Source organism: Lynx canadensis, chromosome X, assembly GCF_007474595.2.
Source record: "Lynx canadensis isolate LIC74 chromosome X, mLynCan4.pri.v2, whole genome shotgun sequence".
Classification (NCBI taxonomy): Eukaryota; Metazoa; Chordata; class Mammalia; order Carnivora; family Felidae; genus Lynx; species Lynx canadensis.
This window is the reverse complement of record NC_044321.2, coordinates 39,119,053-39,184,328: the sequence shown is the minus strand read 5'-3', so window position 1 is coordinate 39,184,328 and position 65,276 is coordinate 39,119,053. Positions and strand designations below refer to the sequence as shown.

General features: G+C 48.3%; 1 protein-coding gene across 1 annotated transcript; it reads left to right on the top strand.

The window, feature by feature from the left end:
• The first annotated feature begins 9,252 nt into the window (after positions 1-9,252).
• DIPK2B (divergent protein kinase domain 2B) lies at positions 9,253-55,733 on the top strand. The gene is made up of 5 exons (XM_030306040.2): positions 9,253-9,567; positions 17,129-17,393; positions 49,045-49,218; positions 52,337-52,625; positions 54,045-55,733. The coding sequence occupies exons 1-5, from the start codon at positions 9,335-9,337 to the stop codon at positions 54,383-54,385; spliced, it is 1,302 nt and encodes a 433-aa protein (XP_030161900.1). The 5' UTR covers positions 9,253-9,334; the 3' UTR covers positions 54,386-55,733.
• The last annotated feature ends 9,543 nt before the right edge of the window (positions 55,734-65,276 follow it).

Below are 65,276 nucleotides of genomic sequence, written 5' to 3'. Positions count from 1 at the left end.
CATCCCCAAAGCACGGAGATCTGCAATTTACCCGCTAGAGAATTCAAAATAGCTATGTTAAGGAAACTCACTAAGGTACAAGAAGACACAGAAGAGCAGCTCAAAGAAATAGGAGAAACAATACATGAACAAAATGAGAAGCTTAACAAAGTGATAGAAATCATTTCAGAAAACAAATTCTAGGGGCGCCTGGGTGGCTCCGTTGGTTGAGCGTCTGACTTCGGCTCAGGTCATGATCTCGCAGATCGTGAGTTCGAGCCCCGCGTCAGGCTCTGTGATGATGCCTTGGAGCCTGCTTCGGATTCTTTGCCTCCCTCTCTCTCTGCCCCTCCCCTGCTCATGGTCTGTCTCTCTTTGTCTCTAAAAAATAAATACATGTTAAAAAAAATTTTTTTAAAGGAAACAAATTCTAGAGCTGAAAAATATAATGAATGGAATGGAGGAGGGGATGCCCTAGAGTGCATCAGCAACAGAATGAATCAAGCAGAAAAAAAAAAAAATCTTTGAGTTAGAAGACAGGAACCTTGAAATTATCCAGTCAGAGAAGGACAAAAGAAAAAAGGATGAAAAACAGGATCTATGGGATACCATCAAAGGAACCAGTTGCAAATGATTGCAGTTCTGGAGAAGAAGAGAGGGAGAGGGGGAAGAAAGATTATTTAAAGGAATAATGGCCAAGAACTTCTCAAATCAGGGGAAGTTAATCAAGCTCATGGGTCACCAAACAAACTCAAAGAGATCCTCTCCAAGACATTAAAATAGTATTTTCAAAAATCAAAAAAAAAAAAATGTTTTAAACCAGAAAGAGAAAATAAGCTTGTAACCTAAAAGGAGACTCCCAAAAGGCTGTTGGTAGGTTTTGCAGGAAGAAAGAATACAAACACTGGTAAAGGTAAGTATACAAATTCAGAATACTCTAGGGGCACCTGGGTGGCTCAGTCGGTTGAGCGTCCGGCTTCGGCTCAGGTCATGATCTCACAGTTTGTGAGTTCGGGCCCTGCGTTGGGCTCTGTGCTGACAGCTCGGAGCCCGGAGCCTGGTTCGGATTCTGTGTCTCCTTCTCTCTCTGCCCCTCCCCAACTTGTGCTCTGTCTCTCTATGTCTCTCAAAAAGTAAATGTAAAAAATTTTAAAAAAACAACAACAAATTCAGAATACTCTAGTGTTATAATATGGTGGTGTATTAACCACTTGACTTTAGTATAAATGTTGAAGGATAGAATACTCAAAATAACTGTAGCTAAGGCAAGGTGGGACCTCAGGGCTGTGTGGGGTCTCATGGTGACAATAATTCAGGCCTCCTGGCCAGTGGCAGTATGCAGAAGGTTGCTGGCCTCAGGATGATGGCCTGCTGGGAAAGGATGGGCCCTGTTCAGTAGGCTGGGAGGGCTTGATGCCTGAGGGCAGGGGTGAGTTATGCACCTGAGTGTTACATGACTTGACCTCCAGGCTCCTTTGGATCAGTCCTGAGTCTGGGCCATGTAGGGATAGACCAGTCCAAAATCTAAAATAGATAAATAAATAACTATAGCCACCATAATTGTTAATGGATATGTCATGTAAAAAGAGATAAATTGCAACATTAAAAACATAAAAGGAGGGAGTAAAAAGGTAGAGCTTTTGAATGTGATCAAAGTTAAATTGTTATTGGCATAAAACAGACTGTTACCTCAGTAAGATGTTTTATGCAAACCTCATGATAACCACAAGGCAAAACCTGCAGTAGGTTCACAACAGACAAAGAGAGAGAATCGAAACATAGCACCGTGGAAAATCATAAAGTCACAAGGGATGGCACCAAGAAGGGAAGAAAGGAACAAGAAAACTGCAAACAATCCCCCAAAATATGAATAAAACAGCATTCGTAACTCCTAACCTGTGAATAATTACTCCAAATATAAAGGGATTCAATTCTCCAATCAAAAGAAATAGACTAGCTGGACGGGGGTGGGGGACAAGAATCAACTATATGATGGCCAACCGAAGACTCTTAAGCTTTAAGGACACACATAGTTTCAAAGCAAAGGGCTGGACAAATAAATTCCACGCACGAGGAAAACAGACAGCCGGGTAGCTCTATACCTACATCAGACAGAAAAAGACACTAAGTTAAAAATGATACCAAGAATAAGGGTCATGATATAATGATTCATCCGTCAAGAAGAGGGATCCATCCATCAAGAAGATATAGCAATCTTCTCTAACCACGTGGTGTAAAACTAGAAAACAACAACAAAGGAAAGCTGGAAATTTTACAAGCACGTAGAACCTAAACAACACACGCCTGAAAAACCAGTGGGCCAAAGAAGAAACCAAAAGGGAAATCAAAAAATATTTCAAAATAAGCAATAATGGAAACACAACACAGCAAAACCTATGGGATACAGCAAAAGCAGTTATAAGGGGGAATTTTACAGCCATAACTTGGCACCTCAAGGTACTGGAAAAAAGAAGAACAAACTATGCCCAAATTTAGCAGAGGAAAGGAAACCACAAAGATCAGAGCAGAAATAAATGAAATAGACACTAGAAAAAACAATAGACAAGATCAGTGAAACTAAGAGCTGCGTTTTCAAAGAGATGAAATTTACAAGCCTTTAGCTAGATTCAGTTAAAAAAAGAGAGAAGACTCAGATACTCAAATACTCTCTCACAACAACAAAAAACAACAACAAAAGAAAACACATGGGGGGTGGGGGGCGCCTGGAGGGCTCAGTCAGTGGAGCGTTCAACTCTGGATTTCAGCTCAGGTCATGATCTCACACTTGTGGGTTCAGGCCCCGCATCAGGCTCTGCACTGACAGTGTGGAGTCTGCTGGGGATTTTCTCTCTCCCTCTCTCTCTCTGCCCCTCCCAACTCATGCTCTCACACTCTCTCAAAAATAAATAAATTTTTTTTTTAATTTTTTTTTTCAATGTTTATTTATTTTTGGGACAGAGAGAGACAGAGCATGAATGGGGGAGGGGCAGAGAGAGAGGGAGACACAGAATCGGAAACAGGCTCCAGGCTCTGAGCCATCAGCCCAGAGCCTGACGCGGGGCTCGAACTCACAGACCGCGAGATCGTGACCTGGCTGAAGTCGGACGCTTAACCGACTGCGCCACCCAGGCGCCCCAAAAATAAATAAATTTTTAAAAAAAGAATAACACAAGGATACTGACTCTCACCACTCCTATTCAACATAGTACAAGAAAGTCAGGGCAATCCGGCAAGAAAAAGAAATAAAAGGTATCCTAAGTGGGGAAAAAAAGCAAAATTACCTTTGTTTGCAGATGATACAATCTCATATATAGAACATTCTAACGACTTCAATAACAACAGCAGCAACAACAAAAAACATTGGAACTAATCAAAAAATTCAGTAGAGTTACCGGATTCAAAATCAACACACAGGGGTGTCCGACTGGCTCAGTCAGAAGACCATGCAAATCTTGATCTCCGAGTGGTGAGTTCAAGCCCCACACTGGATGTTGAGATTACTTAAATACCATTTAAAAATTTTTTTAAAAAGCCAAAATCAATATACAAAAATCAGTTGCATTTCCGCACACTAACAATGAAATGTCTGAAAAAGAAGTAAAGAAAACAGCACCATTCACAACAGTACCAAAAATAAAATACTTAGGAATCAATTTACCTGAGGAAGTGATAGATCTGTGTGCTGAAAACTATGACTTTCTCTGAAAAATACTGAAGAACACACAAATAAGTGCAGGATATCCCCTGTTTATGGACTGTTAATAGTGTTAAAACGTCAAGGCTACCCAAAGCCATCTACGGATTCAGTGCAATCCCTATCAAAATTCTAATGACATTTTTCATCAAAAATTAAAAGAAAATCCTACTATTGGCATGGAACCAAAAAACTAATAATAACAAAACAAAACAAAACAAACGAAAAACAAATAGTCCAAAGCAATCCCGAGAAAGAACGAAGTTGGAGGCATCGCACTTCCTGATTTCCAACTACACTGCAAAGCTCTAGTAATCAAAACAGTATGGTTCTGGCATAAAGATAGACACATGGACCGATAGAACAGAATCGAGAGCTCAGAAATAAACCCGTGCATATAAGGTCAATTAATTTACAACAAAGAGCCAAGGATATACACGAGGAAAGGACAGTCTATTCAATATATAGTGCTGAGAAAACCGGACAGCTTCTGCCAAAGTGTGAAGGTACGCCATTCTCCTAGACCATACACACCACTCACTTCAAAATGGATTAAAGTCATGAACATAAGACTGAAACCGTAAGACTCCTAGAAAAAACCATGGGTGGTAAGCTCCTTTACATCAGTTGGCAATGATTTGTTGGACTGACACCAGAAGCAAAGACAAAGGGGAAAAAAAGGCAAAGATCAACCAGTGGGACTACATCAAACTAAAAAGCTTCAGCACAGCAAAGGAAACCACTAACAAAATAAAAAGCCAACCTACGGAATGGGAGAAAATATTTGTAAATCATTTATCTGATAAAGGGTCGATACCTAAAATATATTAAGAACTTACACCGTTCGGTAGGGGTGCCTGGGTGGCTCAGTCAGTTAAGCGGCCGACTGTGGCTCTGGTCATGATCTCACAGTTCATGAGCTCGAGCCCCGCATCTGGCTCCATGCTGACCGCACGAAGGCTGCTTGAGATTCTTCCTCTCCCCCTCTCTCTGCCCCTCCCTTTCCTGCATGCTCTCTCTCTCAAAATAAATAAATAAACTTAAAAAAGAAAAACAACAGGAAGACTGAGTAAACAAAGAGAAAGTCCCAGAAAAGAAATAAGATACAAAGAACAAAATAGAAATTTTAGAACTGAAAAATCCGCTAACTGAAATTAAGACTTACTGGAAAGACTTAATGGAATGGAGAGAACAAAGAAACTAATTGGTAAACTTGAAGATACATCAATAAAAATTACCCAATCTGACAACAGAGAAAATATACTGGAAAAAATTAAACATGGCTTTTGTGACCTATGGAAAGACAATAAAAGATCTAACATACATGCCATCGGAGTGTGGATAAGAAAAGAGAAAGAGGGAGGGGTTGAAAAAGTATTTGAATAAATAATGGCTGAAAAGTTTTCAAATTTCACAAAAGACATAAACCTACTTATTCAAGAAGTTGAGTGAATTGCAAACAGAATAAACCCAAAGAAACCCACTCTACCAGACAAAAGTTCTAAAAACTAAACACAAGGAAAAAATACTGAAAGCAGCCAGAGACTGCCCTGTAGGCAAAGAACAATTTGAGTGAAAGTGCATTTCTCGTTAGGAACCATATGAGCCAAAAGAAAACAGAACATTTTTAAAATTTTTTTAACGTTTATTTTTTTTTGAGACAGAGAGAGATAGAGCATGAACGGGGGAGGGGCAGAGAGAGAGGGAGACACAGAAGCCGAAGCAGGCTCCAGGCTCTGAGCTGTCAGCACAGAGCCCCACGCGGGGCTCGAACCCACGGACCGCGAGATCGTGACCTGAGCTGAAGTCGGACGCTCAGCCGACTGAGCCACCCAGGCGCCCCAACAGAACATTTTTAAAGTGCTAAAAGAAAAGAATTGTCAGCACAGAATTCTATATCCACAGAAAATATCCTTCAAGAACAAAGGGCAAATAAAACATTTTCATATGAAGGAAAACTAAGAGAATTTGTCACTAACAGACTTGCCCTAAAAGAATAACTGAAGGAAATTCTCTAAGCAGAAAGGAAATGACAAAAGAAGAAATCTTGTATCATCAAGAAGGAAGAAAGAACAATGGATCGGGGCACCCGGGTGGCTCTGTCGGTTAAGCGTCTGACTTCAGGTCCAGTCATGGTCTCAGTTTGTGAGTTCGAGCCCCTCATCGGGCTCTGTGCTGACAGCTCAGAGCCTGGAACTTGCTTCAGATTCTGTGTTTCCCTCTCTCTCTGCCCCTTGGCCGCTTGCACTCTGCCTCTCTCTGCCCCTCCAAAAATAAATGAACATTTAAAAAAAAGAACAATGAAAGAGTAGCAACCTGGGTGAATACAATATAGTTTCCTTTTCCTCTTGAGTTGTCTCAAATGCGCTTGATTTTTTGATCGAGCCCCATGTCAGGCTCTGCAATGACAGCATGAAAACTGCTTGGGACTCTCTCTCCCTCTCTCTCTGCCCCTTCACTCCTCGTGCGCTCTCTCTCTCTCTCTCTCTCTCTCTCTCAAAATAAAGAAAAACATTAAAAAAATAAAGAATTTTTAAAAAATAAAAAATCAATAAAACACAACACTAATTACAAATGTTCTCCCCAAAATAAAATACATAAGTGTAGATCAAAAAAAAAAAAAAAACGTACAGGGGGCACCTGGGTGACTTAGTCAGTTGAGCATCTGACTCTTGATTTTGACTCAGGTCATATCCCAGGGTCGTGAGATCAAGCCCTGAATCTGGCTCCAAGATGAGCATAGAGACTGCTTAAGATTCTCTCTCTCTCCCTCTGCTCCTCCCTCCTGCTTGCTCACTCTCTCTCTCTCTCTCTCTCTCTCTCTTTCTGAAAAAAAAAAAAAAAAAAAAAAGAAAAGAATATAGAGGACTTAGGGGTGCCTGGGTGGCTCAGTCGGTTAAGTGTCTGACTTCAGCTCAGGTCGTGATCTCACGGTTCATGAGTTGGAGCCCCGAGTGAGGCTCTGTGCTGACAGCTCAGAGCCTGGAGCCTGCTTTGGATTCTGTGTCTCCCTCTCTCTCTGCTCCTGCCCTGCTCATGCTCTGTCTCTTTCTGTCTCAAAAATAAACATTAAAAAAAAAAAAAGAATGTACAGGACTTCGATGCTGAAAACCACAAAATCCTGATGAAAGAAATAAAAATCTAAATAAATAGACATAACATGTTTATGCAGTTGAAGACTCAACATAATAAAGAAGTCAATCCTCGGGGCGCCTGGGTGGCTCAGTCGGTTGAGCGTCCGAGTTCAGCTCAGGTCATGATCTCGCGGTCTGTGAGTTTGAGCCCCTCGTCGGGCTCTGTGCTGACAGCTCGGAGCCTGGAGCCTGCTTCAGATTCTGTGTCTCCCTCTCTCTCTGCCCCTCCCCTGCTCATGCTCTCTCTCTCTCTCTCTCTCTCTCTGTCAAAAATAAATAAACATTAAAAATTAAAAAAAAAAGAAGTCAATTCTCCGCAAGTTGATATACAGATATAACTCAATCCCTATCAAACTCCCAGCAAGATTTTTTGTAGATATAGACAAGATTATTCTAAAATGTATATGGAAAAGCAAGTGAACTAGAATGGCTAAAATAACTTTGAAAAAGAAGCAAGTTGGAGGAATCAGCCTACCCGATTTCAAAACACAGTCTATAGCTACAATAATCAAGACTGTGTGATATTGACAGAGGAACAGACGCATAGGTCAATGGAACAGAATTGAGAATCTGGACACAGCCACCTACGATTACAGACAACTGATTTTTGACAAAGGTGCAAAAGCAATTCAACCGCAAAAAATATGAGCCTTGTCTGACCTAACCACATCCTACACAAAAACGAATTCAAAACGGATCATAGACTTAAGTGTAAAATACAAAACCTTAAAACTTTTGGGGCCCCTGCGGGGCTCAGTCGGTTAAGTGTCCGACTTCGACTCAGGTCATGATCTCGCAGTTTGTGAGTTCGAGCCCTGCGTCCGGTTCTGTGCCCACAGCTTGGAGCCTGCTTTGGATTCTGTGTCTCCCTCTCTCTCTCTCTCTGCCCCTCCGCCTCTCGTGCTCTATGTCTGTCTCTGTTTCTATCTCTCTCTTTCTCTCTCAAAAATAAGTAAGCATTAAAAAATACATAAGTAAATAAAAATTTTAAAAACTGTTGATTCTGCGAAAGGCCCTCTTAAGAAGACGAAAGACAAGTTGCCACCTGGGAGTAAATATTTGTAAGCCACATATCCAGCACAGAACTAGTATCTAGAATACATAAAGAATTCTCACGACTCCAGAATTAGAAACAAACACAAGGGGCGCCTGGGTGGCTCCGCCGGTGAAGCGCCTGACTCTTTCTTGGTCTCTGCTCAGGTCATGATCTCGAGGCTCGTGATTTCGAGCCCCTCGTCAGGCTCCCAGAGCCTGCTTGGGATTCTTTCTCCCCCTCTCTCTGCCCCCTCCTCTGCTCATGCTCTCTAAACAAACAAACAAACAAACAAACAAACAAACAAACTTGAAGTTTGTACTACTTGAAAAAAACAGACACACAACCAGGCATTTCATTGAGAATAGACAGTTCGCTAATAAGCCCATGTTTAACCATCAGAGAAGTGCCATTAACCTGCTCTTCCTGCCAATTTTTGGCACAACTCCTCAATTCTCCTGAAACCATCCTCGGCCCAGTCTTACCTGCCTTTTCTCCCCTCTCCTAACCCAAGCCTGCCTTCCCTGATTTGGTCCATGCTGTGGACCTTATCTTGCTGTCAATCGCGGGGCAGGAAATGCCACCAAGTCAGGCCGGCCGCGGAGAAGCGAGGCAGGATGGTGAAGGGAAGTGGGACCCGCCGGCAGCGGGGGAGAGGGACAGACACAGCTGGGGGCAGGCGGAAGAATCTCTCTGATGCTCCCTCATCACATCAGAGGCCACCAGATTCTTTCCCCTCCCTTCTTAGACCTGGGGGAGGAGCTGAAACACGGGCTTACTTGAGTGTTTCTATTCCCTAAGCAGCCAAAAGTTTTTGCCGTTTGAATCAGTGTTAAATGTGCCATGTAAGGGCCAGCAAACTGACCTCTGGTTAGTTCACGGCCAAATAGAGTCAAAGTGGGGCTGGTCTGGCTAGTCAAGGGGTAGGCCAAAGTATCCACTGCAGACAGGGGAAGTTGTATTCGTGTGTGTGTGTGAGACCCATTGGGACAGATGTAATTGGGGTGTGTGTGTGTGTGTGTGTGCGCATGTATGATCCATAGGGACAGATGTACTCAGAACTGAAACAGTGGAGGGCGGAGGCCTTCAGGATCCTTTGAAACTCCCAGGTGGAACCCAGGTGGGACACACATCCTGCATGGACCTTTCCTGCCCAGCCAGGATATCCTGTGTTTGTCAAAAGGACCGCACAGGGAAAGCCCTGACCATTGTCCTTCCCGAAATCTGCCAGTCAGCCCTTCCCCAGCCTGCGGCAGCCGCCCCAGACAAAGGAAGAGTAACTCTGGAAACTGTGTTATCAGCATCCTCCATGGACTTCCTCACCTCCTCCCCAGCCCCGTTCGCCCCAAGCTTCTTAGCATCCTCCGACAGGAACCGGGGAGCCTGGGATGGGCTCAGCGCCCTGAAGCCAGCCCCCTGTCTTTTGCCAAGACCTAACCCCTGCGCAGCCTTGAGTGGGCAGCTGAAGGCTGTGGCCGGAATCCTGAGCCTGAGATGGAACCCCAGCTGGGGCCTACGGCTGCCAGCCTCTGCCCGGGCCGGCCGCACCTGCTGCTGTGGGTCTCAGCCCTGAGCTGTTGCGTTTCCTCGCTGGCCTCTCCCTCTCCTTCTCTGGTGCCCCGAATCAGAACCAGCTACAATTTTGGAAGGACTTTCCTCGGTCTTGATAAATGCAATGCCTGCATCGGGACATCCATTTGCAAGAAGTTCTTTAAAGAAGAAATAAGGTCAGAATCCCCATTAGCTAACGCGGAGGGGCAAAATTCTGTTCCCTTCATGTGATGATATCCAGGGGTTCACTGAAAAGGAGTCAGGATGTAATTGATGGGTGGGAGCCGAGGCACAGCCATCGAGTCATAGTGGTGATCGGTTGAAGTTGGGGTGCAGAGGGGGGGAAGGTATGAAGCTGAATTCTAACCCTAGATGCTGACTTCCAAGTTTTCTTTTGAGGTGGGAGCTTAAAGTGTTCCTTCCCTCGGATGGAGTAGCCTGGGATTATGGAGTTTACCAAGTTCGTTTCTCATAAAAAGAGGGAAATAAAATTGCTAGAAGGCCTACTACGTGACAGACATTTTAAAGCTATTTTTTATGTTTATTTATTTATTTTGAGAGACAGAGACAGAGAGAGAGAGCCGGCGCGCGTGTGAGCAGGGGAGGGGCAGAGAGAATGGGAGAGAGAATCCCAAGCACTGTCAGCGCAGAGCCCGACTCGGGGCTCAATCCCAGGAACCGTGAGATCACGACCTGAGCTGAAATCAAGAGTCGGACGCTTAACCGACTGAGCCACCCAGGCGCCACCAAGTTAGTTGTATTTACCCCTCGTCACCATCCTGGAAGTTACTGTGTTGCAACTCATTGTTCAGATAATGAACTGAGACACAGCAAGATTCAGTGACTCGCCCAAGGTCACCACCTAGTAAGTGGCAGATCTGGGATTCAGATCAGGGCAGTTTGCTCTCAAGTTCCTGAACCAATTTTCTGATCCAGAGGAAAAGCCAAGCTTAGTAAATGGCGGTGCACGGGGATCTCACCCAAGGATCGTATCACACTCTGGAATTCAAGCCTGTCAGCGCGCGGTCAGTGAGTCTTTCCCGCAACCAAGAGCCAGCAGGTACTCTAGGGACATCCCTAGAACTCTGGCCATGGCCCTCCAGGGGTGCAGGAGGAGGGAGCCATGTTACAAATTACAGTAATATGACCTGGTCTGATGCAGGCCAGAAGGGAACTGTAAAATGGGGACGGGGGGAAGGGCTTCTCCAGGGGAAGGTATTCTGAGCAAGGCCTTTAAAGGAGGAGCTGAGATTCAGGAGAAGGGTTTGAGGTAGAAGGACCAGCGAAACAATGGCCCAGAGTGTGGGGAGAGGTGAGAAGCACTTAGAGGCTGGAACATGGGGCATATGTGGCAGAAGGAGGAGATTTGAAGAGTCAGATGGGGCAGGGACATTGAATGCCGTGCCAAGGAATTGGGACCTTCACCTGTGGGCCAGTGTTTCCCTGCCCCTTCGATACTAAAGACCCTTCGTAATAGGCCTTTGCTCCTCAGCCCTCCCCCAAGGACCTATCTTAGGGTTAGCAGAAGGCATTCATTTACAACAATTTGATTTCCAATCTGTATTAACCAAAGACATATTGGATGATTCCACTAAGGTACCGAACAGATATAACAAATAGAAAACATCGATCAAAAATGGGGAACTTCTTTTGTGAGATGACAGATACTGTATTGATGTGGACTTTTCCCATCAGGCCCCTTTTAAAGGCATTTCAAATGGTGAAACGTTCAAAGACCTTCCCAACTGCGGGAGCTCTTGCAGACGATGATGAAGGAGTTTAGGGGGTAGGCACAAGACGTGCCTTGCGTTAGGGAAGAATCTGATGGAAAGCAGCGCGCAGGGGGAACTGGTGACTTCAGCTCAAGTCACGATCTCATGGTTTGTGGGTTCGTGCCCCGCTTCGGGCTCGCTGCTGTCAGCGCAGAACCTACTTGGGATCCTCTGTCCCCCTCTCTTTCTACCCTTCCCCCACTCGTGCGCTCTCTCTCTCAAAAGTAAATAAAACATTAAAAAAAAAAAGAGATAGATTTCCCCCCTAAGAGACAGGATGGAGAGGACCGAGAACAAAGGCGACCTGGGGCTGATTCCCTAGAGAAAGGAGGCAGGGAGAATATGGACATATTTTCAGAGAGGAGGGAGGGAAATTATGGGATTCGACTAAAGGGGGCTCCCAGGTAAGTAAACAAGAGTATATGAATCTTACAGTTGACTCTTCACCAAGTGGCAGTAAATGAAGTTTTTCTCAGCGGGCAGGTATTAGCCAAATTCGGGAAGCATTTCCCCAAATAGGTTTGTGTTCATCCATTCAAGTTCAGGATATCACTTCAGCTCCCTCGGAATTTATTTTCTACGTGCGCCTGAAAGGGATATGTGCAGATACACGCAGGAAAGCATGGGGGGTGGGGGGTGGGGCGGGCAGGTTGGGGTGGAGGGCTCTCGCCTTGAGAAGGCACATTCCTCAAGTGCAAAGAAGCAGAGAGAGGCAGCGAGTGGGTCTCGTTTATATTCTTCACAATTTAAGCAGCTGGTTCCTTATTTTACAAGTCGTGCCTGTTGATTTTAGAATCTTCTGGCAATATTGATAGTAGAAAGCACAAAATGAAAATCACGTACAATGCCTCCGCCAAGAGATCGTCCCTTAGTTAACATCTTGTGAGTGTCCCTGCCACCTTTTTTCCAAGTATGGATTTAACGTTCTTTCCACACAACTGCGATCGTCCTGTGTACACCCTTCTGCAAACTTTTCTTTAGCAATGTGTCCGGCATGCCCTTTTCACATTATTAACTCTTGTCTTTGACATCAGCCACAGAGACATTTTTCTAGCTATGTCTCCTTTGGCGAGGAAAACAAAAGTGAAATTAAACTATTGGGACTGCACCAAAATAGAAAGCCTTTGCACAGCGAAGGAGACCATCAACAAAACAAAACAAAACAAAACAATCCACTAAATGGGAGAAGATATTTGCAAATGATGTATCCACAATTAGATTTTTAATGGCTTTGTGGTATTCAATGGCATCAATCAAGCATAATTTATTGAACCAACCCATACTATGAGACGACTATGTTTTTTTTTTGTTTTGTTTTTCAGTCTTCTAAAACATTATGTTGAACATTGCTGTTGCTGGCTTTTTGTGCATATCAGTGATAAATTCCCATGACACATTCCCAAGGGTGGAATTTCTGGGTCAAAAAATACAGCACATTTTAAAGAGATTTTATATATGTATATTTCTCCAAACGGAGACTTCTGCCTCTGGAGCTCATTGATTGCACACTCACAAATATTTAATATTTGTACTTTTAGTATGTATTTCTTCTGAGTCGAGCCTTTTTTTTTTTTTCGGGCTTACTGGCTGTTTCTATTTCTCGTTCGCTAAATCGTCTACAAGTTCACATCGTTTGCCTCTCTCTCTAAATGGTGTGTTCATTCGCCTCGTTCATCTCCAAATATTTTCCCGCTTTTAACAATTATTATGATGATGGGGGGCCTGGGTGGCTCATTCAGTTAAGCATCCGACTTCGGCTCAGGTCACGATCTCGCAGTTTGTGGGTTCGAGCCCTGCATCGGGCTCTGTGCTGACAGCTCGGAGCCCGGAGCCTGCTTCCGATTCTGTGCCTCCCTCTCTCTCTGCCCCTCCCCACTCACGCTCTGTATCTCTCTCTCTCTCTCTCTCAAAAATAAATAACCATTAAAAAATTTTTTAATCATAAAAATAATAAAAATTATGACGATGATACCTTAGGAAAAAGCCCCTCCCAAACTCGCAGATGTTTGACTGAAATGCCCTCACCAGGCAAGCATTAACATTCCAGGCCAGGTCCTCTGTACGAATTGGATAATGTTTGTTCAGCAGCCGAGAGCGAGCCTGGGAAGCTGAAGATGCGTAGTTCGTAGATGAAGGTCATGTTTCCTTCTCTCCCTTATCTTCTCTTTGACAAGAATGCTAACGATAAATCAATCAGATGCTTCCCATACTCACCCATTAACCTTTGAACGTCTCCATGTTTTCGGTACCAGTTTTCCCATGCATTCCATGTGGACTTTCAAATCCTAAACAAAAAAGTTAAGGGAAGCCAGAAAAAAAAAAAAAAAAAGAAAGAAAGAGTAAACCTGATTGACGCACTCTTCCTCCTGCAAACATACCTATCTGTGAAATCCCAAGTGATATCACAGCCAGAGGCAAGATGTACCAGGAACTGACTGATCGGTATTGGTGTATGTGCAGGTAATAGGTGGGGGTTGGGGGGGGGGAAGAAGGGGGGGTACTTAGTAGCGCTATTTCTGATCAGAATCGCTCCTACGGATTCCTGGGCTCCTACCAAGACAGATGCTTTACTTTGCCCTTCCTTAATGTACTCGCTTGGCCTTACGTCCCTGCCCCCCCACTCCCCACGTCTTAAGGGATGTTTTAAATACTTCTGAGTAGCGGAGGGCTCACGGTAAAATCAGTAAATAATTAGGCGCGACCTTGCCTTCTCTTCTCCCCTGCCCTCACCTGTCTCTTTCACCTCGGAAGTCTTTTTTTTTTTTTTTTTTTTTACAATTTAATGTTTTTACTTTTTACATATGGCAGAATCACCATAATGTTTTCAGTACATAGGAACTGAAGATTTTATTTGGGCCCTGTATACACTATGGAATTACCAGTGTAGTTACTCAAACAAACAAACAAACAAAATGATCTGGTAATATCTGCTATTCGTTTCAAGTTCTTCCACAGCTTTCCATAGCCCAAGGCATAAAATGATGAATTCTTTAACATGCTACACAGGGCTAAGCTTTGTCTGAACCTGTCTTCACTTCAAGTAAGCCTAATTCCTCACGATCTACCCTATTTGGCATTTCTGTCAAATGACCTGACCATTCCCAGACTGTGCCTTGTAATCACACCTTGCTGCTTTTGATGATATTGCTCCTTACTAGAAAGTTCTTTTTCTTCCCTTTAAGCTGAAGAAAATTATCCTTCCCATTAATATTAAGTATTGCCATGATGAAGAGGTAATTCAAAATGGAACTATATATTCCTTTTAAAAGGTTCAGTGAGATAGGGTCCATTTCTATCCCTCAGAGATACAAACAATTATCACCTCGGAAGTCTTGAGAGCTGCAGGGCCCCAGAGCTTATGACCAAAGCTTCCGTCTACACATTTAATAGTCCGAACATGCACCCATCCTTCCATTTGCCCATTCATTCGGGCATCCATCCATGCATTCTTCCACCCAGCCACCACTCTGCAGCCAGCCAGCCCTCCGCGTATCCCTCCACTCATCTATCCATCCATACACCTAAGGCGTGCAAGCTGCGTCCTTTGAGCTTTGGGAAGCTGCCGGATGCTTTGAGGGTTCTGTGCAGAACTGGCAAATGGAGATGAGGAAAGACAGGGAAGAAATATTTAGGAAGGCATGTCTACCCACGTGGCGTTCGACGGAAGCCTGAGGGTCATGCCCTAGAAGGGAGTGTTTTATTCTCATTGCAACACTGTTGCTCTCCTCCGCACCTCCACCCTGCTCTCCAGGTTGAGGGGCTCGTGGGGATTGGACCGCACGACCTTTCTGCTTGCTTCCAGCTGTGGAAGCTGTGATACTGCTTGTGTATCTTTCATGATCTCAGTTCAGAAGAAAGATTAAAAGGCTGCCTTTGGCGGGGGGGGGGGGGGGGGGGCGCCTGAGTGGCTCAGTCGGTTGAACATCCGGCTCTTGATTTGGGCTCCGGTCATGATCCCGGGGTGGTGGGATCGAGCCCTGTGTTGGGCTCCGTGCTGAGCATGGAGCCTGCTTCGGATTCTCTCTCCCCCTTTCTGTCTCTCTCTGTGCCTCTGTCTCCCTCTGCCCCCTCCCCCACTCACACATGCGCGCGCGCGCTCTCTCTCTTAAAGAAAAAAAAAAAAGGATGCTGCGTCTGTTTTGCAGGTTTCCAAATTATGGGACTTTTTAACATGTTAGTGAAGGGGAAGACCGTATTTTCTCACCGACACTCTTCTGCTCAGTAAAGTAGGGGTTCAAAGTTGTAAGAATATACATGTTTTCCTTTCCATGCCGTAAATTTAGTACCACTTCGGAAGGGGGGAAAGCGGCCTGTAAACCTGTTTATTTGCTCTCAGTTGGTTCTTAACGGGATGCCTTGAGGGCCACCCCTGAATGTGTACCATGCGTCCATTACAGGTCACCTGTCATGAAGGACCCTGCTAGCTACACCCCCTAATAATGTTCCCGATCTGGTCCCCAAAGCTAACTCATAAAAAGGATGACAGAGGACTAAGCAACGGCAAAGCGGTTGAGGTTGCGAGCTCTGGAGCCTTGAATGCCGCTTCCTTCAATTTCTGGTTGTAGGACTTCGGACAAATTACTTGACTTCTCCGTGCCTCAGTTTCCTCATCCGTACGGCTAATAACAGTACCGACTTCATAGGCTTGCTGCAAGGTTTAACTGAATTAATACACACCAAGCGTTCAGCAGCGACTGGCATGCTTGTTTACATGTGTGTTGCTATCATGGCTATCTTAGGCCTTCCAGGGGGTTGAACCCCATGAGCAAAAGCAGCTACAGGAAACACGCAGACGGCCCTGCCTGGGTGCCCTCTGCCCTTCCTTATCCTGTCACAGGGGAGGATCATTTCCAGTGGCTGTCCTGACAATGCCAGTGAAATGGACTCATTGCTAGTTTACAAGGTTTCATCTTTTTTCTTAATATACTTTTATTTTTTTAAGTTGATTTAGTGATTCGAGAGAGCCAGAGACAGCACAAACTGGGAAGGGGCAGAGAGAGAGGGATGGCGAAAGAGGTTGTCCCATAATGTCTGACAGCAAGAAGTTAAAGATTCTTCCTTCAATTAAATATAGAGCAGATCTTACAAGCCAAATGTTATTAATCATGAAAGTAGATGGCGCCTTGGTAATTTTTCATACATAAATAGGAAGAAGATTTAATATTCTTCCCTAATGGAAATGTTGGCACACAGCTAGAAGAATGACTGGAGAAAAGGGTCAAGGTCGTAGGCCAGTGCCTCTCCCCTGGAATTACACCCTTCCTGGATCCCAGATGGCTTTTGGGTCTGGTGACCGTTTAGCAGCCGCCGCTCCCTGTGACTTGGTTGGTACGGATGACTTAAATCTTTCAACTGAAAGCAAATTTGATGGGGCCTCTTGGGGAGGGATATGGAGAGCCGCGCTCGTCCGAGTGAAGGCTGAGAAGCCTCTTCACGAACTATGCTTCCAAGACCCAGCCATTGGTCAGAGGGTAGGTTGTTTCTAGAACTGGTGTAGGGAAGGGGAAAGACCCTGGGGTTTTCTGACAGAGGGCCCTGGGTTTGCCCCTCTGCCCGGCAACGTATCGCCTGATCTTGGGCAAGGTACGTGAGCTCGAGAAGCCTCAGTTTTCCCATCTGTGAAGTGGGGAGGGGGTATTAGGAGAATCCTAAGGGACCGGCATGTGTAAAGCTGCTGTCTTTACCTGCCAGCTGCATGAAGAGGAGAAAGTTTGCGTCTGGCATGCATCTATGTCACCTCTTCTGGCCTCACATATTTACCTCCTGAGTTTGAGGAAAGGAAAGTAGTGTTCTCGCAGAGTTTGGAGCGCCCCCGTGTAGGGAGGAGAAATGGAGCAGACTGGGTGTTGTCTCCTGTCTCCCTGTCCCCAGGCTCTGCTGGCTCTGGCAGGAACAGCTAGTCCCTCCTCGGCCCCCCCTCCGTCCCTCTGGCTCCAGGCAGAGCCTAAAAGGGCCGTTCTTCCAGGTTTGACAGCCGGCTGGCCTCCCGCCTCGGACTGCCTCCCGACCCCCTACCTTCTTACCCTGCAAATTACTCAGATGATTCCAAAACCTGGCGCCCTGTGGAGATCTCGAGGCTGGTCAGCAAGCAGGAAAGTGACATCTCGGACAGGAGAATCTGTGCCTCTGCGGCAGCCCCAAAGACCTGCAGCATCGAGCGCATCCTGCGGAAAACAGGAAGGTTCCAGAAATGGCTGCAGGCCAAGCGCCTCACGCCGGACCTGGTGCAGGTGAGTGTGCTGGTCACAGGGGTGAGATGGGGGGGAGGTGTCTATTCCCACCTCACATCTCAGGGTGGGGGAAGAGGGGTCGCGATCTACCGGAAATGGGACCAAACAAGGCCACAAAACAGTGGCTCGTGGGAAGACAGTGACCAAACAGGTTCAGTGGTAGGGACCCTTCCCATTGTCATCCTCCATTCTCGCTGATGCGACCCCCAGCAGCCATTTGGCAAACGGTTTCTGGCTGCTACCTCTGGTCTGAAGATCCGACGGGATGACCCTCACCAACCCTCCCTACAACCTTCTCAGGGGACCTAGGCCAACCCCCAGACTGTGCCCTCTCTCGGAAGCTCTCATTACACAACCTGTTTCACCAGCCAGAGAGCCCGCTTTGGAAATCAGCTTCCTCGGTTCCTCAAAAAATTAAAAATAGAACTACCCTACGACCCGGCCATAACTCTACTAGGTATTTAGCCAAAGGATAGAAAAACACCGATTCGAAGGAGCACATGCACCCCCACATGTATAACAGCACTAGCAACAATGGCCAAAGTATGGAAAGAGCCCAAATGGCCATCGACAGATGAATGGATAAAGGAGATGTGGTATAGGGGCGCCTGGGTGGCTCAGTCAGTTAAGCGTCCGACTTTGGCTCGGGTCATGATCTCGTAGTCTGTGAGTTTGAGCCCCACGTCAGGCTCTGTGCTGACACCTCGGAGCCTGGAACCTGCTTTGGATCCTGTGTCTCCCTCTCTCTGTGCCCCTCCCCTACTCACACTCTGTCTCTCTCTCTCTCAAAACACACACACACACACACACACACACACACACACACACACAATGGAGTATTACTCAGCCATCAAAAAGAATGAAATCTTGCCATTTGCAACTGCATGGCTGGAACCAGAGTGTATTACGCTAAGCGAAATAAGTCAGTCAGAGAAAGACAAATATCAGATGATTTCGCTCGTATGTGGGATTTAAGATACAAAACAGAAGAACATAGGGGGAAGGAAGGAAAAGTAAGATAAAAACGGAGAGGGAGTCAAACCACAAGACTTTTTTTAAGTTTATTTATTTGGGGTGCGTGGGTGGCTCAGTCGGTTAAACGTCCAACTTCGGCTCAGGTATCTTGCAGTTCGTGAGTTCCGGTCCTGCGTCGGGCTCTGTGCTGACAGCTCAGAGCCTGGAGCCTGCTTCGGATTCTGTGTCCCCCTCTCCCTCTGCCCCTCCTCTGATCGCACTCTGTCTCTCTCTGTCTCTCTCTCTAAAAAATAAATAAATACTTTAAAAAATTTCTTAAGCTTACGTATTTATTTTAAGAGAGACAGAGACCACGTGAGTTGGGGAGGGGCAGAGAGAGAGGGAGAGAGAGAGAATCCCAAGGCAACTCCGCTGTATGTGCAGAGCCTGATGCGGGGTTTGAACCCACAATGCCATGTGGTCATGAGACCATGACCTGAGCCAAAACCAAGAGTCAGACGCTTAACCGACTGAGCCCCCCGGGGCCCCAACCATAAGAGACTCTTAAGTACAGAGAACAGAGGGTTGCCGCGTGGGGGGATGGGCTAGATGGGGGATGGGCGCGAAGGAGGGCACTTGTTGGGATGAGCACTGGCTGTCATGTGGAAGCGATGGGTCACTAAATTCTACTCCTGAAATCGTGATGACGCTGTGTGTTAACTAACTTGATTTAAATCAAATGCAAAAATTTTAAAAAAAAGAAAGAAAAAGAAAATCAGATTCTCATCAATTTCCCACCATAAAGAAGAACCCAATCTGAGTCACAACAGAAGGAGGCTCTGGTAATCCAGCTCCCTCTTCCCATTTGAGAGCTCCCACTCACTCGCACGAGTAGGCTGCCTCGGAAATTGCCAATGCTGTCGTATCGCGCGTTGTTCCCCTCCTGCACTATCGTCCCCCCATCATGCCCATGTGCTTCCACACACCCCCCACTGGGCCTCTTGGGGGCAAAGATGCCACCCCAGAGGATTGAGGAGGGACTCCCCTTCAGCAAAGATGGGAAGGAAGAGGCGTGAGAAGGCCATCTGGCTTTGCTCTTAGGTTGTGCAGAAACCGCTTCGACATCAGGAGGAATCGAGTGGCTGACAATATGGCCGTCATCTGACGCTGAGCTTACCAATCTACACTCTAGACTCTGTGAATGTCACTGGCACCGGAGTGAGGAGAGATGAGCCAGAGGAAGTCAAGCTGTTCCCAGGCCAGGGAGCGGAACGCTGAGCGGAACCTGGCGACAGAAGACAGATAACAAAGCCCACGCCAGGGTCCACACCCTAGGCACGATCTCCCCGCACCTCTTTTTCTGCACTCGCCGACAGACCCTCCACACGCTGGCCTGGGTACCTGCCATCTGCCATTGGCAGGCTGCCCTCAAGTACTGAGGCACAGGAGAACCGATATGAGGCCTTTCCTGCTTTGCCTCGAGTATGTGCTCAGGAGCAAGCAGAAGTCCCCAGGAAGAACAAAACAAGATACACAAGGAATTGTCTCAGAGCCCCTCGAAAACCCCATCACCTCTTCCTGTCCCCATCATTGTCAGGTCCCGTGCTGAAGGACAAAGTTCCCCCAAGACCCTGGTTCCAGACGACCTCCACTTGGGACCTGGACAACATACCAGAAGGCATCCCGGTGTTCAGGATACACTTGAGACCCCAACGGAAAGAAGCCAGACTGACCTTAGGCTCTGAACTGAAGAAAGCTTCCTCTTTCCCTCAGCTTCCAGAGATTTCCATAATAACACTACGGTGGGGATTATCGTAGAGGGCCTGGTAATAGATCTCTGGGGCCTGGACACTGGCCTTGAGGCCCGACTCTGCCGCTAAAAGCTGCTGCAAAATGAGAAGGAGCAGAGAACCAGGAAGAGCACAGGGCTTCCGCTTCCGGTGCCTCTGGTCAACAAGTCTCAACACTGCGCTGTATCCTGGGGACACAGAGATGACTGCGACACAAGCCCCACCCCCAGGCGCACGCGGCCCACTAGCGAGGACAGATTCGAACACCAACAACCACCGCAAAGCAACGCGTGTTATGTTCTGATGACACCCTGGAAGAGAGCGAAGGACAAACTGTTGACGTGGGTCCTTCGCTCACTAACCAATTGATCTCGCATTTAAGCCCAGGACTTCCCCCTACGACACTGCCGAAGCCATAACCGTTTTTGCTTTTCTGCTAACCCACCTTATCATCCCCACCAGAGATCTTTCCTTTCGTTGTAAAACAAAACAAAACCAAACAAAAAAACAGAAAAATATCAGCAGCCATTTTATAAATTCAGAACAAACCCCCTTTTTCTTCCACCCACCAAAGCTCAAAGTTATTGGCATCCCGTCTGGCACCGTCTCCTCCCTCTCCTGTTCTCCTTTCCAGAGATGCTTTGTCCTTTCCCTCCCAGACCTCCCTCATCTGGGCAGCACCGAAATTCCTGCCCTTTTCTTCTTAACAAAACTCACCTACCAGACAGTTTCTGATGGATCCGTCATCACCAAAGATGGGGGGAGAAACTCACCTCTCTGCCCGAGAGTTGAAAATGTGTGTTCACACAAAAACTTGTACATGAACCTTCAGAGCAGCGCTCTCCGCAGTAGCCAAAAAGTGGAAGCAATCCACACCTCCATCAACTGAGGGGGGAATAACACGAAATAGGTTATATCCATACAATGGAATATTATTTGACCGTAAAAAAGAGTGAAGAACGGACACCTGCTATGACACGGATGACCCTTAAAAACATTACACTGAGTGAAAGAAGCCAGATGCAAAAGGACAAATATTGGAGGGTCCCATTTATAGGAAATGTCCGGGATGGGCAAATCCATGGAGACAGGCAGCAGATTAGCGGCCTCCAGGAGCAGAGGGCACGAATTCGAGAATTAGGCGAGAATGCTGAATGGGTACAGGTTTTCTTTTGGGGGTGATGGAAAAATTCCGGAGTTAGAGAGTGGTGATAGGTGTACAACCTTGTGAAGATACTAAAAGCCGCTGAATTTTATACCTTAAAATGGTTAGAATGAAAGTTGTACATTGCATGTTATGTGAATTGCATCTCACCTAAAAACAAAGCAAAAAAAAAAAAAAAAAAAAAGGGAGACTCAGCCCCAAAGAAACTTCACCAATTCTGTGAGTGTATTCCTTTGGAGCCCTGATGGGCAGCTAATCCAATAATTTGATTCGAGCCAGGATGTTAACAGCTAACAGCATCTCACTGTTAGCCTCCCAAGAAACCGTTTTTGTGTTAAGCCCATAGGGTAATACTCCTTCTCGTCCACCCGTCACACCTTCCTGATACATCCCTGAGTTCTTCCCCCCACAAGACCGAGATGTGCCCCCAGAATCCTTCTCAATGATGTTCCGAGCAAGCAGCCTGTTCCTCTCTCTTTTATTTAATTATTTTTTATTTTTTTAATGTTTATTTATTTTGGAGAGAGAAACAGAGTGCAAGTGGGGGAGGGGCCAAGAGAGAAGGAGACACAGAATCCGAAGCAGGCTCCGGGCTCTGAGCTGTCAACCCAGCGCCCGATGCGGGGCTCAAACCCACGAACCGCGAGATTGTGACCTGAGCCGAAGTCAGACACTTAACTGCCTGAACCACCCAGGCGCCCCCAAGCAGCCTCTTTCTCAGTGATCATTCGTCCCAGATTTGGCTGAACAGCTCTGCTGGCCCCAGGGATTCTCTTGACCGTGACCTAAGTGGGTTTTCTCTGATTTTCTCAAAAGCCACTTTCCAACAAAGATCTAGGCCAGGGCCCTCCAGACTGTGCTTCTGTGTGTGTGTGTGTGTGTGTGCGCGCGCGCACGAGTGCTGGTGTGTGTTTGGGGAAAGAAAAAGGGGCCCCGAGGAACTCACTGGTTTGCTCAGAGGACCGGCAAGGGAGAGAAGGGAAACAAAGAAATAAAAGAAAATTGAAGGCAAGGGGGATGTGACCGGGACAGGGCCCACAGAACCTTGAGTGTGCGTTCTGCTTATGAATAAATAAAGTCAACTGGGATGAAAAGCCCCAGTAGTCATCATCAGAGGCTGAGCCAGGGACCCCGCGGCTCCCTCCTGTAGGGCCAAGTGCTGCTTTGGATTAAGGAGATAGCGCAGGACCAGAAATCAGCCAGAGGCTGAAACAATGCATTGTGTCTACGTGCTTGTGCGTGTGCGTGTGTGTGTCACTTATGCTAATAAAACCATGACTTTTCTCCTCTAAAAACGGCATTGTTCTGATGGGAATGTCCCACAGCCTAAATTACTAGCCCACAGATAGAATCACAGCCAAGGACACCACCCAGTTTATCGTGATGTGCTTGTTCGAGAAACCACAGAGAAGGCTTCCTCCTCTATTATGCCAAGTGCAAAGAGGCAGCCACCCTCGGCGGCGGTGCGTGGCTAATCGGAGGAAAACACATATCCCCCATCGTGTGTCCCTCCCATCCCCTCCACTCTGGCGTCGCTGACCTTGTTCTAAACACAGACCCTGTTTTGCCCTCTCGCGGGACCGGATTCCATGGCCTTGAATCCTTTTCTCCCACTAGATGGCAGCATAGAGTGTCCAGGCAGCTTTGTTTAAACAGGGATGGCCGGCAATGTTACTTCCTCCGTCTCAATTATTTTTTTTAATAGCTAGAATAAGGGAAATAAGGACATTAAGCAAAAACGCATGTTGGCCATCTACTCAGAACATGGTCTGAGAGATAAACACTAAAATAAAATTCATTTTTGCTTAAACTTAATCCAAAAACACTTCAGGGGTCGTTGCGAGACCTACCCTAGGGCCGGGGAGAGGGCATAAAGGTGTGGAGACAAGGTCCCTGCACTCTGGGAGAGGGACACTGGGGAGGGACAGGCCCCATCTGACCCACTGTGATACAAGACAGGTTATGATAAAGTGTTTGAAGGAAGATGAAAATTTTATACTGGGCTCACAGCTAGTTTCCAGAGTGTAAATAATTTCATGTGTCACAGGCTACCAGGTCAAAGACCTTTCCAAAAAGTTACCGTCGTGTTTTTATTTTTATTTTTTTAAGTTTATTTATTTATTTTCAGAAAGGGAGAGAGAGAGAGAGAGCAGGGGAGGGGCAGAGAGAGAAGGAAGAGAGCAGGTTCCCCAATGATAGCGTGGAGCCCGATGGCGGGGCTTGAACTCGCCGACCGTGAGATCAGGACGTGAGTCAAAAGCAAGAGTCAGACGCTTAACCGAGCGAGCCACCCAGGTGCCCCAACCTTCGCTGTTTTTTAAACATGACATGACTTGATTGATGCTGGTCATCAAAGATGAAATGAGTATTCGTAGAAAAGGAAATTTAAGCTACTAAAAGTGCCTCGCCAGTCCCACGTAGGTCGATATTCCCAGAACATCAGCACATACCTGCTCGCCATGACCCTGAGGAAGTCTTCCTGGTGCTTTGCCTGTTGCCCGTGGGGGTGTCGGGAGTCAACTGGAGAGAGATGATGGCCTGGGCTTGAGCCCCGCCCCACCCACTTTCTCCTTCCAGTCACGGAATTGTGGGCAGCTGAAACAACTAAGACACTGAATCATGGGGTTTGTTGAGGGTTACAGCCACCGAGACCTCATCACCTTGGCATTTGGGGCAAACGGGTTATCTGGCATGGGGTAGAGACTAACCTATTAATTTCCAGGCCTCCGTTGTATGGAAGGCTCATAGAAAAAGGACTGACGGACCACTCTGCCCGTCATGCTCAAATGACTCCTAAATGACTCCTGATGGAGCTCATGAGTGAAAGGAAGACGGTGAAAGGTGTACCCCACCTTGACACAAACAAGTTGGGAAATTTAAAAGAGGCAAGAGAAGACTCAGGGAAGGGAGGTGTGAGATGAGTCACCAGGGGTTCCCTCCCGAAGGGCTCAGATGCAGAATAGACGCAGCCCCCAGCCAAGGCCTAACTGAAGCCTGGACAATCATCAAGATGGACCAACAAAAGCAGGCTGTGCTTTCAAAGCAGGCTTTCAGCTTTCTCTGAGAAAGAGAGAGAAAGAGCATGATCGGGAGGGGAAGAGAGAGAGAGAGAGAGAGAGAGAAAGAATCCCAAGCAGGCTCCACACTCAGCACGGAGCCCGATTCGGGGCTTGAACTCACAACCCTGAGGTCATAACCTGAGCTGAAACCAAGAGTCAGACGCTCAACCGACTGAGCCACCCAGGCACCCCTCAATATCCCTATTTTTCCATATGCTGGAATGAATGCTTTTGCTTGGCTCAGCGGCCTGATAATTGGCTGTGCCTCTACACATGTCCACATAATATTAAGTAAACAGAGGTTAAACTATATAGTATATAATAGATATCTACAAAGGTTCTCACTCGAAAAAACCGATGCTGAAACTGATTGATATATTGGTGGTGTTCTGAAAACTGTTTATTATTTGGCCACAAAACCTCTCAATAAATTTGAAAACGTCGAAATATCACAGACCATTTTCTCTGATTAAAAGCCAATGACAGCAGACATTGACAATAACAAAAAGGGGGAGAAAAAAGAACCCTGCCAACCCCGGAATTTCAAAACATTATCTTTGGAGCCGCAAATAACTGAAATTGTAATTATATAGAGAAAATAGCAATGATAAAAACTCTATATACCCCCAATCTATGATTTAACCTTTGCCAAATCACTGCTCAGAGGAAAACTGGAAACCGCTCCATTGTTGTGTTAGGCAGCTGTCGATACAAGTTTGGCCATTAATGCAGAGGAGTAATGATACAAAAAGACATAAAAATGAGGAATTACATGTCAATTTGGTCCTGACTTAGGGCCACTTATAACAATAAAAAATTTTCCAGTTTTGTTAGCCCTTCTCTTTAAGGATTACCGAGAATTCTATGGAAGGCTTGAGTTGTAAGCCGTTTCGGTAGATTAAGTATGAAATAAGTGGATTATTTACCCCTGGCTTACATATAAGAGAGCAAACCACAGAACAATGTATCAACCTGTTAAAGATCGAGATAGATCTCTACCCACTGAACCACACCTTTGGGGTTGAAAGAAACTTGAAATCTTACCAATTGAAACTCTCAACATCTTTGCATCTTTTATGTTGCCAAACAAATTGGGAAACTCACTATCTTCAGAAACATCCTATTCTTTGGGGCGCCCAGTGGTTTAATCAGTTAGGCATCTGACTCTTGATCTCGGCTCAGGTCATGATCTCACGGTTCATGGGGTTGAGCCCCGAGTCGGGCTTTGCCCTGACAGCTTGGAGCCTGCTTGGGATTCTCTCTCTCCTCTCTCTCTGCCCCTCCCCTGCTCGTGCTTGCTCTCTCTCACGCACTCTCTCTCTCCCTCAAAATAAATAAATTAAAAGAAAGAGACAGCCGATTCCTTCTTTGAACCGACCAAATAATTAGAAAGTTCATCTCAAATCTGTCCTCTTGTGGCTTTCGCTCATTTAAATTATTAAATTATTTTTACTCCTTGGAGTTACATATGACACTTCCCCCTCCCATATATTTGCCCCCTAAATCCTGGCTTCCCAGTCTAGATAATCCCCAATTCCCTTTCCTATCTAGGTCATTCCCCTCAAATTGATGCATATTAAACATTGTGTCAGCTAAAGCCCCTTCCACAGCTAGATTTTAGTTTTGAAAAACACAGCCTTTTAGTTATCCTGTTATATATGACCTTCTTAGATTAAATCCATTACTCTAAGAGCCTGTCAACTTGATTCTGTTACTTATCATTGTCACTATCACCCCAACTATGTATCATCATCTTATGTTGATGAAAGCAATTTTTATCTAGGTCCTAGTCATAAATAAAAATGTTAAACAGATCAGGGAGAAAGAGAAAGTCTTTCTCGATGAGGATTAATCCGTTAATTCTCATTACTGTTGAATGCCTCACTGAAGTCAATATTTTCTAAGTCTATTGCATTTCTCGGATTAAAAACCAAATAATGAGGTCAAAGAAAAAAACTGAAGTTGGTCTAGGATGATTTCATTCAATGAATCCTATATTATAAAATATAGCTATTTTCAAAGTTTTAAAATCAAAGGAGAAAGTATATACTTGAATGCAAAAATCTTCAGTGAACACCTAAAGTTTTGCATGTATCCACTCATGTAACCACTATCCACATCAAGACTGTGAACATTTCCAGCCCTTCAGAAGGCTCTTTTATGTCCCCTCCCTAAAAAGACATCCCCCCCCCCAGGGTGACCAATGGCACGGTTTTCTCGAGGCTATCCTGGGCTTAGCACTGAAAGACCCACATCCCAGGAAACCTCTCAGTCCTAAGCAAACCAGAACCATTGATCACCCCACCCCCTCCAATGGCAACTACTATTCTGACCTAACTCACCATGAATTGGTTTTGCCTGGTTTTGAACTTCGTTGAAATGAAATCACACAGTACATATCCCGCACGGTGTTGTACTATTTATCCATGTTGTTGCATGAATCCGTAGTCTGGGGGTTTTTTTATTCCGCAGTGTGATGATGTCGCTATTTATCCATTCTGCTGTTGATGAACACTAGGGTTGTATTTAGTTTGGGCGATTGTGAATTACAGCTGCTGCAAACATTCTTGTGTATGTCAACTGGCGACCATCAGTATACTTACGGAGCTAAAAGTGCTGGATGATAGCATGTACGTGTGGACTCATTCAATAGATACTACCAGTTTTCCAAAGCGGTTGTACCGAAGCGAGTTCCATTGTCCCGCGTCGCCCTCAACACTCATATTGTTACTTTTCCATTTTCGTCATCTCGGTGGGTGCCTGGCAGTATCTCGTTGCGTGGTTTGAATTTGTATTTCTCTCCTAACTAATAATATAGAGACCCTTTTTGTAGATGTATTGGCCGCTTTGACTTCGTCCCTTGCAAAATGCTGGGTTTAGTTGCCCATTTTTTATCGGGTCACCTGCCTTTCTTGCTGATGCGTAAAAGTTGCATTTACATTCTAAGACACGAGCCCTTTGTTGGGTATGTGTATTACAAATATCTTCTCCTAGTTCACTTTCTCCTCGTTTTCTCCTCGTTTTCTCCTCGTTTCACTTTCTCAGTGGTATCTTTTGATGAACTGAAATTCTAAATTTCAGTGTAGTCCAATGTATTCACTGTGTATTTTAAAGTTAATGCTGTTAGCATCCTGATTACCTCGCGATCATAAACGTATTTTTTTTCTTTTTATAAATCCCAATTCTCTGTTGAAATTCTCTCCTCTTCATTAATTTTATCGGTCTTTTCCCCCATTTTCTTAAAATCTTAATCATAGTTACTTTGAATTCCATACGTGCCAACTCTGGATGATCTCTGGTTCTACTCCCACTTCTGTGGGCTGTTTTCCTTTTTCTTGATTGTCAGTTAGTTTTTCTTGCTTCTTCACATTTTTTTTTTTTGGTAATTTTTTATTAGATGCCGGATTTTCGGGAGCTTTGTAGAGGTTCTGAATTACATCGCCCTCCACAAAAGATTGTTGAGTTTTGTTCCAGGAGCCAACGACGTTGCTTGCAGATGACCCAAATCCGGGGTTTCCCAATCTTGGAACTGTTGACATCTGGGGACGGTTATTCTTTGTTGGGAGGATGTGCCTTGTAAGGTGTTTAGCAGCGTGCTTGGCCCCTGCCCACTAGACGCCAGTAGCCTCACAACCCCCAACCGTGACAACTCAGAACGTTTCTCGATGTTGCAAAACATCTCGTAGGGTCCAAAATTGTCCGCCGGTTGAGAGCCACTGCCTTCGTCCTGTTGAGGCTGGACGTTAGACTTGGTTCATGCAGATCTTTTTCAGTTTTGCTTTTGCTCCTAGCACATGTTCCTTGGACCACGGACACGATAGGACTTGCTGAGGTCCGATTCAAAGCCCAGGGTGCTGAGATGCCCAAGGTCCAGCCTCCATCCTGCCAGCAGTGTGTGGCCAAAGACCTGACCGGCACTTTTACATATATGGCGGGAGGGGAGAGGGGGTCCTTCTTTGTGGCTTTCTCTTTTACAGGACCCTGCCCCCCCCCCCCCGCCCAATCCCAGCTACTCTGCAGCCCCAAACTGTTTCCTTTACCCAGGAAGACCCTGTACTGTTGCTTGGAAAATGTCCTCAGGGAAAGAAGATAGTGTGAATATGGGGCTTGGCTCATGGGCACTCTTTTTCTCAAGAACCATTGCCCTATGTTGGTCGTGATCCAATGCCCACAAGCTGTTGTTCTATATATTTCGTCCAGGTTTTAGAGCTATTTACTGATACCAGTGTTTCTGCCACGATCAGAGCTAGGAATCTCAGAATGATCTACTTTCCAGGAGAGGGGGAAAAAAAAAAACTGGTGCTATTGCATTCATATTATCCAAATCCTAAATATAGCTATTAAAGCCGTCTTTCTTGCTTTTGAAAATCTCACCTTCTCCTCAAAGGCTTTGGCGTTTGGGATACTATTTCAAGGCTGAAGGAAGTGCAGGGAATACCTGTGGCTTTCCGCCCAGCAAAAATGAAAGGAAGGAAGCCTGGCCTGGGAACCAGAGGAGAATCTGACTTGCTAACACACAGCAGACCAGGAAGGCACTTTCTATAGAGTACATGGCATTGGTTTTCTGTCTCTCGGGTTTTGCCTCTCCAGCCAGACAGGGTGCTGCTTGCCGGCAGGGACGGCATCTTTTTGTTGTTGTTGTTTAGCTTCTTTTTAATGTTTATTTATTTTTGAGAGAGAGAGAGAGAGGGACAGAGCACAAGGCGGGGGAGGGGGCGAGAGAGAGGGAGGCACAGAACAGGAAGCAGACTCCGGGCTCCGAGCTGTCAGCACAGAGCCCGATGCGGGGCTCGAACTCACGATCCTTGAGATCATGAACCGAGCTGCCGTTGGACGTTTGACTGAGGCACCCAGGCACCCCAGGGATGCGTCTTATTCATCAATGTCTTCCCTCATGCATGTCTGACATGGAGTAGACACTTCAGAAAAGTCTGGGAGATGAAGGAGTGATAGAATGAGGGGATGAATGGGACATCATTCACCACTCGCTATTCGTGGCTTCAGGGTGACTCTCAGTCCAAGCCAGCGCCTATTCCCTGGTCAGCTCTAGAAGCCGACGGATTTCAGAGCCTGAAAATCCTGACTTTCCCCCAAAGAACCTCTATACCGGCTTGCCCCAGGTGTTAACACGTCCGAAAGTATCATGGTCCCTACTCCTTGGAATGTGACTCTCACTGCCAGAAACGTCTACCAGATTTAGGTGAGGAAGGATGGTGACCTGGTTATCCGTTAACCTTCTCCAGGGCTTGATCTCTCCACTGTGGCCTTGGAAAAGAGACCACGAAGGCGTTTTGACCCAGGGCAGGGGAGGAGGAAGTAGATGCCTTTTACTCGGGACAACAAGGGGTGGTTCTTCCAGGGGGTTGCCCGATAAGCTGGACTGAGCACTTCCGAGGACTGTACTTCAAAGGGAAGGTGAGACACCAGAAGGAGAGGTGAAGTGCAAAGACTAATCCCCCTTCCATCACTCTTCCTCCTAGGGTCAGCACTGCCTCCCTACGAAGCACTTCTGGGAAGGTCAGGGGGCCGGGGTGACCGTGCATCTAGGGCCCCCAAAATGGCACCACTGGATGTGGTGGAGACCTTCTGCACACCATCATTTATTCAGATTCAGCAGGTGGCATTTCGGACTGGCATTTTCCAATCCTGGGGACAAGACAGTGGACGGCCTGTGTGCTTCTCGTGGGGCAGGCAGTTTCGACGACATAGATGACTTTTGGGTATTAGCCAACAAACAGAACGGCCTTCTAGCATTTCGAAGTTGGCATCTTCTTGTCATCCTAAAGTTATGGTCCTCCCCCAGGGCTCTGGTCTAAAGAAGTCTATCTGTTCCTGGGTCCATGTGATCCCCCGGTCCTCCCAGATATCCTGCCCATGGCCCAGTAGCGAACGCTCTATGTAAGGCCTCCCCTTTCGGTTGTCGGTTTCAGCTGAATTCCTCAAGGGCTCGCGGGTCTGGAGGCCATCGGATTGCCTGAGCACACTTTCCCCCTGGAGGTCTCCGGGGCAGATCGCCTCCCCTCTGTTCCGACTCCCTGGCTGTGCACAGAGAGCTCTTCCAACCCAGCCCTTCCCCTTCACAACGTGCCAGCCCTTCCCCGCCCGCCGTAGGATTGGAGAACACCACTTCCGGCCCGCTGCAGGGAGCCCTGTGACCTGTCCCTTTCTTCCCCACCGCTCCGTTCCCGGACACATTCTCACCCCGGCCACCTGTCACCCGTCACCCCCAAAACCAGATCTTTCCTTTCATGTTCAATGTTTAAATGTTATTGCTAATCATCAAAGGAACATATATTCATTATAAAAATGGCTAAAGTATATAGATTGAAAAACCCATAAGGAAGTAGGGGGGAAGAATCACAACTCACCCCCTGCCCCCCAGAGGCAACCACCATTAACCCATTGGAGTTCTTTCTTCTAGTCTTTCCTCTAGTCCTATTAACTTCATTAAAAATGAGTCCAGGGGCGCCTGGGTGGCTCAGTCAGTTAAGCGTCTGACTTTGGCTCGGGTCATGATCTCGCGGCTTGTGGGTTCGAGCCCCGCGTCGGGCTCTGTGCTGACAGCCCGGAGCCTGGAGCCGCTTCAGATTCTGTGTCTCCCTTTCTCTGCCCCTCCCCTGCTCTCTCTCTCTCTCTCTCTCTCTCTCTCGGCCCCTTCCCAACTTGTGCTCTCCTTCTCAAAAATAAGTAAAACACATTTTAAAAACTAAATAAATGAAAATAAGTCAAATACTTATTAAGTGGAATAAGTTGAAAACTTACAAGAATAATCTTTAAATATTCAATGCGTGGATCGTGGCACGTTCCCCTGTAACTTAATATTGCATCTCGTACTATTCTCCTATATCGTTAATGAAGAGAAAAGTCACCGGGCGAGACCCACAGAAAGGTCAAGGCGCGGCGGTGGCTTTGTCAGGTGTCGCCTGGGCGGGGCCGAGCTGCATTTCCCAGAATTCCCTTCCCCGTCGATGTCTGTTTCAAGCGACCTATGGAAAGATTCGATTGGGAGTTTTGGACGGCAGAAGGGAGAGAGTGACCGTTTCGTCGCTTACACACAGGGTGGCCTCAGCTTCTCTGACTCCCCAGCTGGGTTTAGCTCCATCCCACGGGACCCCGGCTTCCACAGGTCACCGCAGCATCAAGCTAAGATCTGACATAGGTTTCAGTCCAGCCTCGTGAGCTCCAGTCTGTGCTGGTGGGTTCAGCCTTGTCCTTGATCTTGCCTGCCTGTGGACTTCAGCTGCAGCATCAGATAGGGGGACAGCAGCCCCACAGAGACTGCTTAACCTGCTCCTGTCATTGTGGGAGGCCAAATCTCTGCTTTTAAAAACAAAGAACCTAGTGATTCTGCCTCTCTGATTGAACCGTGGCCGATACGGGTGGTACAACCTCAACAGAGAGGGGCCGGAGAGAAGAAGAAGCCTGGCATCCCCGCCCCCAGGCGAGCACAAGGCTAGTTTGAAGCTTTCCCTGACAATCAGGATTCTGTCTGAGCTTCCTGAACCACAGGACCTTTGCACGGCAGAAGGCACTGAGCTCCTATGGAAGTTTCTGCAAGCTTGCACGCTCAAATGAGTTGTCAGAAGCACTTGGTGTCCTGTCTTCTGATTCAAAAAGAAAGGTGGGGGGCGGGGTGTGGCAGGGAACCCAGCAGCCCATAAAATGGAACGGCCCCGTGGAGAATTATGACCAACCTTGGCATACCTGAATCAGAATGACAGACCATGAAATAATGTGGTTTACTCTGCATCAGCTGCCCTGTCTGTCCCAACTATCAGCTGAATTGCCTGCCGCCGCCGCGATGACGTCATCTGCCACAGTGAGAAGCTTTGAGCAGCTCACAAATCCCTCAGGGGCAAAGCCTGGGGCCCCAGAATGGGGGAAGACGGAGCATGAGGTGGGAAGAAAGAGAGAGACTCCAATAGGACGAAGCTAGTCACCAACCCCACAGGCAGGGTCATCGAAGATGTTAGCTCCCCCCACGGAAGAGGGGACCACGATTGCCACCAAGTGAGCCTCTGGCGGCCGGAAGTTTGACAGCAAGGAGCCCAGGTAGGCAAGGAAAGGAGGAGCCCTGATCACAGCTTCCGCTACACAGATGCCGGGAGTCACACGGTGGGGAGTGCAGCTAAGACAGTCACCTACGGAACCACAATGATACATGTCTTCCAAAAGGGAAACATTTGCTTGTAACCTAAGCAGCGATCAGAAACCTCCTGAGAGGGGCGCCTGGGCGGCTCAGTCGCTTGAACTTCTGACTTCAGCTCAGGTCCTGATCTCATGGTTCGTGAGTTCGAGCCCTGCGCCGGGCTCACTGTCCGCCTCTCTGCCCCTCCCCCACTTGCTCTCTCTTGCTCTCTCTCTCTCTCTCAAAACTAAACACACATGAAAGAAAGAAAGAAAGAAAGAAAGAAAGAAAGAAAGAAAGAAAAACCTTAGAACAATTAAAGTAAAAAAAGGGGGACTTATTGTGCTGGAAGTACATCCCTCTGGACCTCATGGAAACTAGAAAGTTCTAAGGCACCTGGAGGCAGACACCGGCCACCTGACTCAGCCTCTCAGGAACTGTGGGTTGGAGCAGACACCCCAAGTAAGCACGCCCTGGCACATCAATCAGTCCGTGACCCAGGATTTGCTTGTTAAGGACGTAGAAAGTGTCAAGCCCCGTGATCACAGTCTGTGTCAACAGCAGTGGGTAACATCGTAAGGGCAGGACTGAGAGGCAGGGAGGTGTTGAAGTTCATTCTGTAAGACAGGGGTACATGGGTTCTCAAACTTGAGCCTGCGGCAGAATCTTCCAGACGGCTTGTTAACACAGGCATCGCTGGGACCCAGCTCCGGGGGTTCTGATTCAGCAGGTCTGGGGCAGGGGCTGAGAACTTGCATTTCTTCCCCACCCCCCCCCCCCCGCCTTCTTTTTCTTCTTCTTCTTTTTTTTTTTTTTTTTTTGTAAGAGAAAGAGAGCACAAGTGAGCGTGGGTGGAGAGAGAGGGAGAGAGAGAGAGAGAGAGAGAAGCGGGGCTCGTGGGTTTTTTTGTTTTGTTTTTTTACTGAAGTGGGGCTCGAGCTCACCCAATGCGGGGCTCGAACTCACGAACCGTGAGATCATGACCGCAGCTGAAGTCAAATGCTGAACCCGCTGAGCCATCCAGGCACCCCAGCATTTGCGTTTCTAGAGGAACGTGGCTTAAGGACGGTGGATCTTTCCAGAAATGGGCCTAAAAAAGGAGTAGGCAGGGTGGACGGACAAGAGTCTAGAGTGGGGTCGGGGCGGCTGGACAGCAAAAGTAAGACAGGGCCATACACATACAACAGCTGCTGGTGAAGAAAGTTGGGGGAGGGGAGGGGAGGGCACATCCACGATGCATGGCATCTGCTACCGGCCGGCTGATGCCCAGGGTTCCTGGAGGAACAAGGACACCTGGGATCCAGGTCATGACCACCTGGCAATACCTGGGAGAGAAGGCCTAATACGGAGGCTGCAGGGGCCCACGCAAGAGGCCAGCATGGTCTGGTCTGGGACTCAGACGGGCCTGAGTTCGAATCCTAACTCCAGCACTTAGTAGGAAACCCTGAGTATCCCTAAACATCCTGGCATACAGAATCCTCACCGTGGGCTGTCACCAAAGCAACCCATGTGAGGCACAGAGCGCCACGCCCGAAACAGAGCAAGCCCCCCGATGACGTTAGCTGCGGCTGCTATCGTCATCAAAGGATGTAAAACACAGCCACGCGCGGGTGTGTCGCCGGAAAGGCCATCCTTTCTGCCAGCTCCTAAAGAACCTCACAGGCTGGCGTTTACGCTGGTCACCAAGTGAAATGGCCACTAAAACAGCGTTACCGTCACCCAGAGTGGAATGTACTTCTCTGTGCATGAAGACAAGCGCCGTAGAAGACAACTTGCGGTCAGAAAGGTGGTGGGTGGGTGCCCATTCGAGAAGGGCTCTGCCAACGGATCGTCAGTGGCCCAGCCACCTGCCCGTGGGACACAGTGCTGGAGGCTGACCCCAAGGCTGACTTCTGATCCTCGGATTTTCCTGTCCGCGTGCCCAACCTGACCAACCCTTTATGTCCGCTTGGCCTTTGCAAATGGGGAACAAGACAATAACACTCATTTCCCATCTGTTCTCCCTGAAATTACTTCCAGACCTCTCTGCCTCGGGCTTCCCGGGGCTCCCAGCTGGTTTTCCCATGTTTAAAGACAGTCCGGGGTCAATCATAGTCACAGCGTGGAGGTCATTTGTTGCAGCCTCCAAAAGCAACCTTGTTTCCTACCCAGAGATCTGATGATAGCTTGTGAAATTGATGAAGGGGGTGTATGACCACTGAGCCCATCGACTCCCCGACCTGACCACAGTCTCTTGTGTTCGCAAGGCCCTTCACAGTCTCTGTTCATCACGCATTCGGGAAAGCCGTATCAGGTGCCTACAATGTCCAGAGTCCCATGAGAGCCAAGCAATGGCGTGATGTCCTTGGTATAAGCTGAGCAGCCATCACTGTGCCCACATAAAGAGACGAGGAAACAGGCCCAGACCTTGGAGGACAAGGAGAATCACGGGCTCACTTACAGGAGTGGGAAAAATCAGGAAAGGTGCTGTCTTTGGGGTAAACAACAACAAACACTTACAGAGCCTTTGCCCCACACCAGACACTTTTCACACAGATCTAAAACCCCCCAGCACCCGGATAAGGTGGGTGCCCTAATTATTAGGGTAACCATACCTTCAGGGTTGCCTGAGACAGTCCCAGCGCATGCCTGTTGTGCCGATGTAATTACTCATATCATCCCTTTCCCTCTCAAAACTATCCTGGTTTAGAAGATGGGTCATAAGGTCTCCTTAACTATTTTCCCTCAGTTACTCATGAGGAAACTGAGGCACAGATCAATTCAAGAGCTCCCCCCAGGTCGTTAAGTGACACAGCGGAGATGTGAACCCCGGCAGCCTGTCTCTAAAGGACATGCTCCGAACCACTTTGTCGTGGTGTCACTTTTTCACCTTCATAGTTTGGGGTGAAGGCTGTCCGCCCGTTCGGGCAGAGTAGCAGCGGTAGAGGCATGAGAAAGGAAAAGGCCACCCACTGCGCCCTCTGGAGGGTGGGGGGGGGGACTCTTCATCGTTCTTCTCCTTTGAACCTGGTCCATCGATTCAAACAGAACTTCTCGAACATTCCACCAGGGCTCAACCCAGAAACCGCACAGTACCACGAATCCAAGCAAACAGAAGCCCTCTGCAAGGAAAGGATGTCACCCAGAGTTAGAGGCCCTGTTTTCCGTGGAAACCAGAGCTCGGCCAGAGACGGACCTTCCTGTGCAAGGGAAACATTTTCTACCCATCAGCCTCCCTGTTTAGTTTTTATTTTTTATTTATTTATCTTTTTTAACGTTTATTTTTGAGACAGAGAGAGACAGAGCATGAACGGGGGAGGGTCAGAGAGAGAGGGAGACACGGAATCTGAAACGGGCTCCAGGCTCTGAGCGGTCAGCACAGAGCCCGACGCGGGGCTCAAACTCACGGACCGCAAGATCGTGACCTGAGCCGAAGTCGGACGCCCAACCGACCGAGCCACCCAGGCGCCCCAATTTTTAAATTAATGTTGTTTTTATATCTACACAACCTTCCTGGGTGTGTTGTCCACTCTGAGTTGATCCACAGCAAACTCTAACTTCGGGACCTGCTCCTGGCTCGTTTCCTATCTCTGTTTATACTCGTCGAGCCCGACTTTCCATCAGTGATTGACCTGTATGGACCCTGAACTGAGAAGCCCAGGCAATCTGTAGCGGAGAGAAACTTCCTCATGGGGAAGTGATAAATCTGTGATAAATCTACCCTATCATGGGTTCCAAAGCCAAATCGAAAGAAGGGACCACCTACCGTACAAAGTCCCCTCCCTTCTCTGGTGCCAGGAACTGCATGACATGGGGCTCGAACTCATGAACTGTGATCTGAGCCGAAATCAAGAGTCGGACGCTTAACCAACTGAGCCCCAGGTGCCCCTGAGGACATTTTTAGACATCTAAACTTTTTAAATCATCCAAATGGTTTCTCCCAAATAATCGCTGTGCTGGATGGTTTAAAAAGTTTAGATGAAAAAGCAAAAAACACAAGACGATAAGAAAGCACGTCAGTAAAAGGGGGTCAGAGATCCGTCTACTGGAGTAGGAGAGAACTGGGAGCTGTTTCTCGTGATAACAAAAGCCAAGTGGGTTTTCCTGGTTTTGAATAAATACAATGCAGCTCAAAGAAACGTTCAGTAACTTGCGACTTAATTATCCAGAACAACGGGTACAGCCAGTGAATCATCGCTGTTTTAATTATGACACATTGATTAACTCTGATACATAATTAACCTAAACCCCGCTTCGCGAGCATATTTAACAACTAAATCATGTACAAGGTGTTCGGGTGTGTATCCAGAAAACCCACTCAGGGCTTTATTAGCACCCGAATGCTCTCTTCTTCTCCCTGGGTGCTAGGAGAGCTTGATAACAGTGAATTCACTAAAAGCAAAAACGTGTTCGAGATTTCCCTCAGCCTTCCCAATCCCGCCAAATCAGAGCAGGGCAGCCTTCTTACTGGAAAAGCTGACTTCTGATTTTTTTTTTTCCGGGTATCACTATGAGTGTATTCCTACATCCCCAGGTGTAACGATGGTTGCTTGGAAATGGTTTGAATGTCCCACGATGAGTGCGCACGGGATGGCCAACTTTGGAAACTTGTTTCCTCCCAGTGCATGGGGAAAAAAAGTGCACTGGTTAACTGTTGGCGAAGGAGGTGGAGAAGGTTAAAAGGGGGGCCGGGAGGCGGGGGGAAGGGACTTAAGCATGTGTGCCATAATTTATGCACATAAAATAATATTTACTTGGGGGCACCTGGGTGGCTCTGTTGGTTAAGCATCCGACTTTGGCTCAGGTCACGATCTCGCGGTTTGTGAGTTCGAGCCCTGCATCAGGCTCTCTGCCAGCTTCGGATCCTCTGTCTCCCTCTCTCTCTGTCCTTCCCCTGCCCGTGCTCTCTCTCCCTCTCTCAAAAATAAATAAGTATACACAAAAGGAATAATTTAAACAATAAGAAGAAAAATCGTATTTATTTGCCTTATTTTTATGCTCTGTAAAACCTTAAAAGAACAGGTTCTATCTGACAAGTGAAAACTAATTCTCATTTCAACATGAAGCTCTCCAATGGTCCGTTAACGATGTCCTTGGAAAGCGACCTTGGAATGAAACTGCGCCTTCAGCCATCTCTATGACCTCAGATGGCGGACCTCCAATCCTGAAAAGGAAAGCCACCCTTCTCATCGTAGATTTTCTTTCCGAGAGCAGTTAGCGCTCTTTCTTCGACACATTTATTTCCATCGGAGCAAGTGTTCAAATATGTCTGGTGGTGGTAAATCTTTTGTCTTCTGAGTCATATTTGCATTTGGGAAACAGCCAAAAGTTATCCAGAACCAAGTGGGACGATTAATCTGGGAAACGAGTTTGGGGTTAGTACGGCTGTAAGCGGCCCAAGGTGTTGAGTACTTAATTTTTTTGTTTGTTTGTTTTTTTAGTGTTTTAATTTTAGAAAATCCTCTGTCCTCTGATTGGGTTCTGAAAATCTGGTCACCACTAGAAACCGGGATGTTCCAAGAGTTCTAGAACCCTGGATGAGCCGGGGCACATGGGGAGAAACATGATTCACTCATACACCTCAATTGATGCTGTGCCCATCACCCATTTAGCCCAGCCCGCCTACCCCCTCCCTCCAGCAACCCTCAGTTTGTTCTCTATGATGAAGAGTCTCTTATGGGTTGCCTCCCATTCTCTTATCTCATTGTTCCATCCCTTCCCCTACGTTTGTCTGTTGTGTTTCTTAAATTCTCTATATGAGTGAAATCACAGATTTATGTTTCTCTGACTTCTTTCGCTGAACATAATACACTCTAACTCCATGCATGTTGTTGCAAATGACCACATTTCATTCTTTCTCACTGCCAAGTAGTATCCCATTGTCTATATAAACCACATCTTCTTCATCCATTCATCCGCCGACGGACATTGGGGCCCTTTCCATCCTTTGGCTGTGGTTGCTGGTGCTGCTAGAGACATGGGGGTGCACACGCCCCTTCGGATCAGCATTTTTGTATCCTTTGGATAAATCCCTAGTAGCGCAACTTCTGAGTTGTAGGGTAGTTCTATTTTTAATTTTTTCAGGAACCTCCACACTGTTTTCCACAGCGGCTGCACCAGTTTGCATTCCCACCAGCACGGCAAGAGGGTTCCCCTTTCGCGTCGAATACTTTACAGAGTATTCGCATTATCTTCCGATAATGCGCTCACACTCACCCGCATTATCTTCCCAAGCCCTCCTGCCGTCCTGTGAAGTAGAAGAGGCACCATCATCTCCTTTTGCAGGGAAGGAAACTGAGTCTCAGTTGGGCCAAGATTCTGATCCGGACCCACTGACTTTCCCTCGTGCTTCGACGAGGCCACCTTCTCTGGGTTGATCAGGCTGCTTGGGAGCAAAGAGTCAGTGAACCCACTCTCTGGAAAAGGAGTTTGTGGTAAGGCTCATCCTGGCCTAAAACTGGGCCTGGAAGCTTCCGGGACCCGAGGCAACTCTGACATCCAGCTACCGTGCGTCTAGCACATCAGCCAGTCTCTCGTGGGCGCTCAATCACCCCGGCTCATGGCACCCCTTCTTTCCACAGCTCGGCCCCATTCCCTCTTTCTCAGATGGAATCCAAATCTAAACTCCAAGACAGAGTCTTTCACTTGTATCCCATTCACACCAGGCACCCCGATCCCATCAAAGATGGCCTCCCCCTGGCGTGTAGCCCGGGGAAGGGAAGCCTCAGCTAAATGGGGACATAGTGCATGGAGAGTTCCATGGCTGGTTAGAAGGCGCGTCTATAATGTGGCAGTGATGTTGTTGATGCTGATGACAACGAGGGCGACAATGATCTGTACCGTTTACTGAATACAGAACACGCACCTCCCGCCACACCAAGCTTTTTGCACGTGTGTTCTGCGGGGCTTGTAAACTGGGTCTGTGCCCAGTCCTCAAAGAGATAGGAGGACAGGCCATAGTGGCGAATGTGAACAACTTCTCCAGCCTGTCTACCATGTGAAAATGGACAACTCAGCTGTGTGACTTCTGGAGCCATCTCCTGACCAAAATAACCAAAGGGGCAATCCTAGAGTCTTCACCCATCCCTGACCCAACATAGGAAGCATAAAAATGGAGGCGTCTAGGAGTCCAGCCCCCCCTTCCGGTCCTGTCCCCCTGGGTTGTGGCTTGAGACCAATGGGCAGTCTGGGTCAGTACGCGGCCCTTGGACACTCAAGGCCTTTCCAGCTGTAGCTCGCCCCCCCCCCCCGAGGAAGAGATGTTGTTTGCAAGAGATGTTCCAGCCTCCTGAGAAAACAGAGCAGGTCTGAGACGGGACGGCAGGGGTCAGCCACCTATCCCTCCTCCAGGCATCTGATTCCCTCCTGAGAGATTCATCCAGTTGGGTTTTGAAGGTGGTCCCCGCATCCCTTTTACGGCATGCACAGCACCCCCTTCAGAGGGTCGCTCTTCTGGAAGAAGGTCTCAAAAGGTCTGAGGAGTGTCTGGGAAGTGTTTCTCCACCAGGTGTCCACACTCTGCCATCCAAAGTGCACAACTGTATTTGCATCCAAAATAAAGCTCGCCACCCCCCCCCCACCCCGCATCTCCCACCTGCCTGATAACAAGAATGACCCAGGACACCTGTCAAAAAATGCAGAGTCCTAGGCCCCCACTGGACCTACCTATTCAGATGGGGCCGAGGGAATCTGTATTTTTTTTTTTTTTTAGTGTCTATTTTAGTTTTGAGAGAGAGAGTGAGCAGGGGAGGGGCAGAGAGAGAGGGAGACAGAGGTTTCGAAGCAGGCTCCCCACTGAGAGCAGCGAGCCCGATGCGGGGCTTGAACTCACGAACCATGATATCATGACCTGAGCCAAAGTCAGATGCTTAACCGACTGAACCACCCAGGTGCCCCAGGGATCTGTATTTTTATCGCACTTTGAAGGCTTCAGTTGTCGGTCAAGTTTGGGACATGCTACCCTACTCTGAAATCACCAGTTTCTCCCAGCATCTGTCTGTCTGTCTGTCTCTCTCCATGCAGTCATTTTAAATCCCCTACTGAGATCTGGGTATGAAAGCAGGCTTGGGTACCAGTAAGCAGCATGATCTTTAACAAGTCACTTCTGTTTCCTGGTTCTTACCTTAGTACACTTCTCTGGAAAGTGGGTGCATTTTACTAGCTGCCTTGATGATACAGCCTACCATTTGCATTTGGCAGCATGGGCTGTGAAAATGAACGTCACAGAATTTTCCACAACTTTTGGAAGCCCTTTGTGAGGCAATCACTAAATGTCCAGGATCGTCACCAGGGCAAGAGAGAGCTAAAGGTTCAAAGTCCCTGCAAACGCCGAGGTAATGTCTGCGACAAGGCTGGCCATAGAGCCTGACGCTTATAACTTGTAGAAGGTGTTACTTTCCTTACCCCGATGGTGTCATGCCAACCCTGTTTGTCAAACAGTGATCGCTGCTGAGGCCTCTCGGCACAAGCAGCTCCCATGATAATCACCAGATGCGGTCCCTTGGCTGCCATCTTTCACTTCCAGTGGAAACCCTCAGGTTGGGCAGATCTCACCCATGGGATGGAACTTGAGAAGAAGCTGGGGCCATTTTCGCACAATTACTGAAGATCCACATAACTTGAAGTGGTGATCTGCTCCGAGGGAAAGTCCCGTCTTGTTCCACCTATGGATGAACTCTCTTATCTCTAGCTTCTAGAAAGGAACAACATGCATAGCTCTTTTTTTTTTTTTTAACGTTTATTTATTTTTGAGACAGAGAGGGACAGAGCATGAACGGGGGAGGGTCAGAGAGAGAGAAGGAGACACAGAATCCAAAGCAGGCTCCAGGCTCCGAGCTGTCAGCACAGAGCCCGACGCGGGGCTCGAACTCACAGACCGCGAGATCATGACCTGAGCTGAAATCAAGAGTCAGACACTTAACCAACCAAGCCACCCAGGCGAACCCATGCATAGCTTTTTCTGTTTTGTTTTGTTTTTTTTTTATTTTCTTAATTTAAATTCAAGTTAGTTAACAGACTAGTCTTGGCTTCAGGAGCAGAACCCAATGATTCATCACTTACATATAACGCCCGGTGCTCATCCCAAAAAGTGCCTTCCTTAATGCCCGTCACCCATTTAGCCCATCCCCCCCACCCACCTCCCCTCCAGCAGCCCTCAGTTTATACTTGGTGTTTAACAGTCTCTTACGGGCTGCCTATCTCTCTGTTTTTATCTTTATTTTTCCTTCCCTTCCCCTATGTTTATCTGTTGTGTTTCTCAAATTCCACATATGAGTGAAATTATATGATACCCGTCTTTCTCTGGCTGACTTATTTTGCTTAGCATAATACCCTCTAGTTCCATCCATGTTGTTGCAAATGGCAACATTTCATTCTTTTTCATCTCCAAGTAATATTCCATTGTGTGTGTATACCATATATATAATATATATATATATATTATATGTATATATATATTATATATACCACATCCTTGTCCATTCATCCATGGACATTTGGGCTCTTTCCATAGTTCGGCTATTGTTGATAGGGCTGCTATAAACATTGGGGGGCATGTGCCCCTTTGAATCAGCATTTTTGTATCCTCTGGACAAATTCCTAGTAGTGCGATTGCTGGGTCGTAGAGTAGTTCTATTTTTAATTTTTTGAGGAACCTCCACACTGTTTTCCAGAGTGGCTGCACCAGTTGGCATTCCCACCAGCAGCGCACAAGGGTTCCGCTTTCTTCTGCCATCCTCGCCAACGTCTGCTGTTGCCTGAGGGGGTAACGTTAGCCATTCCGACAGGTGTGAGGTGGTGTCTCATTGTGGTTTTGATTTGCGTTTCCGTGATGAGGAGTGACGCGGAGCATCTTTTCATGTGTCTGTCGGCCATCTGGATGTCTTCTTTGGAGAAGCGTCTATTCGTGTCTTCTGCCCGTTTCTTCACGGGATGATTTGATTTGGGGTGCTGAGTTTGGGAAGTTCTTTATAGATTTTGGACACGAACCCTTCACTGTTTAAGTACCTCCAACAGAGTCATGGGATCATTTGTCTAGACAATTCGACACTGATGTTTCTGTTGTCGTAAGAACCCTTGCAATGAGGACCCTGTTGGCGGCTGATGTTTTTTGAGCAAACACGCGCGAGAATGTGGATAAAAGCCAACCAAACATCAAAGAACTCATCGGGGAAGTTAGGTCTCGTGTACTCAGATTTCCCGAGAGGCTTCAAAAGTGGAAGCACCTCCAGATTTTGGTCTCAGTTGCTGTCCTGTCCACAATGAACAAACGCTTTTCCTTTAGCACCAGTGTGTAATCTGGATGTAACGTATCTTGTGTATCGTGTTAATAGATTATATTCAGTGCCATATTAATCATTTATTAATTAATATTAGTTCACATGGTGTAAATTATTACTATAATACAAATATTTTGCATAACATCTAATATTTTATATGCATGTATATATACAAATACACGTGTGTGTACATATATATACATACATATGAGATGTAGTTCAAGGAATTGGCTTATGCAATGATGGGGGGCTGAGTCCGACACGGGGCTCGAGCCCACAAACTGTGAGATCATGACCTGAGCCGAAATCAAGAGGCAGACACTTAACCGACCGAGCCACCCGGGCGAACCCATGCATAGCTTTTTCTGTTTTGTTTTGTTTTGTTTTGTCTTTCTTAATTTAAATTCAAGTTACTTAACAGACAGACTAGTCTTGGCTTCAGGAGCAGAACCCAATGATGGGGGGCTGGCAAATCCCACATCCACAGGGCAGAATTTCTTCCTCCCCGGGGAAATCTTAGTTTTGCTCTTAAGGCCTTTCAGCTGGTTAGATCGGGCCCACCCACTCTATGGAGGATAATCCCTTCTCCTTTAAGTCAGCTGGCCGTAGATGGTAACCACATCTCCAAAATCTCTTCACCGCGACACCTAGATCAGCGTTTGATTGAAAACCGGGCTCCATAGCCCAGCCAAGTTGACACGTAAAACACCATCACGGTGACATACCCGTTAGATTGTATTGGCCGATGTACAGACTGTTAGGGATTGCGGAGGAGACGTGTGACCATCGCTGTCAGTACCACCCAGCACAGATGGCCCCTGGTAAGTGGCCGTGTGGCAGAGCAGAAGCCCAGTCACTAGCAGCACAGCATGAAGACTTTGACCGGCTGCCCGGGTGCCCCAGGAGATGGTATGAGGCAGGAAATGCAAAGATAAGGAATCCAGGCGCGCTTGGGAGGAGCGGGGCAACAGAGGACCAGGCCTTGCGTTTCCTTTAACCTCTCACTGGCAGGTGCTGCGTTAGCCCTGTTGAGAAGGGAGTGGTGGCTTAGAAATTCCAAAGCAGTGGGCGATCCCCGAAGAGGGTGCCTTTGGCCTGGGGATGAATCATGGTTTTACTGAAAATGCTTCGTTTCCCAATTCTGTTCGCCGTGAGCCAAGATAATCGCGGGCTTGCACTTGGCCAGAATACACCCCAGACGGAACTAGTTGGAGCTCCACTCTGCGGGTGGGACCCCGAGAAGCAGCCGCCTCCACCATAAAGGGAGTTGAGGTACAAGATGGCTTCAGAGCCTTTTCTGGCCATCATTCTAGAGGCGGGGGGGGGGGGGGGGGGCTCAGAACCTTCTCGGCAAATGTATCAGTTACGTATTGCTGTGTAACAAACCCTAGTGGCCTCAAACAACGACAACCATCGATTTTGTCCAAAAATAGGCAACTTGGGCAGGGCTTAGAGGAGCGAGCTCACCCAGCTCCACGTGGCATCCGCTGGGGTGGCTCAATACAGCCACCAGGAGCCATTTCCAAGATGGCTCAGTCACGCGGTGGCACGTTGGGGTTGGTGTCAGCGAGGCACTCCACTGAGGGCTGCTTCCTCTCCCTGCGGCCAGGATTTTCTTACGGCATGGTAGCTGGGTGCGAGAGACAGCCAAGGAGAAGCTGAATCACCTTTCATGGCCAAGGCTCGGCAGTCATGTGTCATCACTCCCCTAAGCATGCCAGTCACCAGAAGTGAGTCACCCAGGCCAGTCCATGTTCCAGGGGAGGGGAATTAGACTCCACCCCTTGAGGGGAGGAGAGTCGAAGAGTTTGCGAACATGTTTTAAAATGACCACAGCTGGGGGCGCCTGGGTGGCGCAGTCGGTTAAGCGTCCGACTTCAGCCAGGTCACGATCTCGCGGTCCGGGAGTTCGAGCCCCGCGTCGGGCTCTGGGCTGATGGCTCAGAGCCTGGAGCCTGTTTCCGATTCTGTGTCTCCCTCTCTCTCTGCCCCTCCCCCGTTCATGCTCTGTCTCTCTCTGTCCCAAAAATAAAATAAACGTTGAAAAAAAAAAATAAAATGACCGCAGCTGGCGTGCCTGTGTGGCTCAGGCCATTAAGCGCCTGACTCAATTTCAGCATGTGTCCAGGGTCCCGGGGTTGTGGGATCAAGCCCCGTGTCAGGCTCTGTGCTAAGCAGGGAGCCTGCTTGAGATTCCCCCCCCCCCGTCTCTCTCTCTCTCCTTCTGCCCCTCTCCTCCATTTGCCCCCCCAACTCTCTCTCTTTCTAAAATTAAAAAAAAAAAAAAACTCAGCAAATGGCATCCACCCTCACGTTGGATGTTATCTCCAACATGTCCCTTTTTCTTGCCCCTCCTCCCCCATCCAGCCAATCGCCCAGACTTACGGACTCTACTACCGACGAATATCTTCAAATCAAAGCTTTTCATCCTCCCCTCTCACACCTGGACCACTGCAACTTCCTGCGTCCACTCTTTCTTCCTGTGACACTTGGGATTAAGTTCAGTCGCATATGACAAGAAGTTCAAATCACAGTGGCTCACACCCTTTTACGTAAAAGAAACAGATCCAGGGGCGCCTGGGAGGCTCAGTCAGTTAAGCGACCGACTTCGGCCCAGGTCATGATCTCACGGTCAGTGAGTTCGAGCCCCGCCTCGGGCTCTGTGCCGACAGCTTGGAGCCTGGAGCCTGTTTTGGATTCTGTGTCTCCCTCTCTCTCTTCCCCTCCCCTGCTCATGCTCTGTTTCTCTCTCTCTCCCTCTCTCTCTCTGTCAAAAATAAATACACATTAAAAATTTTTTTTTTAAAAAAAGAAAAGAAACTGATACCTGAATGTCCAGGGATGATACAGTGACTCTGTGATTCTCGAGGACCCAGGCTATTTTCATTTTGCTGCTCTACAACACTCAGCATGCCCTGGTCCAAAATGGCTGCCTAATCACCAGCCATCGCTTCCGCGTTCCAGCGGGGGGGTGGGGGTGGGGCGGGGAAAGAATGAAGAAGGATACACCCTGTCCCTTTAAGGGTCCTTCCCAGAACTTTCTCCGTATATTTCATTGACCAGTACCCAGTCACATCACCACACCTAGCTGCAAAAGAAGCTGAGAGAATGCAATCTTTAGGCAGCCATATGCCTCACTAGCATCCAAGAGCCCATAACTAGAAGACACAGTTCTCTGAATCTATCCACACTGCACCCAGAATCATTTTCCTCAAGTGCGTATGTGAGTATATCACTTCCCTGCTCAAGGCCTTCAGTGGTTCCCAGCCCTTCGGGATAAAATTAACATTCCTTAAAATGACCCCAAGGTTCCCACCATCGGGCCCCCTCTCTTCCCACTGTCACTAGTGTATTCTCTCTCATCTCAAGGTTTATTCAAGGTGTTCCGTCTGCAAAGAATCCTCTCCCACCCTCTCTGTGGGGTCACTCTACCCCTGCTTCCGGCCTCAGCCGAGACGTCCCCGTCCTCCAAGATTTGATGAGCCGATAGATGTGTTTTCGTTTCTTTTAGAATCGCGCAGAAAAACTGAGCTTTTGGGTTCAAGAAAATGTTCGCGTTTCTCAATATTCATACTACATGCCTCCCTCGGCTCTTGGAAGGCGTAAATGAAAGAAGCCACTACCTGTGAGGGGCTGAGAACGGCTCCTGTTGTACAGGAAGCGCTCAATAATTATCACCTATTATTATTGTGGTTGTTATGGCCAAATCGTGTCCTACCTCTTCCAGAGGTATTTTCCCTGGCGTTGGGCTCACAGAAGAGAAGAGATTACTTATCTCCCCCTGTCCCCAATGATTATCTGTAAAAATGGAATTTCAGGCTGCCCGGGACAGAGATCAGAAGCAAAGAGATGTTCTTGTAGCTTCAAATCATCTGTGGACTCCACCTGGGTAGCTTATGGGGACAGAAGCGGGGCAGGACCTATTCAGGGGAAATGGCGAGGATCTAACGGATCAGGTCCTGTCTTAGCTCGGGCTACTGTAACAGAGTAGCATAGACTGGGGGGGTTAAACAACAGAAGGTTATTTCTCACACCTCTGGAGGCTGGTAAGTTCCAGGTCAAGGTGCCGGTCCATCGGCTCCTAGGGAAAGCTCTCTCTTCGTGTGATGCTCCCGTGTCTCTTCTTTTTTTGAGAGAGAGCGAGAGAGGCAGAGAGAGAGAGAGAGAGAGAGAGAGAATCTTAAGCGGGCTCCACGCCGAATGCAGAGCCCAAATCGGGGCTCGATCTCACGACCATGAGATCATGAGCTGAGCTGAAATCAAGAGTCGAAAATCAAGACTGAGCCTCCCAGGTGCCCCAACGTGTCTCTTCTTATCTAATCCCTTTATGAAGGCTCCACCCTGGTGGCCTAGTTACTTCCCAAAGGCCCCACCGTCTGATACCATCCCGCTGGGGATGAAGGTTTCAACATATGAATTTGGGGGGGGGGGGCAGGGGGACAAACATGCAGTCCCTACCCGGTTCAAATCCTGAATCCAACCCTTGCCCACACTCTGAAGACTTCCAATTCCTCGGTTGCAAAACAAGATGGATAATGACACCTACCTCGTGGGTGCCTGGGAGGATGAAATGAACTACTACACTGGGAATACCCAGCCCACTGCCTGGCAGGTGGTGGGTTAGTCCCCACTCCTCCCATCTATGAACATTCCCGAAGGATGGAACACACATGAACTGGACCCTCACAGACCCAGAGGTGCAAAAAATGGAATGGTCTTTAATCTTCTCTCTCTGAGCTCAACTCCTGCGCTGTCACCCCTCTGGGGAGTAAGCCGGGGCATCTGAACACCGTCAGACGACCCCAGTCACATTCCATCATGCCCAGTCACTTCAGAATTTGGACCAGCCCCCTCCCTCCCTGGGGAGTCCAAGGGCTCACTGGGTAGTTCAACATGGTACCATGGTACTGTCCGTGGTAGTTCAACAACCATCCACACTGGCTTCTACCAGTCAGTTCTGGTCGTCGTCAGGGGGCAGAGGCATGCCGTGGCCTCGGCCGTGGTCTAGCCACGTGGGAATGTGACCAACTGTCTCGGGTTCCCAGTTTCAGCTCTGAAAGCTCCATGTCCCAGGAAACTCTCAGTCCCAAGCAAACGGGGATGGTTGAGTCTATCTGTGCCCTCTTCAACCTCCAAGACGCTCAAGGCATCTCAAGGTTCCCAGTGATCCTTCCATCCTCCTGGGTTCTGGTTGTGGAGATGGCGGGCTCCAGGCTGCCGCCCTGGCCGCGTGCTAGGGTGTCTGGGGGCTCTGGAGAACCCCCCCCCACTCGCCACCTACCCCAACGGCTCAATCAGCCAGAGCCTCCGCTAGGCGGGCAGCCCGGAAACACGGTCGACAGACACCTGTGGGACACTTTTGGCCCTGGACCTTTCAGGCTTTGGTTTGCAATCTTCAAAGCCAGGCTCTTAGAGCTTGAAAATCCTGTTCTCAGCCACAAAGCCTGACTCCTGTTCCCGCTGCTATCATTGGCTATCACCCCTATCCTCTGTGCTGGGAGTTTAAACTTCTTTCATGTAATAAGAGCCGATAGCGTTTACTGAGTGCTTACTGCTGGCCAGACGCTCTTCTAGTATTTTACAGCTATTGGTTTATTTCATCCTCACGATCTCTTATTACTGGCACCCTCGCTTTAGACCTTAACCCAAAGTACAGAGAGACGAAGTAACTCGCCCAAGGTCACACAGCTAGCCGGTAGGTGTGGGGCTGGGGCTGAATTGTGGCCAGCTGGGCCCCAGGCCCCTATTTTTAACTCGCTTTTATCAGTCGGTTGGGTTCATTCTCTTGGTTCAGCGTGAAGAGAAAATGGCGGCGGGGTGGCAGGTCACGGAAGGTAAGCATAGGTCCGGACCTCCCAATTTGATCCCGAGAAGATGCTCACGTGTAACACCACAATCGTGGTAGATGTCACGAGACGGTGGAAGGAGTCGGAAAGGTCAGTGAGGGCCGCTCTGGTTAATTCGGTGTGAGATTGGCTCTCCGTGGAGGGGCACAGTGGGGATGTGACGGTGGCCAAATGCAGGATCTCTAACACGTTCACTGCCTGCTGGGCTGTGCCACCTGCCCAGCGCCCGCTTACCCTGCCCCTAGGACAGCTCATCCTTTCTCCCTGGCCCTCGGGGTCTCCCCCCCAGCCCCTCCCCCAGCCCGAGCCCGCACAGCCCCTTACTCTCTCCATCCTCCAAATCTAGTGTCTCCTCCCACCATCAGGGCCTGCCTGTGTCCCGTCCTGACAGCTCCCCACAAGACCTCAGCAGCCTTTCCCCCTCCTGGGGTCTCTCCCACCCACCTCCCACAGGGCCTGCCCAGTCCCTTCCTGCGCTGCCCGTCACAGCGACTCCTGGACCGTGTGGTCCGACGCTACGCCGAGGTGGCCGATGCTGGCAGCATCTTCATGGACCACTTCACGGACCGCGACAAGCTACGTCTGCTCTACACGCTGGCTGTCAACGCGCATCCCATCCTCCTGCAGGTACGCGGGGACCCCCCCACCCTGGGGAGGGGGTTCAGGTCGGGCTCCAAGGGGGCCAGCCCCGGGCTTAGCTCTCTTCCCCTTTACAGCAAGCCTTGGGGCCACACCTCCTGGAGATGAGCCCCGCAGCGATGCTTAGAAAGGACAAAACCGTGGAAGTACCCTAGATGTCTACCAATAGGGGAATGGGCAAATAAATGAGGGTGCACTTGAACTTGGGGATACACTGATCAGTAAGGCAGTCATGGTGGCTCCCCGTTTTCTTGTAGCTTCCAATCCAGTGGTGGAGGCAGCCACCGAGCAAGTCAACAAGCATCCACAGAACATGGGGAGCCCAGTCGCACCCATTTCCCCCAAATGCCAAGAATCAGGATGCTCACACCATGGGCACAAAGGAAACTAGGAAGTGAGGGGAAGGAGCAGGAAAAGGAGGAGGGCTACAGAGAGGAGGAGGGAGAAAGAGGAGGGAGGGGGACAGAAAAGACATGGAAGGGCGCCTGGGTGGCTCAGTCGCTTAAGCATCCGACTCTTGACTCTTGATTTCGGCTCAGGTCATGATCTCGCGGGTTGTGAGTTCGAGCCCCGCTGTCGGGCTCTGCACTGACAGCGTGGAGCCTGCTTGCGATTCTCCGTCTCCCCCTCCCTCTGCCCCTTTCCCGCTTATGCTCTGTCTCTCTCTTTCAAAATACATAAATGAACATGAAAAAGCAATTAAAAAAACAAAAGAACGAAAAAAGAAGGAAAGGGAGAAGGTACAAGTGGAGGAAGAAGACGCCCCAGCAAAGACACTTGAAATTTATGATGACAATTAATTCTATAATTATTAATTTCATCATGTTAATGTAACTTTAAATATAATCATATGCTGTTGTTAATTGTGCGTAATTAATAATTATTGTTATATTAATTAGATTGCATATTCTATCATATATTAGTAACTAATTGATATATTAATATATTTCTCATCTATAATTATTTGATATATAATTATTTATTATATATCATATATTAATATATATTAATCATCATGCATAATATAATTTGTAAGATATAATAATAGACTACAATATAAAATTAATCATGCGTAATATAATTTGTAAAATATAATAATAGACTATAATATAAAATTAATCATCATGCGTAATATAATTTGTAAAATATAATAATAGACTATAATATAAAATTAATCATCATGCGTAATATAATTTGTAAAATATAATAATAGACTATAATATAAAATTAATCATCATGCGTAATATAATTTGTAAAATATAATAATAGACTATAATATAAAATTAATCATCATGCGTAATATAATTTGTAAAATATAATAGAATATAATATAAAATATATAAAATGAGTTATAATTCTATGATAACATATATAATAATATATTAATAATCATAATATGATTTGCTATATAACCATTAATATATTAATGTATAAGTTACTGTGTCGTGAATGTATATTTATTAATACATACATGATTACTATTTTGAAATATAATGAGCTGCTCTCACTTCCTGAGCACCTGCCAGGTACTGGATATTGTGTTGAATGCTTTACATCACAACCACTCGACAACTTCACGGAAATATTATCATTGTCCCCCTTTCCAGATGAGGTGGGTGGGGCTCCGAGATATGAGGTGACCTGACCACAAGTCACTTAGCTAAGGTCAGCAATGGGACCCAAACCCAGAGCCGTCTGGGACCCAAATCCAGTGCCGGGTCCGGACTCTTTCCGCTAAAACCTGCCTAGTGACCCCCGAGGGTCTTCTTTCCCGTTGTCCCAACCTCAGTGGTGGCAGCCAACTCCCAAGAGGCCTGGGCTGGGACCCTCCATCCACGCAGGGCTGGGGGAGGGGAGGGCAAGACCTCCCTCTATGGCAATAGTTGGAGAGCCTCACAACATGCGGATGGGTTAAAAGGGGCAGAAGGCCACAGAAAATCATCAGAGAGGGGAATCAGTTCTTTTTCTTAAAGAAGGAAAATAAGAAACAAAAAGCGGTATTTATCCTTTCTGCCGTTTCCCCCTGGTTTAAAGAAATACCATTCTAGGGGCGCCTGGGTGGCTCGTTTAAGCATCCGCCTCTTGATTTCGGCTCAGGTCTCGATCTCACGGTTCGTGGGATCGAGCTTCACGTCGGGCTCTGTGCTGACAGTGCGGAGCCTGCTTGGAACTCTCTCTCTCTCCCTCGCACTCTTCCCGGCTCATACTCTCTCTCTCAAAATAAATAAAAAGGAAGGAAGGAAGGAAGGAAGGAAGGAAGGAAGGAAGGAACTATTCTAGATACAGCTGCTTCAATAAATAGTCAAGAAAAGACCAGCCAGGATTCCCGCCTCCCTCTGTCATCTCCCAAATCCACACAAGCGGTGCTCTTGTGAGGACACAAAGGACATCCGCTGGGGGCTGTATGCTTCCCTAGATCAGTGTCAGGCTGTTGGAAGGTTCCAGTCAGTTTTGGGAGCGGGGGGGCATTTGTGATTAGGTAGTTACCCAAACCAGGCAGATTCACCCAGACTCAGTGCCATGGTTCCCAAAACTTGTGCCACCAGGGGCCACTTTCATGATTTTTGCTCTATCCCAGAACCTGGTGCCTGTGCTGTCATTTTAAAAAATATTTTTCTCTGGGGCCCCTGGGTGGCTCCATTGGGTGAGCATCCCACTCTTGCTTTCGGCTCAGGTCGTGATCTCACGGTTCATGAGTTCAAGCCCCGAGTCGGCTCTGCGTTGGCAGCGAGGAGCCTGCTTGGGATTCTCTCTCTCTCTTTTTCTCTCTGCCCCTCTCCACTCTCTCTCTCTCTCTCTCTCTCTCAATAAATAAACATTTAAAAAATATTTTTCTCTTTAAATCAGCCTATTTTTTTTTTAAAGCCTATGGCCTCTTCCTAGGCACTGGTGTCTGTGAAATCCCAAATACTGGTCGTATTTTCTCGACTCTTCAACTCTTAAAAAAAAAGGGGGTGGTTGAGGGCCCCGTGGCGGACGCGTTTGGAGACGGAGGGTGCCCGGTAAGGCTGATCCCTCTGGGTGCTGCCTGTGAGAGGCAGGGGAACAGGTGTCCCGGCAAGTTTTTCTCTCTCATCCTCTAATGCGTCCTCCTTCCCGCTTCCAGATCTTCCCCGGCGCCGAGGGCTGGCCGCTGCCCAAGTACCTGGGCTCCTGCGGCAGATTCCTGGTCAGCACCAGCACCAGCCCTCTGCGGGAATTCTACGGCGCGGCCCCGGACCAGGCGGCCGACCTGGCCTACCAGCTCCTCGGGGTCCTGGAGTCCCTGAGGAGCAACGATCTGAACTACTTTTTCTACTTCACCCACGTCGATGCGGGCACGTTTGGCATCTTTAACAACGGGCATCTGTTCATCCGGGATGCCAGCGCCTTGGGCGTCATCGACAAGCAGGAAGGTACCCAGCGTGGGCCCGGCTGAGCAGCTGTCAGAGGGGAAGTCAGGGTGACAGGAGGCAGGGAGGGGTGACTGAGTGGGGAGGGGGAGGTCGCACCCCCGGGTCTTTCCAGTCTCTGGGTGTCACAGTGACAGCAGCCCACGGTCGGCGGGGGGGCGGGGGGGTGTGTCAGCTGTCACGTAAAATGTCCTTCTCCCCCGTTTGAGTCTGTGCTCCGACTCTATCTCTAAAGGGGAACTGGACCTTGGCCATGGAGGCATTTTGCATCGTGGCCCGGCCCCGACTGCACCCTCAGGGCGCTGCTGTTGACCCAATTCGGTCTGGGCACACTGGGACTCGCCCTGCCCCCTCTTCACACACACACCACCACCGGATCCATTTTCTCAGAGCCTTGCACATCAGATGCTTCTAGCCCTTATCTGAAACTTACATATCTGGCTGATTCACTGGTACACGTTGCCATCCATTTCGGCACTTTTCGCTTTGTAAAAATGTTCAGACTAAAAACCACGGCATCAATTCAGATGTATGAGTGAATCATGTTTCTCCCCATGGGCCCCGGCTCATCCAGGGTTCTAGAACTCTTGGAACATCCCAGTTTCTAGCGGTGACCGGATTTTCCGAACCCAATCAGAGCACAGAGGATTTTCTTCTCTGATCTCCGATTTTGCTTATACGAGAAGGCCTACGAAGACAGGCCGGGTTAAGCCACACTTGCTTCCTGATTTGCCTTTAAGAAGAATCAAGTCAGGGGGCGCCGGGGTGGCTCAGTCAGTTGTATGTCTGACTTCGGCTCAGGTGGTGATCTCACGGTTCATGAGCGCGAGCCCCGCGTCGGGCTCTGTGTTGACCGCTCAGAGCCTGGAGCCTGCTTCGGATTCTGTCTCCCTCTCTCTCTCTCTGCCCCTTCCCCACTTGTGCTCTCTCTCTCTCTCAAGAATAATAAATAAATAAACATTAAAAAAAAAGAATCAAATTAGAAGAAATGAGTCTGGTTCCGTAATACTGGGGATACGAAAACTATTGCGCCTGTCGGTCGCACTGAATGCATATTCTGAATCACCTGTTGTTTCTCCCAACTCTGGACTCAAAAAGGGTCAGCGGATCCCGTTCTAGCGATTTCTGGGGCTCGCCTATTGAGTCCTTATAATGGGAGCATCGCAGTGTGGATGCGAGCCCTCTGATTCGAACCCAGCCTGTGGCAGGGACAAGCGCACGCTCCGTGCCCAGGCTTCATCCTACCGCAGCACAGAGAGCCCGTCCCACTGTTGTTCCCAGCCGGGACCATTGTGTCCCCGACGCTCTGCATCTGGTGACGGGACACGCCGGGGCGCTGGCCGCACCATTCACCCCGCACGTCTAACCAGTGGCGCCCCCCGCCGGTTGCAGGGCGTCTAACATCTCCCATCTCTCTTCCAGGCAGCCAGGCAGCGACCGGGGCAGAAGAGAGTCCAGACATCTTCAGCTGCCTGGTTTCCGGCTGCCGGGCCCCGCTGCCCTCCTGCGACGCCGTCCCCGAGAGGCAAAGCCTGGTGCTGGTGTGTCGGCGGGTGCTGCCTCAGCTTCTCCAGGGCAAGTTCCCCTCCCCCGTGCAGGACGAGATAGACGCCGCCCTTGCTCGATGTGGGGAGGACGCCAGCCCAGACCCCGAAGTCCTCGGGGCCGCCAGCCGCCTGAAGGACCTCTTGAGGCCCCTGAGAACCTGCGACCCCAGATTCGCCTACCGCTACCCGGATTGCAAGTATAATGAGAAGTTCTGAGGGGCCCGGGGCCTTTGGTGGCCCGGCGGGGGACCACATCCTTGGCTCCTCCCCCCCCCCCCCCCCCCAGTCGCGTGGCTGCAGGGTGCAAAGAGGCGGCTGTGTCCCCAGACATTAGGAGAAATGCACGTTCATTTCCCAGGACCCGAGGAACCTGCTGACAGCCAGAGGGGGCTTGTGTCACACGATGTGATTGTCCCAGGGCCGGTCGGTGGCAGACTCGGGTGTGGACACTCCCTGGACCTCTCGGAGCCTCAGTGTCCCCTGTTCTCCATCAGACTCACGAGTTCGTGAAAGAAGACAGGGGGATGTGAAGGGTCACAGACACCTGCCGGTGGTTACAGAGTGTTCCAGAAGTGTGTGCAGGCAGGGCAAATGAGAAAGAGCCGTGGAGGTGGGGGCCGTTGGGAAGGAAGGCAGGGGGAGGGGGAGGCCCTCTGGCCAAGACCCTGTTAGACTCCAACGAGAGGGGCCCCCTGCCTGCTCTCCGTGTGCTCCCACTGGCCCTCCTGCCGTGCTCCCCACACTGCCACGGGTCGGGGGGAGGAGACACATGGACAGGGCCACACTCCGGGTGAGCCAAGGGTGAGAAGCGATGACGGGTGGGCTGGGGGTGGGGGGGGCGATGTGTCGGTCCAGGAGCTCCGAGAAGCAGGTGTCAGGACAGGGGTGAGAGGGGCGAGAATCGGATTCAAGAAGATGCCCGCGTGGAAGGCAAGAAGGAGCAACTCAAGTCTGAGCCCAAGTGAGGGAGAGACGGTCAGCTGCACAATCTAAAGGAAGGTTCGGCAGGGCTGCTGGGGTTTCCTGGAGGACAAGCCAGCCGTCAGGGGAGCCCCGAGTCTCCCCAGGCCAGACGGCCCTTATATCCCGGCTGCACTCGGTCGCTGGCAGGAAAACAGCCTGCCGCGAGCGTGGCCTTGGCCTAACCGCCAAGATGGATTTCTCCCTGGAGCGGGAGGTCTGTGAGGACATCGCAGCCACAGCCAGGGCCCCAGGCCAGCTCTGTCGTCACCAACAGCCTCCAGTGCGGGAGGCTAAGGAGTCTGAGAATGTGCATTCCAACTTGACCTTACAGGTCATTATAAAAATTTTGGTGGTTGGGGGGGGAGGGGGGCGCCTGAGTGGCTCAGTCCATTAAGCGTCTGACTCTTGACTTCGGCTCAGGTCATGATCTCACAGTTCGTGAGATCGAGCCCCGCGTCGGGGAATGTGCTGACAGCACAGAGCCTGCTTGGGATTCTCTGTTTCCCTCTCCCTCTGTGCCCCTCCCCCTGCTCGCGTGCTCTCTCTCTCTCTCTCTCTCCCAAAAATAAACATTTAAAAAATAGTTTTTCAAGGTCAGCCAACAAAACATACTCTATTCGACAGTCTGTTAGTTTGCTTTCTACCTTTGAAATATGTAGCCACATACTATGTGGGCCCCTGTGTGTAGTCTTGCCCCGGCACCTCAAACCTCAGTGGGGGGCTCTTTGGACCTTTGTCCAGCCTCCCTGTCAGCCCTCTCCTCTCAGGGACCTCCCGGTCGGCCTCCTCTTTCTTCCCTCTGAATCACCACCTTTAGGTCAGAATGCCTGACTTAACAGGCTTCACACGGCAGACGGGGAAACTGAGGCCCAAGGAGGAAGAGCGACTCGCTGAGATAGTTCCAGAACTCCTGCTACCAGTCCACGCCCCTCCTACCTTCCCCGTCACCTGCTGATTTTCACCCTGTCCTAACCACTTTGGGTCCCTTCACTCACATTTAAAGATGGGCCAAGAAAAGTCGTATTCGTGGTCCACCAGATTGGTGGTCTTTGGGGTTTGCCCTTCGACTGTTCCAGGCACTACCCCACCCCCCATCCCCAGGGCAATGACAATAGTGAGGATGACGGGCCAAGCCTCTGGAAAGGCAGGGTTGGGCTGCCTGAGAGTCTTTGAGACCGTTGCCCTCCGGCTTGGTCTGGAAGGGCAAGGATTGACCACCTTTCCCAACACCTTGCTTTCAACCCAGCGAAACTGATTCTAGACTTCTGGCCTTCAGCACTACGAGACGATACATTTCTAGCTGCTGAAAGCCACCCATTTTGTAGTAATTGGTTCTAGCGGCCACAGGAAACTGACACGCGCCCCACACTCTGTCTTAGCATCGCTCCTCAAGAACCCGACCTGCAGTATTCCCCAACACCAGTCTATAGTGACAGGTTCCAAAGCCGGACCTGCCCACTGTATGCACCTGTACCCAGGGCTGAGGTTCAGATGGTTCCAGATCTGTGTCCCAGCCTGCCATCCAGCTGGGAGCTCCCTCAGCATGGCGGTGACATGGGGTCCTTTTGTGTTCCCCACGGCAACCGGGCTGGGCACAGAGTGGGTGCTTGGAAAATGCTCTTGCTGAGGACAACGACTGCATTCTCCAGCCCTTCTGGCTTGGTGTTTGTCACAGACCGTGTGCTCTAGACGAAATGTTTGCGTCGCCCCAGAATTCCTACGTTGAAATCCTACCCCCCCGTGTGATGCTGCTTGGTACTGAGCCTTTGGGAGGTGGTTAGCTCCTGAGGGTGGGACCCTCGTGGGTGGGATTAGTCCCCTTGTAAAGGAGACCCCAGAGAGCCCCCTTGTCTCTTGTGCCAAATGAGGACGCAGTGAGAAGATGGCCACCCACGAACCAGAGTGGGCCCTCAACAGACACCAGATCTGCCGGCACCTTGATCTCAGACTTCCCAGCCTCCAGTACTGTGAGAACTGTGAGAACCGACTCTCGATTGCTCACAAGCCCACCCCGCCTCCCCCAGTCTGTGGTATTTGGTTACAGCAGCCTGAACAGACTACGACATTATGCTGGCCATAGACAGGACAGAGGGGCTTCCTTGAGAACGGCTCTTTCCCCTCAACGGCCAGGAGACGGGTTGAGTCAGCACTCAGGAGACTTGGGTCACAAAGATTATCATTGTGGTACGTTCTCAGTCCTCGGGAATCCTACTGGAGGCCTCAGAGTGTATTGCTGAGTTTTGCTAGCCACCGCCATTTTATAGCAGGACCAGCTACATAATTTGGGGGGGGGGGCTAGTAGAAAACGAAACAGGGGGGCCTCCTGGTATTGAGATTTGCGAGACCACAGAGCATTAAATTAAGTGCAAGCCCTGTGAGACTGTACAGTTTGCATGGCCCGTGAAGCTGGTCCTGGGTGCTTGAGAATACTAATTGTTAACCTTGGTGTAGAGGGCTCCTGGGATTCACTGGGGTCTCGACCTCCACAACCAAGGGGACTAGGTGTGGGATCAGAGGTGATATACAAAACACTTCATCACCACCATGGCCAAGGAACTGATCTACGAGAAAGGACTCCACCGGCTGCAGCTATGAGGTGGGCGAGTCCTACTTTTCAAATGAGAAAACTAGTTCAGGCAATTCGCTCAGAGTGACAGTTTTTAGGTCCCTCGCCTTCCAGACCTCTCCTGTAACATCTGACTTCCGCCTGTAAGTGATTCCGTGAGCCTGACCATTTCCTCTAGGGTTCAACATTCTTTGTTGGATTTGTGTTCTTTCTGGAAAGATCTACAGCCCTGGAATCAGACAGACCTGGTTTCAAACAATGATTCTGCTGGTTCCTATGTGACCTGGGTCAAGTTGCTTAACGTCTCTGAGTCTCCATAAAATGGCGGGGGCGGAGTCCAGGGGGGTGGGGGGTGGAGATCTACCTTCTCGGGGTTGCTGTCTTATTTCAATAAGAGAGTGTGTCTCGAGAGCCTGGCACATACAGGCATTCTGTGTTTGCCAATGTAGGGCACGAACAGAGGGTCTCTCAGCCAAAAGGGCCACAAAATAAATAATGCTAGCAACATATCATAACCCAGAAATGACATCCATTCTTACATGACCATACTGATCTAAATAAATTCGCGAATAAGTAAATAAACGGGGAAGGCGAGGGCTCTTCCTTACAGAATTCCAACTCATGAATGTAGAAGGAAGGGTGGGAGTGGAAAATGACCACTTGGCCAACACCACACCAATAATTGTTGCAGGCAATGGGTGGCTCAGTCGCTTAAGCGTCCGACTCTTGACTTTGGCTCAGGTCATGATCTCACGGTGGTGAGATCGAGCCCCGCACAGGGCTCCGCACTGACACTGCGGAGCCCGCTTGGGATTCTCTCTCTTCTCTGTCTGTCTGTCTCTCTCTCTCTGCCCCTCCCCTGCTCGCTCGCTCTCTCTGTCAAAATAAATAAACAGACTTAAAAAAGTAATAATAATAGTTGTAAGCAAGAATTCCCAGTGGGGGCTAAAACTAGTAGATGAAAGTATGAGAAACAGGGCCTTTGCATCATCTCAAAGTTATCCTGCCACCAACATACTCATTAAGCGTGAAAGGAAAAATAGGAACTTGATGGTGAAAAAACCTGGCAGACGCGACCTTAGCCAGGTGAGCAGGGTCAACATTAGCAGTGATGAGTCACATAGACATCGTGTGCTCCCCACCATGATGCCCCGTGAAGGGCACAGCATCACTTCCGTGGTATTCTTGCCCCCAAATGCAAAACCTCAATCGAATTCATGAGATAACATCTACCAAGTTGAGGGACGTCCTACAATTGGCCATGAAAGGCAAGGAAGGACTAGAGAATTGTCACAGATTGGGGGGTGGGGTGGGGAGGGGGAAACTAACGGGACCTGAGAACTACATGCAACGTGGGATCCTCGTCTGGATTCTGACCCAGAAGAAGGACATCGGTGGTGTCAATGGCCACCAGCCAAGACTTACCAGGAACCCACCCACAAGTTGAACAAGTAGGGTCTATTGCTTCTTGGAACAAGGAGAAAATGCACCCCGAGGAGCAACATAAGGTGTCCCAATAAGAGGGGGTCAGAAAGGACTTCTTAGAGGATTAGAGCTTGTTGGGTGAGTTTGGGGACGGTTCAAGGAAGGGGGGCTTCGCTCTGGATTGGATGCTGTCAAGAAGTGGGGGTAAATCCATGATTGCCCATCTCCATAAATCCCGTCTACAGGGCAGGAGGAATGAAGCAGGCTAACGCCGTAGTTATCAAAGCAGCAGTCACTCATAGTAGCCAGGGTAGGGGACATGTTGGGTTCTTTTTGGTTGAACAATGATCCTGTTGTTTGTCTTGACTCATTGTGGTCACCGAGTGGCCTTGTTTGATGTTAGCGATGTGAGAAATTGTTTATGTTCAAAGAAAACACGGAGGCCCAGCTGTGAGGGCCAGGCCGGCTCTGAGCACCACCAAGGGGAAGGCTTCACGATGCCAGGCCAGTGCCCAGCTACTGTGGGCTGCTTGGCTGCTTTTCAGTGGGACAGTCGATGAAATTCCAAGAAGGTCTCTTGGATTAGCGCGTAGTATCTCATCAGTGTTCATTGCTTGAGGGATGTCGGGTGGGAATTCTGTCTACCAGTTTGGAACTTTGTTGTAAGTCTAAAATAAGTCTAAAATATTTCTAGTCTAAAGTCTCAAATATTCCCCCCAAAATAAAAAGGGGAAAAGCAACTCGGTGAATGAGGCAGAAATTGGTTGGCCACCAGGTGAGGAAGTTGGCTTGCACAGTGGAGTTGTACTGTATGAAACGAAAGACATATCCCAAAACGTGAAGGCATCACCTGTGTGATAAGATGGTCCTACTCTGAAAAACACATGGAGACTGAGTCGAGTTAAAAAGAAGACTCGGGGCGCCTGGGTGGCTCAGTTGGTTAAGCGTCTGACTCTTAAATTCGGCTCAGGTCATGATCTCACGGTTCCTGAGATCGAGCCCTGTGTTGGGCTCCTTGCCGACAGTGTAGAGCCTCTCTGCGCCAACCCCCCCCACCCGCCCCCGCAACTCACACTGTCTCTTTCTCTCTCAAATAAAGAAAATAGAACTTAAAAAAAAAGGGAAGACTCCAGTTTCCCATTTGGGGCTTACTCTAGAATGATGCTCATTGTCCTTACCACACTGGAAAGCAATAGAGACTTAGGGCTCACATAACTCCTGATTCCTTCCCTTCTACCCACAAACCATGGCGCCTCATGTACAGAGAGCATGTAGCACAAATGAAGATCCCCCTTCACACCCCTGCACCCCCCTCCCCAATTGGCTGAATCCACCTTTCGGCCTCTTACCCCTACCTGGAGCTTCTCTCTGAAAAATCCTTCTTGAGGGGGAATTGTGTCAAAAGTGAGCTGATATTCCCCTTGTCAAAAAACATTTTTGTATTTTATTTTTTTTACTGATCCTACCCAAGGCAGGCAACAATTCAGGAAAAGAGGCACGTCATGGAAATTTGGTGAAAATATAATCCTATTGAAAAGTAATTTGGCAAAGTTCATCAAGAACCTCAAAAAAGATTGCACACTCTACCCAATAATTTCACTTCTGGGATGCTATCCAAAGGAAGTAATCAAGAATGCAGAGAGATTTATGCACAGACTGACTGTTAAAAATCACGGATTGAACACTTGTAACCTCTACAAAAATGAGAGTAAGTGGAATTTTTAATAGGCATAGACTATCACACAGGGGGAAACGAAAGGAGAAAAATAGAAACAAAATTTTGAAAGCTGGAAAGCAAATAACTTAGCAGGACCCAGAGAACAGAATCCTGAGCTGGCAGCAAAGAATGCTGAGAACCCTCCCAACTTACACCACGAAACCTCTCAAAAAGTTGAGGAATCAACAGCACTGGATCCTTCAGGAAGTAAGAGGGAAGGCTGAAATAAGGATGAGTCTTAAAAGGCCACTTTAAAACCCAAATGGAGGCACCTGGGTGGCTCAGTCCATTAAGCGTCCGACTCTTGATTCCGGCTCAGGTCATGAGACCGAGGTTCGTGAGATCGAGCCCCACATGGGGCTCTGCGATGACAGCTTGGGATTCTCCCTCTCCCTCTCTCTCTCTGCCCCTCCACTGCTTGTCCTCTCTCTCTCTCTCTCTCAAAATAAACAAATAAACATTAAAAAGTAAATCAATCCATCAACCAATAAAAAGCAAATGGAACCCGATCTCCCTCTCCCTTCGTTGCCAGGTGATGGCCCTCCAAGCCGCAACAAAATATTGGAAACTCCTTGCCTGGAAAGAGTAAATCAAAGGGTCTTCAGGGACAGCAGGGAGAGTAGAACAGTAAGTCACACTGAAAACTAGGGGATCAAGGGCATGTGTGCACAGTAGATGCTCTGTGCCCTCCCGTGTGCTGAAACCCATCCCCACCCCAGGCAGGAGAACTGACCAGTGAGCCTCCAGGGAAAAGGTTAAAAACTCCCGACATCGGAAGCCCCTCAACCATCCCACTCAGGTCTCTAAGGGAAGGTCACAGCTGGCAAACCCCACTGGTCGTCCAGAGCACCTAGTTATCCTTTCGGTTCCCCACTCCATTTTTTTCTGCCTTTTTTCTAATATTGTTTTGAAATATTTTCAGACTTTCAGAAAAGTTGAAAGGAACGTACAAATCATTGCCGTATACCCTGTACTGGTATTCTCAACTATTTAATTTTTTCCATGTTTGCTTTATCATTTTCTCCCTCTTCATTTCTCTCTCTCTCCCTCCTTCCCTGTCTCTCCTCCTCCATGTCTCTCTCTCTTTCTCTCCCCTCCCCTTCCCCCGATTCGGGGGCTTGAACTCACGAACCGTGAGATCATGACCTGAGCCGAAGCCAGATGCTCAACCGACTGAGCCAGCCAGGCGCCCCCCAACCATCTTTTCCTGAACCATCTTACAATAGGTTACAGACGTGCCTCTAAATACTTCAGGGTTTATATCCTAAAAACAAAGAAAGGCTCACATAACTAGAGTACAATTCTCAAAACCAGGAGGTTAACCCTGATGCCACGTTATTTCGTAACCATGGCCGTTATTCAAATGTTTCTAATTTCTCCAGTAAGGTCCTTCATAGAAATTTTTTTCTGGTCCAGGATACAATTCAGGATCACAGATTGCATTTAGTTGGCATGTCTCTTGCCTTCCTTTCATCTGGAACATTTTCTCAGCCTGTGTGTGTGTGTGTGTGTGTGTGTGTGTGAGAGAGAGAGAGAGAGAGAGATCGCCTTGACATCTCTGAAGAGGAAAGGAATGTTGTAGAATTTCCCTCAATTTGGGTTTGTCTGTTGATCCGTAATGATTCAATTTAGCCTCTTCATTTGGGGGAGGGAGGCCTCAGAAGTGAGGCTGAGCTCCCTTCTTCGCATCCGATCAGAAAACACGTGATGGGGCGCCTGGGTGGCGCAGTCGGTTAAGCGTCCGACTTCAGCCAGGTCACGATCTCGCGGTCCATGAGTTCGAGCCCCGAGTCAGGCTCTGGGCTGATGGCTCGGAGCCTGGAGCCTGTTTCCGATTCTGTGTCTCCCTCTCTCTCTGCCCCTCCCCCGTTCATGCTCTGTCTCGCTCTGTCCCAAAAATAAAAATAAAATAAAATAAAATAAAATAAAATAAAATAAAATAAGAAAACACGTGAGGTCAACTTGTCTCATCACTGGTGACACTCACGTGGCTGACATGAAGTCTACCAAGTTTCTGCCCTGTAAGTTTAAACGGGAATTGGAGAAGACATCCTCTGAGATTATGCAAATATCCTGTATTCGTCAAACTTTCACCCACTTGCGTTAGCATCCGTTGGTGATTTTGCCCAAATAACTCTTACTACGGTGGTTGCCAAATGACGATTTTGTAAAAATTCTACTCTTCCCTTTGCACGTGTGAGTCGGCATTCTGTTGTCAAACAAAAGAACTTTTCTTCCTCCTTACTGACTTGGGTTTTTTTAAATTTTTTTCATGTGTATTTATTTTTGAGAGAGACAGAGACAGAGCATGAGCGGGGGAGGGGCGGAGGGAAAGGGAGACAGAATCTGAAGCAGGTTCCAGGCTCCGAGCTGTCAGCACAGAGCCCGATTGGGGGATCTGGTTCATGAGCCGCGAGATCATGACCTGAGCGGAACTCAGGTGCTTAACTGATGGAGCCACCCAGGCGCCCCCCTTCCCTACTTACCTATTAATGCTTTGTATTAATTAATACAATTAATTAAATAAAATTAATAAAAATTAATACTTTGTATAAATATGGACTTGTGGATTCTTGTTTTCTTTTTGCTTTCATATCTCTTTTATGTCCCGAGTAACAAGGGGAGGATTCTTATTTTATTCAATAGGTTATAATGTATGATTATCATTTATTTTGGTGCTCCGAATTTTCCCGGGGTTGAACAGTAGGAAAATTCCCAGGGGGTGGAGCAAAAAGTCAGACTAAAAATGAGAAAAAAATTAATTACAGAATTAGTCTAGGAGGTCCAATATCCAATAACAGGAGTCCCAAAGAGAACACACACACACACACACACACACACACAGATACGTGCGTAAACATAGACCGCACACAGTGACACAAACACATACACAAAGACACACACGGACACACAGACACATGTACCCAAACACAGATACTGACATAGATGTGGAGACACACATATGTACACAATCACACACAGACATACCAACAGAAACAGAGACAAATAGATACACACACACACACACACACACACAGGGGAGGAAATCATCAACAAGAAAATTAAATTTCCCAGAAGGAAAAGGTCATTCGTGTTTACATTGTAAGGACTTGTGGAGTGCCCCTTACAATGCATGAATGTTTAGAGCCCTGGGGACAAAAAGACGCTGCAAGTTTCAGGAGGCTGGGGCTGGGGCAAATGGTCACGTAGACAGAGTCAGAAGTTAGAATGGTCTCAAACTTCTCCCCAACACTAGAAGCCAGAAGAGAGCAACTCAAACTTCTGAAAGAAAATTATTTCTGCCTTCGATTCTCTACCCACAACACTATCGATCACTCCTATGTCCAAACTACCAATTGTAGACATCCGAATTCTAGAAGTTTCCATTTCTAAACAGTGTATTTTAGGAAGCTGTTGGAGGATGTGTTCTACCAAAGACTGCGGTAGACCAAGATAAAGGAGACCCAAGGTGTAGGACAGAAGAGATCCAGCATGGGAGAAAGGGGAAAGGAGTCCCCAGAAAATGGCAAAAGGTGGTCCCAGGAGACAGCTGTGCATGAGGCATGGGGCCACCCAGTCCACAGGGGAGCAGGTCGGAAGGCTTCGATCATTCTGTCAGGAAGATGCAACTCATGCCAACCTGATGCATCTGAATATTTTGAGAGAAGATTTAGACCATTGGTGAAGACTTTGGATTTGAATTAACAATAAATACATAGAGGGGCGCCTGGGTGGCTCAGTTGGTTAGGTGTCTGACCCTTGATTTAAGCTCAGGTCATGATCTTGTGGTTTGTGAGTTCAAGCCCCACAGCGGGCTCTGTGCTGACAGTGCAAAGCCTGCTTGAGATTCTCTCTCTTTTTCTCTCTCTGCCCCTCCCCTGCTCACACTCTCTCAAAAATAAATAAATTAACATTAAAAAAATTTTTTTTCTAAGAAAATTAAGTTATCCAGGAAAGGAAAAGTGAGCATTGTATACTACGTGGAGCAGCTTTGAATGGCATTTACATAGGCATCGTTATCTAAACACTGTTAATGTCACCCAAGATGGAGTCACTCATGCTAAGCCCCATGACAGCAAACCAAAACTTAACTCAGTTTCTATGCTCAGCTCTCCCAGAAAACGAAGGCCTAGATCAACCAATCAGCACTTAGCCTGCTCAGCACAAGCTTCTAGACCTTCCCTCTTTGCCATATAACCGAGTAGCAAACGCCCAGTACAACCCCGTTGTTCCTGCTCACTTTGGTCTATACGACAATCTCTTGCCTCGTACCGCTCTTTGGAGTTCCCTTCTGTCAGCTAGACTGGATGCTGCCCAAGTCATGAATCGCTGAAGAAAAGCCGACCAGATCAGTGAACTGTCCGTGGGAAATTTTCTTTTAACAACACGAAATACCGACTTAACCAGAATGATGACGTATCTCTACAGGGGAAGAG

Excerpts from the sequence above, each read along its gene's own strand:
- DIPK2B (XM_030306040.2), top strand. The coding sequence starts at position 9,335 with ATGGAACCCCAGCTGGGGCCTACGGCTGCCAGCCTCTGCCCGGGCCGG. Across the intron at positions 49,219-52,336 it reads CGCATCCCATCCTCCTGCAG|ATCTTCCCCGGCGCCGAGGG; the intron begins GTACGCGGGGAC and ends TCCCGCTTCCAG. Across the intron at positions 52,626-54,044 it reads CGTCATCGACAAGCAGGAAG|GCAGCCAGGCAGCGACCGGG; the intron begins GTACCCAGCGTG and ends TCTCTCTTCCAG.